This window comes from Megalobrama amblycephala, linkage group LG4 (genome assembly GCF_018812025.1).
Source record: "Megalobrama amblycephala isolate DHTTF-2021 linkage group LG4, ASM1881202v1, whole genome shotgun sequence".
NCBI classification, from domain to species: domain Eukaryota; kingdom Metazoa; phylum Chordata; class Actinopteri; order Cypriniformes; family Xenocyprididae; genus Megalobrama; species Megalobrama amblycephala.
The window spans coordinates 50,568,391-50,628,544 of NC_063047.1; the positions used below are offsets into that span (position 1 = coordinate 50,568,391).

Here is a 60,154-nt window from a genome sequence, read left to right on the forward strand (position 1 = left end):
AAAAATTATAAATATAAGTAGTTTTAAAGCTGGGAGAAACGAAGCTTTTCAAAGCTTCGAATCAATTGGTTCAATTGATTCACAAAATGATTCACTGTTTCGAAGCGTTCGAAACACCACACGCTGGTGACGCCTGCTGGTCAGAACACTGCAAATGCAACAAAAACACGCATAAAAACAGCTTTTTGCAAATGTTTTCTTTAAAGTATAATGTATCAGATGCAATTAACTAATCATCTAATACCATTAAATATTAAGTGTCTGTATTTTTTATCAATTTTCAGGGCTTGTTTTGTTTGTTTCTGAAGCACCCATCATGTACACATAACGAACAAGAATCTGAACGTGATATATTCACGTTTAGATGAATATGTTAAAGGTTTAGTTCACCCAAAAAATGAAAATTCTGTCATTTATTACTCACCCTCGTTCCACAACCGTAAGACCTTCGTTGATCTTCGGAACACAAATTAAGTTATTTTTGTTGAAATCCGATGGCTCAGTGAGGCCTCCATAGCCAGCAATGACATTTCCTCTCTCAAGATCCATTAATGTACTAAAAACATATTTAAATCAGTTCATGTGAGTACAGTGGTTCAATATTAATATTATAAAACAATGAGGATATTTTTGGTTCGCCAAAAAAAATGAAATAACGACGTATATAGTGATGGCCGATTTCAAAACACTGCTTCATGAAGCTTCGGAGCATAATGAATCAGTGTATCGAATCATGATTTGGATCGCATGTCAAACTGCTGAAATCATGTGACTTTGGCGCTCCGAACAGCTGATTCGATACAGAAGATTCATAACGCTCTGAAGCTTCCTGAAGCAGTGTTTTGAAATCGGCCATCACTATATAAGCCATTAATCATAATATAAGCCAAAAATATCCTCGTCGCTTTATAATATTAATATTGAACCACTGTACTCACATGAACTGATTTAAATATGTTTTTAGTATATTAATGGATCTTGAGAGAGGAAATGTCATTGCTGGATATGCAGGCCTCACTGAGCCATCGGATTTCAACTAAAATATCTTAATTTGTGTTCCGAAGATTAACGAAGGTCTTACGGGTGTGGAACAGCATGAGGGTGAGTAATAAATGACATTATTTTCATTTTTGGGTGAACTAACCCTTTAATATGTGCTGCGTGCTTTCTTCTTAATACACACAAAACACACAACAAAAATTACAGCATTTAATATAAAATTTAACATATACATTACAATATAATTGCAATTAACATGCAATTAAGTGTCTGAAAACATTACATTCAGTTCACACATAAGTATATTCTAAGTAGTAGGCTATATTATTTCTGTAACAAGTTTTTAAAAGTGTATACATCCAGTACCATAGTTTTATAGTGTATTCAGAAAGAATTGTTTTAAGAATTTAATAAACTAATCACTGAATGGTTAGTATCGTTTGTATTTCTGTCTATTGTGTTTTATTTTATTTTTTGCAAGTGCTACTAATCACATCATTTTGGTTCTTTACCTTTTACCTTCAGTCCCATAAGACTGGTCAGAGGACATCTCCATGAAGTGAATTGATTTTATCTTTAAAAGATATAATTATGCACAACCTGTCCAAAAAAATCCTTTGAGGTCAGGATGAAAGAAAGTTCATCTCCCTGTTATAGGTGGGCAGAGGCTCAGTTGTTCTTGCATTCCTTTTGAAGATCAGAGGAAACACACTTCTGAAGGCCTTTCTAAAGTTGGCTCCCATGAAGGCATAGATCACGGGATTTATGGAGGAATTGGAATAGGACATGCAATGAGCCCAGATCTTTAGTTTGTAAAGTGTATAACTGTGACTGACATCTTCAGAACAGAACGCTTGTAAGAGAATCAGGATCTGAATTGGACCCCAGCAGACTATAAACAGCAACACCATCACAACCACCATTCTGGAGACTCGTGTTCGCACCGCTTCAACCCGTTCTGCTGGTCTCTGCAGCTGGAAAACAAAGAACACTCTTAGACTAATTAGGGGTTCGTTACGGTTTATAATATATAACAATTTCTTCTTTACGGAAAACCCTAATAAGTTGACTGCACTCAAATGATTGAGTAAACTCATTCCCTAATTTAGTAATCGGGTCTCTCAAAACTTGTATATTTAAGTTGGCTTAACTTGGTGCTCATATAGAGTACTTAAAGAATTAAGTTCACTTGGTGCTCATGTAGACTGTAATTAAAGAATTAAGTTCTTTTAACTTGATGTTCATATAGTGTACTAAAAGAATTAAGTTCACTTGGTGCTCATGTAGACTATACTTTAATTGCTAAGTTAACTTGGTGTTCATATAGTGTACTTAAATTGCCAAGTTCACTTAACTTGGTGTTCATATAGTGTTCTTAAAGAATTAAGTTCAACTAACCTGGTGTTCATGTAATCTCTACTTAAGTTGCTAAGTTTACTTAACTTGGTGTTCATATAGTGTACTTACAGAATTAAGTTCACTTAACGCTCATATAGACTCTACATAAATACACTTAACTTGGTGTTCATATAGTGTACCTAAATTGCTAAGTTCACTTAACTTGGTGTTCATATAGTGTTCTTACAGAATTAAGTTCACTTAACTTGGTGCTTATGTAGACTACTTAAGTAAACCTAACTTGGTGTTCATATAGTGTACTTAATGAATTAAGTTCACTTAACTTGGTTCTCATGTAGACTACTTAAATCGCTAAGTTCACTCAACTTGGTGTACATACAGTGCACTGAAAGACTTAAGTTCACTTGGTGCTCATGGAAACTCTACTTAAATTGAGAAGTCCACTTAACTTGGTGCTCATGTAGACTCTACTTAAGTTCACATAATTTGGTGTTCATATTGTGTACTTACAGAATTAAGTTCTCTTAACTTTGTGCTCATGTAGACTGTACTTAAATTGCTAAGTTCACTTATAACTTGGTATTCACATACTTTATGTTCTTTATGTACTTTATGTTCACTTAATATCTAATACAAAATATTAACAAAAACTATTATAGTTTAATAATGATAATAAATAACACTGATGCATATTTATTAAATTAAGTATTTACATTTGAAAAGTTGATTTAATGTCTTCCATAAAGTGTAATGTAATAACACCTGTACCTGGTTACAGCCATGAACAGGCTCCACCGTGGCTTGACCCATGCGTTTTATCATGAAAGTATAACACATGCAGATGGTGATCAGAGGCAGCAGGTAAACAGCCAAGAAGGAGTAAAGAATGTAAGCCCTCTTATGAATGAGAGAGGGAAAGGCCTCAGTGCAGTACGTCTGTGGACCAAACCAGAACGAAGACTCTGTATGCTGATACAACGCTATCGGCACTGAAAGCAGCAGAGAACCTGCGTTAAAAGATATGAATATAATTTTTTTTTTAAACCATAGCCAATAAACCTAAAATAACCCAAATGGGTGCAATACAAAAGTAATCATAAACTACAAGAAATTACAATAATGTAATATTCCTGGTACTCACTTTAGATTCTTAAAAATAAAGGTTCTTTGTTGAAATTGATGGTTCCATGAAGAACCTTTAACATTCACGGAACCTCCATTCTGGTTCTTTACATTGGAAAAAGATTCTTTAGATTATATAAATGCTTTTCACACTAAGAAAAAAAATGGTTCTTTCAAGAAATTATCACTGGGAGTTTTTTTGGAAACCAAAAATGGTTCTTTATGGGATCTCTATGAAAACCTCCATTTGGAACCTTTATTTTTCAGAGTGTACAACTACAATAAGATGAAGAGCTGTCAAAAGAAATTTCAAAAGAGATTAAAATGGGTGTTACGTAACGTGGTGTGTAGAAACTCACAACGAGGAATACTAGAAGGCAGACTTTAACAACAAAATACTTAGGAACCAGGGGAAACACAGGAGAAAACCACATTACAATCAAACAAACAAGAACCGACCGAGACTGAAAGAGAACACAGGGTATATATAGACATGAGCAAACAAAGGGAACTTAACAAGACAATGAACAAAACACAGGTGACATAATTACATAATTAGACAAACTAGGAAAACTAGGTCACAGGACTGAACCAAAAACACAGATCAGACATGTGACATTACTCCCTCCTCCCCGAAAGGCACATCCTCATGCCAAAAACTGGGGTGGGAGCCCTGGAGGCTGACTAGGAGAGTCTTTGGCAGGACAGGAAACCTCCAGGGTGGTACTGGTGGTACAGGGATCCAGGGTGGTGCTGGCAGCTCAGGGAGCCACCAGGGCGACACTGGTTCAGGAGGCCAGGGCAGATCCAACAATTCAGGGAGCGGACTCAGGGGCTGGAGCCGACTCTGGAGCGGACTCGGGGGCTGGAGCCGACTCTGGAGCGGACTCGGGGCTGGAGCCGACTCTGGAGCGGACTCGGGGGCTGGAGCCGACTCTGGAGCGGACTCGGGGGCTGGAGCCGACTCTGGAGCGGACTCGGGGGCTGGAGCCGACTCTGGAGCGGACTCGGGGGCTGGAGCCGACTCTGGAGCGGACTCGGGGGCTGGAGCCGACTCTGGAGCGGACTCGGGGGCTGGAGCCGACTCTGGAGCGGACTCGGGGGCTGGAGCCGACTCTGGAGCGGACTCGGGGGCTGGAGCCGACTCTGGAGCGGACTCGGGGGCTGGAGCCGACTCTGGAGCGGACTCGGGGGCTGGAGCCGACTCTGGAGCGGACTCGGGGGCTGGAGCCGACTCTGGAGCGGACTCGGGGGCTGGAGCCGACTCTGGAGCGGACTCGGGGGGAGCTCTGGAGCGGACTCGGGGGGGAGCCGACTCTGGAGCGGACTCGGGGGCTGGAGCCGACACTGGAGCGGATTCGGGGGCTGCAGCCGACACTGGTGCGGATTCAGGGGCTGCAGCCGACACTGGAGCGGATTCAGGGACTGGAGCCATTTCTGGGTACCAAGACATCCCCTCATACTCAACTAGTACTCCTAGGGGTATATGCATGGCAGCCATTTTGGCTGAGGGCTCAGATGCAGCGGCCATGACGGGACAAGACTCTGGAATGGCGGCCATGACGGGATGAGACTCTGGATCGGAGATTTCACACATAGGGAAGATCACTCGCGGGAAGCATTGTGACCATTGGCATTAGCAATGCTGTATGTATTAATTGGAGTGGGAATTTCTCTCACCACTCCGACGGTGACGTTGAAGCCTCTCTCAAACAGGATCTTCAAGAGGTAGTCAGTCAGGTCACGGCCAGCCAAGTTCATATTTATCGCTGCCATCATAGGATCTGGGATCACTGTGACCATTGTAATTTTGTAATTGGCAGTGACGTGAGATCCGTTTTTAGGTAAGGCTGGTTCTTCTGTTACGTAATGTGGTGTGAAGAAACTCTCATGATGAGTAATAATACTAGAAGGCAGACTTTAATAACAAAATACTCAGGAACCAGGAGAAAACCATATTACAATCAAACGAACAAGAACCGACCGCGACTGAGGGAGAACAGAGGGTATATATACATGAGCAAACAAAGGGAACTTAACAAGATAATAAACAAGACACAGGTGAACATAATTACTAATTAGACACACTAGGAAAACTAGGTCGCAGGACTGAACCAAAAACACAATGCAGGAGGGAAACACAATGGGATTGCACTTAATCTGATTGGAATGATTTTCATACATATCCAAATAGTGGTGCATACAGTCAGAGCCATCTGTGGTGTTCGATGATGGAGAGATTGGAGTGGGTAGACGGTCACATAAAATCGATCGACACTCATTGCAGACAAAGTGATGCAGGTTGCCTGTGCAGTTACCTGTAAGTTCATTCAAAGACACTGCTTAAAGGACAAAACTACACAACCATATTCCATATTCAGCATACTGTATAGGTATACAATCACTCTTAAAAATAAAGGTTCTTTGTTGGCATCAATGGTTCTGTGAAGAACCTTTAACATCCAAAGAACATTTCCATTCTACAAAACATTCTTTATAATTGAAAAAGGTTCTTTAGATTTTCTTCACATTAGGAATAAAATGTTCCTTTTAGGAATTGATCATTGAAAGGCTCTGTGGGAAACAAAAATGGTTGCTGCAAAAACCCTTTTTTTGGAACCTTTAGACACATTTGTAGCCATTCATCCCATTCAGTTATAATTACCTTTTTAAAAACTAATTTCATTTTGACTTAAAGTTGGATTACATGACCAATTTTAGAACACATAGTTTCCTTTCTCCTACATAGAAAAATTATACACAGTAAAAATGCCCTCACCTGTTGCAGATAATTGACTAGCCGACACATGAAGTCCCCAAATATCCAGCTAGGAAGAGTGTATAAAGTGGCAGTGAAAGGAACACAACAAACCAGGAAAAGTATGTCTGTGGTGGCAAGATTAACTGAAAAGAAACAAAGATAGTTCACTAAAACAATGTCAAGTAATATGATATAATGTACATGATATTCTGAGAAACAAATCTTTTATACCTATATAGAGGTTTGTAACCGTTTTCATCTGCTGGTTTTTGACGACAACATAGATGACCAATAAGTTACCCACCAAACCTATTAACATAATTAGGGTGAAAAACACTGGGACCAGCCAGGCGTCCGTCAGCGGCATTGGGCTTTGAGATCTCATGGGATCGGATTGATTGCAATCATAAATCTTTGCTTCATTATTGCACAAGATGAGTTCTGCTACCTCACCGGTACTGTTACTTTCTGCCATTAGATATAGATGCGTCACCATGCTAGTAATAGCCTGAAACACAAAAACATTTTCTGAATAATTATGTTCATCTTCATTATGCTCTTTGCATATAATGTAAAAAGTATTACAATTACAGAGGTTATCTCACAGAGGTTTTTGTTCTAACATGGTTTTTAGTTCATTTGCATTGCATTAAATGGCATGCATTGAAATGATAACATGTAGACTCTACTTAAGTTCACTTAGCTTGGTGCTCATGGAGACTCTACTTAAAGAATTAGGTTCACTTAACTTGTTGCTCATGTAGACTTAAGTTCACTTAACTTGGTGTTCATAGTGTACTTAAATTGCTAAGTTCACTTAACTTGGTGTTCATATAGTGTACTAGTGTACATTTCAATGGCATGCACTGAAATGATAACACCTTTTACAATCTTTCTACACCCCCATATCATCATAACTGAGTATAATCAAAAATATACTATTATTTACAAGTTAAACAAAGATAATACACAGCAAAAAAGAGAGAAGATTTAAAAAAAAATCTTTTTTCACTTGTTTTTGACTGGTTTATACTTAAAACAAGTGACAAAATATCTGCCAGTATAGTAAGAAATAATATACTTGTATTAAAGTTACATTATATAAAAACATTATATCTTAATATCTTCATATGTCAAGTAAATTCAAGAATTTCTAGATACATTTATTGGATAACAATTTAAAACAGACTTAAAACCTTATTAAGAAGTCATTTTGGTAGTATTTTAATGTGACACATCACATGAACTTACTATAGGAATAACAGTAAATTATGCATAATTACAAACAACAAACCCTAACCAGTTACATTTTATGCTAAGGTGTCCTTATTGAAGTGTATAGCTATAGTTAAGTACACATACTGATTAATATTAACAACATGTACTTACAGGGATAGGATTAGGATTAGTTGCTTGTAATTATGCAAAAATTACTGTTATTACTACAGTAATTACATGTAACTACAAGGACACTTTAAAATACAGTGTTACCCTAAACGATACCTTAATCCTATATTATACACGTAATACTTATTTGTGTCATTTTTGCACTATAAACAGTCAAATTACTAAATAGACCTAAATGCATCATACAGAAAAGTCTACAATTTCTTAAAACATTGTGCTCTTTTTACAGTATTTCCCAAAATATGAAATAGAAATTGTATGCAATAACATGCAATATTAGCTTACCTCTTTTAAAAACCTTTGCTCTTATTAGAAAGAAAAGATTCTTTGTAAAACATTCTTCAGTTCTATGTGAAGCTAAATCTTTCAAGCTGCCCATTCCTCTGCTTCAGTGAAGGTCTCACTCATGCATTTATAGCTGCTCAAGCACTGCACAGGGGAGGAGCAAAATGCCAATGGGTGTCAAACACTGTAAAACAGGCTTCTGAGATTAATTTGAACGTCAAGTTAAAATTTATTGTAATGTTATCAATTGTGATTTGAAAGTAATTCAATATTGGCACTTTCAGCTAGAGTGGATAATAGACTAGTGAATAATAATAATGGTTAACGGAAAAATGAGGGCAATAAAGCCTGATAAATGTTGAAATTGATAGCTTTTAGTTGTACTGTAATGTTGAAAGTCTATAATTAATGTTAAAATAAAATCAGTTTCATAGAGACATCAGTACCAGTATTAGTATCAGTGATACTGGCCTTCATGGCCTTTTCAAAAATGAAAATTCTGTCATTAATTAAGATATTTTTGATGAAATCTGAGAGGTATATGACTCATCCATAGACAGCAATACAATCAACACTTTCAAGGTCCAGAAAGGTAGTAAAGACATCGTTGAAACAGTCATGTGACTGCAGTGATTCAACCTTAATGTTATGAAGCGACGAGAATACTTTTTGTGTGCAAAAACAAAACAAAAATAACAACTTTATTCAACAACCCTGTCATTATCCTTATGTAATTGCCGCAGTATGAACAAGGAAGGCTTCTATGTTTACGTCCGAATGCCGGCTCAGTATTGGCCGGCTCTGATCATGTGACGCAGGAGCCGGCCAATAATGAGTCGGCATTCTGATGTAAAACCTGGAAGCGCTGGACGTAAACAATGTATGAGAATGACACAGAAGATATTGTTGAATAAAGTTGTTATTTTTTGTTTTGTTTTTGCGCAAAAAAAGTATTCTCGTCGCTAATTAAGGTTGAAAACACGAGCAGCAGAACTTTTATTATGCCACAGTCACTGGCGCCGCTTTTCCGGTCATGAGTATGAGGTAACGCAGCTCTGTTTATCATATTAGATACATTTGAGTGTGTTGAAAATTATGTTATAACGTTACTCTATGCGTTCACTCGGTGGCTGCTGTGAGACACTGTTACACACTACAGTAAGATAGATCGATTTTAGAATATCATATTAATAAATGCTGGAATATCATATTAATACATGCTGATTATGCTATACTTGACAAAATAGTGTTTTTCTCTGAGGCATGGTAAAGCATGGTACTCGCAAAAAATCAAGAAAATTAGATTTAAACAATAAGACTAAACATGTTGAGCTATATAACATCAATTCGTTTTCTGTCTAAGTTGTTCCCTTGTCTATTAAAACGTAATATATTAAAGCGTCTTTGGTGTTTCCATGGTTTCTACAAAATAAAACCGGAAACCGAGGGTAATGCAGGTATGACGCAAATGACAGGCGACTCCTCACACGTCCCGGAGCCTTGGTTAAAATTGCAATTTTCTCACGATTTACAAATAGTTGCAAACATTTGGGATGTTGTAAGTACTCAAGTGAACAAAATATATAACACTGGCCTAGTGGTTTTTGGATATTTTACTGCAAAAATCTTACATATTGCACCTCTAAGAACAAGCTTCAATAAAATAAGAATTTTGTGTTCTAGAAGAAATCACATCTGCACTCCGTTTCTTTAAAAAGGAAAGCTGTATGGATGAGAAAACAGATATCAGAGATAGTGACATTTGTTACTGGATCATAAAGAAATGTTCACTAGTTTTTGACTGAATTTGACTTGCTTTACTGATATTCAAATACTTCTCCAGCAAAACTCAAACTTATTGTTACTGTTGTTTCAGCCAATAACGTTGAAGCAACTCTCCCTTTGGCCAATGAGCGTGTGGATCGCTTGAGCTGCGCGAGCGCGCGAGGGCGGAGCGACAAAGATTCGGTTCAGAAGAAGTGAGTGCGGCAGTTTGAGAGAGAGAGAGAGAGAGAGAGAGAGAGAGACGGAAGAGAAAATAAAGGACAAAACAGCCGATGGGCAATAGAAGATATTAGGATAGTCGCTGTGCTGGTGAAGAAACTTAATGGCTTTGATACAAACAGATCCCAACGGACTAATCCCTCAAAGTGGCGTCAGAAAAGAATGTCCATTTTATAAAACGGCGAACATGCAGCCGAAGGACACGGAGTTCAGCACACACGGTCTCCCGAAAGCTTTCCTTCATAGTTTACGAACTTTATTCGATATCCTTGACGATGGAAGACGAGGTTACGTTCACCTGTCTGAGATTGAGAGTCGGTGGCGCGGCGCGGAGGCTCGCGATTTACCTCCGGGAGTTCTGGAGAGTTTGAGGCGGGTCGCACCGCATCACGGCTGCCTGACTTTCGAGCGGTTCGTTGCGGGACTTCGATACTCGATGTTCAATCCCGAAAACGGCGGCAAAATCGCTTCAAACCACCGCCAGCAGCTGAAATCACAGCAGAGAGCCGGTACCGGGCGGCCGCTTGAATGTAAAGTTCGGCCGCTTGGACCGAGTAACGGATTAAACACAGTCCACAGTCGGAACAGACCGCACGAGAGCTCCACGTATTCAGACAAACACAGCAGTTCTTCTCATTACTCGGGGGTTTCGGTCGCATCGAGATCCGAGTGTCCGTATCGATCCGATCAGATACACATCGAGCAGAACGCGCATCAGGTCCGATCCGCTGAATCAGTCGCTCTGGAGTCTCCTGATGGCCAAAAAACAGGTGAGTGATCAATTCACATCCGTTCACTTTCACTCTGGATCAGAGGAACCCTGTGCTGAAGGATCAGGAGATCATCACTGTACAGATTTAGGAGCAGATTACTTTTTAAAGATGTCATGACACATTGAAGACTGTTAAATAAACTTTAAGTGAGATTTCTGCTGCTAACGTTACACATTACAATTAATTCCCGTGCAGGAGCTGAATGTTGAAGTACTGGAGAATATCAGGCTTTCTATAATGGTTTCATGATGTGTTTTAAGGTGTGAAAGCTGTCATTTCAAATCTCTGCTGCTCTCAATCCTTCATAATGACAGGAATGTTTGGCATGAGACCGTTTAGTGCCAAACCCTTAGTTTAACTGTCGAAATACTGGATGAACAGAATAAATTAGCCAACAGATCTCCCATTGTGATCCCAACAGATCTCCACTATCAAGCCTGTAAAACAACCCCAATACCCAATATGCTTTATGTTAACTTTTTTTTTTCTCTCAATTTTGCATATCAGGTCATTTTTGTGACTTAAAAAAGCTGCAGTCTGTTCTTCATCATTCTTTATTTAAGGATTAGTTCACTTTCAAATGAAAATTACCCCACGATTTACTCACCTTCAAGTCATCCTAGGTGTATATGACTTTCCTCTTTCTGATGAACACAATCTGAGAAATATTAATTAATATCCTGATGCATTCCAAGCTTTATAATGGCAGTGAACAGGACCAAAGAGTATGAGCTGAAGAAAGTGTCTTCATCCATCATAAACGTACTCTTCACGGCTCCGGCGGGTTAATAAAGGCCTTCTGAAGTCAATTGATGTGTTAGTGTAAAAAAAAAAAATCCATATTTAACAAGTTATGAAGTAAAATATCAAGCTTCCGCCAAGACCTTCTTCCGTATTCAACTTACAAAAAAATGGAACTGGTGTCACATCAGTTAAGCTTTTTCCATAAGTTGAATAGGGAAGGCGTAATCTTTTCGAACTGCGAGAGTTTTATGGTGCGTTCACACCAGACGCGAATGAAGCGTTAAGCGATTGCATGTTAAGTCAATGCAGACACGATAGACATCCTGTGGCGCGATTCGCGCAAGTTGAAAAATCTAAACTTTGGCGAATATTCGTGCCACGTTAACCAATCAGGAGCTTGCTCTAATAGTGACGTGAGCTAAAAGCCAGTAAATTGAGCTTATTTGCCGTATTTTACAACTTACTTTTCCGCTGACGAGTTGATGTGTTTATTCAGAGGAAGTGTGCAGAAAGTCTGAGGGACACGTATATTCCCATGACGTGAATTCGCATCTGTTGTGAAGTGAATTTCACGTGCGAATGAAGCGAGTAAACGCAAAGTGTTAAAGCGTTCAACTATGCGTGAATAGCGCAATTTATTTGCACAAGTTGCGTCTGGTGTGAACCATAACACTTTTTTCGAAAGTTGAATATGGAAGGTTGTCTGGCGGAAGCTAGATATTTTACTTCTTAACTTGTTAAATATGGATATTTTTGTTACACAAGCGCATCGCTTCACTTCAGAAGGCCTTTATTAACCCCCCGGAGCCGTGTGGAAGTACGTTTATGATGGATGGATGTGGATGGAAACACTTTCTTCAGCTTCATACTCGTTGATTTTGCATATAGCATAGATATATTCATTATATGTTTTTATATAATTGGCATGTTTGTTTGTAGGACAGCATTGGGCAGGATGTGGAATAGTGTGTTTTGTCAATAAAATAAAAAAAGACAATTGGGCTTTTTTTATCTGATTAATCGGATCGGATTATTTATCAAAATAATTGTTAGTTGCAGCCTTAGTTTCGTTTGATTCACTGATCATGTTTTGTAAGAGTTTCTGTACCTAATATCTTAGTTAACATGTGTTGCAATGAGATGTGTTAATCTTCTCACTCAATGATGTCATAGAGATGATAGACCCACAATGCATAAAAGAGCTTGTTGGTGCATGTTTCCATTATGAACTCACCAGACAAACCGGACCGTGTTTCTATAGAGCAGTCCCACCCAATCAAACTCAACTTAGGCCAGAGGTGCCCAGTCCTGTTAGTGGAGATCCACCTTCCTGCAAAGTTCAGCTCCAAACCTAAATACAAATGAACCAGCTAATTAAGATCTTCAGGAGCACTTGATAATTACAGACAGGTAGATTGCATAGGTAGATCTCCAGGATCAGGATTAGGCAATCATGACTTAGGCTACATTTACATGACAATGATATGCTTAAAAGTTTTCCGAAATTCACATCATACAGATCTGCGAAAATGACTAAAAATGCTGTATTCTGCTGTCAGGTCATTAGATGGTGATGGAACACTATAAATTGAACATGTAATACACATGTGCATGACGTCATCTTTTTGTCGTTTAGACTGAGACCGTTTTCAAAAAGTTTGCATTTTCAGGCACCCAAAACGCAGTTGTCATGTAAATGACTGGACAAAACACGTAAAAAGCTTTATGTTTTTATTTTAATTGTATTATTGTATTTTAATGCCTCCTACAAGGATGTTTTTTTTGTTGTTGTTTTTTTGGTTTTTTATTGACATGGATTTCTGTAATTTCCAACCTGAAAAGAATGACCCATGGGAATTCTGTAAATCGGAGCAAAAAATTGCTGCGTTTTCAAATACATTTAAAAAAAACATTGATTTCAGGGAAGGATTCTTTAGCTTCTGACAACACCGCACAGGTTAGCGGTAGGAATGGCTATTGTTAAGGTTTTAACAGTATTACTACTCTTACCGATACTGCTTATTGATCCAGTACTTTAACAGTATTCTTAATGGTTCTTTTTGTTCTTATATATATAATATAATATATAAAGAAACCTTTTAAGAACCTAATTAACATTGCTTTATATTCTGAAATGTAAAATAAATACCTATAGCAAAAGAAATGGCAGTTTTGAACAAAACGAATAGCCTATTTCTGACGTGAATAAAACATCTTAGTTCCCTCAAAAATGAAAATGTAATTTACTCAACCTCATGTCGTTCCAAACCCATATGACTTTCATGCATCTTCGGGACACAAATGTGAAGATAGCCTACTTTAATGAAATCTGGGAGATTTCTGTCCCTCCATTAAAACTCATAACTCAAACGTTCTTTAAGAATGAATCAAGCAGTTTAATCCAAGTCATCTGAAGAGACACAATTGCGTTAAATGATTAACAGATTCAGTTTAGGCTTATTCACATATAAACACTGATTAGCAAACAATTAGCGACCAATCGATTATCAAATTCGTTATTAACCAATTATCATTATCAACAATAACCGATTTTATCTGTTAGTTGTTGCAGCACTAATAGTTAATGAAATAAGACATTTTAAGACTAGTGCTGTATGTGTGTTTTTCTCTGTTTGTAATTGTTTTTCTCTTTTTCGTTAAGTTGAGAGCCTGGGTCTGCCTCGGTCACGCAGTGAAACGATGACTGGCTTCACGAGGTCGCGACGACACATGAGGAGCCGAGACGAGCAGCGGCGCCACACCGTCACAAATGGAGTGGATTATGGAATGGTAAAGAAGATCTGTTTATAATGTTTGTAAACATTTTGCTTTATTTACTAATATTTTGCATTATTTCTGAATGTGATAATAAAATGCAGAAAAGGAAATGTCATAGGGGTAAATCAAATTTGGCTTATTTATAGGTTTTAATTAAGGCACATTCAATGGTCACCCATTATATATAGAATTTCAGATGTTGCCCTCTGGGCTTAGAGTGCCCAATGGAAAAACAAAATGATTTTGTGTTCCTTTTGTACTGTGGCTGTTGGTTTAATGAACTCTTCATAGGTAGATTACTTTGATTATGAACAATGGTCTTTTGTGCAATGTATATTTTGTATTGTCTGTTACTCCCTGCAAAACTAGTCCCTTGAGGGGGACAGTAAAAGTAAAAACATATCACACTTTAATTTGAGGGCATAAGCATAATGTAGGTCAATCCATTCAAAATTATTGACATATAACACCACTGATCCTCTCAAACGTCTCCAAAACACGCTTGTTCGGCGAGCATCCTTTATAAAACACTCACAGTACATTAATTTTGACAACTACACAAATATATTGAACTGTGTTCTTGCAGAAATACAATGTTATAGCGAGCAGTGAGTCGAGAGCGCACATGCACGGTTTGTTTAGGGGTGGACAATATGACCAAAATATTATTTCATGATAACTATATATCTTAAAGTGTAACTTTGCTGATTTTTAACCTGCTTTGTATTTGTTATAATGTCGGTAGTATATGTAAATACAGCAATGTTTAGAACAATGCTTACTCTTTCTCTGTTACCTGGACAAAGAAATTTCCTTTATTTGTCTGCAAAAGACTTTTGACAGACTTGATACCTGTGTTTTTGCAAGCTTATATATCGGTGTGAAAATGTCCTTGCCGTGACCTTCCTACTCCCTGTTCCATTTCTTCCTAATTGACTGACGGAACGGTAGTTTCTTTCAGTTTTCCCCTCCATTTGCCCTAAAACTGTGTTTATGGTCATATAAACTCTTACCTGCTTTTTTGGATATCCGTCTCCCGTTACTGGGGGAGTTTTAATGTCGTTAGTGACATTGCCATCATCTGTAACCGTGAGCACAATGACGCATGGCGCGCCTCGAACCGCCAGATTCACAAATGATCAAAACATAATAAACATTTGTTGACATGAAATTGCAAGCACAATTAACCTCACAAGAATCGAAAATGGGCTACTTTCCTATAGACTGGAGTGAAACCATAGACAACTCTCCAGGTATCCCGATCTTTCTTGCCACTTTGTGGCTTGACAGATCGCTGTAGCGTTTCAGTTCAAGCAGAGCGCAGGTGAACCGATCATCTCTTCTGCTTACTAGTTACAACACAAAATAAACATTAATGAACATCTGAAGGTATGTTGAAAGTACAACTTACTGAAATCCGTATCATGTCACATGTAATCGATCAATCAGTGTTTCAACCACAGAAAGGCATCAGTAAAACAGCTTGTAAAAATGTCACATTTACCGTCACTTTTACCTCAGAAAAGCTGATCAATGTCCAAAAACTCATTAGCTAAATATATGCACAATGCCAGCTCAACATCGTGATGGCATCATCTATTGGCTCAACCCTAGTTGTCATTAATGTTTCTGTTAGGGCTGCACAATTAATTGAATTCTAATTATGAATTAATCGTAATTGTTCAAAGGCACGATTACAAAAACAATATCCACTTACATTATTACATTACATATAAGAGGTGTGTTTAGAGCATGTTACGTTGTGAGAGGCGAATCATGACTACTTCAAAGATGTGTACACAGCCTATATATTTACTCCACAAACTAACTCTGCAAATATAGAAAACAGTGATCGATGGACCCTGTCAACTTTACACTATGGAGAAAATCCAGTGCAACTTTGAGCAGACCAAGCGAAAGGTGATTATGTATTTCTGCTCTGCTAGCGACATTGGGCATCTCAGCGCCGTCAAAATAAATGTCACAACAACTTCACTTCAGAGTTCCTACTTGCGGTGCGAATGCAACCAGGAAAATGGCCCTAGGTGAACATTAGTTTTCGGGGAACCACCCTGGTGGCTAGTTCCTATAACTAAAGTCCAAGGACAACCTGGTGCTAAAGCCTTAAAGGTGCCATAGAATCGAAAATTGAATTTACCTTGGAATAGTTGAATAACAAGAATTCAGTACATGGAAATGACATACATTGAGTCTCAAACACCATTGTTTCCTCCTTCTTATGTAAATCTCATTTGTTTAAAAGACCTCCGAAGAACACGTGAATCTCAACATAACACCGACTGTTACGTAACAGTCGGGATCATTAATATGTATGCCCCCAATATTTGCATATGCCAGCCCATGTTCAAGGCATTACACAAGGGCAGCCAGTATTAACGTCTGGATCTGTGCACAGCTGAATCATCAGACTAGGTAAGCAAGCAAGAACAATAGCGAAAAATGGCAGATGGAGCAATAATAACTGACGATCCATGATAACATGATATTTTTAGTGAGATTTGTAAATTGTCTTTCTAAATGTTTGGTTAGCATGTTGCTAATGTACTGTTAAATGTGGTTAAAGTCACCATCGTTTCTTACTGTATTCACGGAGACAAGACTGTTATTTTCATTTTTTAAACACTTGCAGTCTGTATAATTCATAAACACAACTTCATTCTTTATAAATCTCTCCAACAGTGTAGCATTAGCCCATTAGCCACGGAACACTATGAAACTCATTCAGAATCAAATGTAAACATCCAAATAAATACTATACTTACATGACCTGATGCATGCATGCAGCATGCATGACGAACACTTTGTAAAGATCCATTTTGAGGGTTATATTAGCTGTGTGAACTTTGTAAATGCACTGTATTATAGTCGAGAGCTCGGGGGGGTAGGGAGTGTGAGGAATTAAAGGGGCCGCAGCCTGAATCGGCGCATATTTAATGATGCCCCAAAATAGGCAGTTAAAAAAATGAATAAAAAAATCTATGAGGTATTTTGAGCTGAAACTTCACAGACACATTCAGGGGACACCTTAGACTTATATTACATCTTGTGAAAAAATGTTCTAGGGCACCTTTAAAAGCTAGTATTGTACCATGCATATGTTTACTTTTTTATTATTTAAAGAAGAAACCAAACCAATGAATGGTGACATTTGAGACTTAATACTTTAGAAAAGCATTAAAAAAATTCCAGGGAGTTTTTATACAAAAATATGCAGGCATGCAGTTGCTTCAAACAATGGTATAAAGCCATTCAAAACATCATTCAATATAAATTGTGATAATTGTAATTAAGAATCACAGTTACAGTTTCAAAGGAATAATCGACAATTATGATTTGTCATAATCGTGCAGCCCTAGTTTCTGTCCTATTTCTGTCCATCAAGAGAAACGTCTGCACACTGCTGTAAAGTCTGTGAAAGCGTTGACTCAACAGATGTTTATGACTGATGTGTTCAGTGTCGTCTGAAGCCCCTCCTCTCAGCTGTCTTTCTCTCGCTGCCTGTTGCTCCTCCCTGCGTTCACATTCGCTCTCTCTCTTTCTCTCTCTCTGTCGTTCTGATTTCTCTGCGTCTCTCTGCTGGTCTCCAGCCGCTCTGTCCCTCCCCCTCATGGTGGTCAGTCGGCTCGGGCCCCGGGGCCTCGACGCTGCCGTGTGGGCCGCTTACACCACCGTCTTCATCCCTCTGAGCAGCAGCCTTTTCTCCAGCAGAGCCCTGCACTTCTACCTCTGGGTGAGTGAGACAGACGGACACACAGACAGACTGGGGAAGATTGTGTCCTGATGGATCGTGTAGTATGATGATCATGTTAGTGATGGTATTTACTGTGCTGTACTTTTGCTGTTTCTTCCTGACGGTTCACTCATTCAGTACTTTTTCTTGAATCGTCTGTTCTGCAAAACTTTTTTAAGTATTGGAGCAGGACAAACAGTGTTAATGCGATGTGTTCGCTCTTGTCCCTCATGTGGCGTTTACATCGTTTCTCTTGTAACAGCAGTTGTGTGTCAGTGTCTGTCTGCTCCCCCGTCTCTATACAAAGAGGATTTTCCCTGTCGATGGCCCACCACACAAACACACGGCACAAAGCCTCACCCCTCCCTTTATTTCCCTCTGTTTCACTCACACACTTTAAAAAGAGTTGAGACGGCAGTTCATCGTTCTGCAGAGGACGGAGCTAAAACCACATCTTGATGTGAGCTGCTTTATTGATCGATATTTCATTAATTGAAATGCTCTATATTAAACGTGTTCAAAAGTTTTAAAATTTCTACTTGTACAAAAGTATTAACTTTTGAATGTACTGAAGTAAAACATCTTAAAGCTGAAGTTTGTAACAGAGTAAAAGTCGATATTTATATAGCTATAGCTGAGTTAATAATGACACTATTGCCTTCTAAAGAGCTGCTTTACAGCTGTTTCGACTTCATTTCTTAATTGACTAATTTTGCAACATCGACACTTGTTGAACAGAATTGAATCAACACTGTACTGACTTTAGCTGAATAGTGACACTTGTTTTTTTAGAGCTGCTTTACAGCAGAATCGATTTCTGTTTGCATAATTGATTATTATTGTAAAGCTGCTTTGAAACAATCAGTATTGTATAAACCACAATAGAAAAGAAGGTGACTTGACTTATATTTTGTCTGTTCAAATATGAAGATGTGCTGTGCCAGGCTGGGCGTCAGGGATGGCAAACCTCATTAGTTGTCATGTCTTGTGACCAGTTGTGTCACAACTTTACTACTTTACAGTAGAAATGAGATTTGAGATGTACTAGGCACTGATTTTAGTGCTTGTATATCTATAAAGATACACTCAGCATTTGACTCTTTTTGTAATTTCTTGCTCCATCAGTCAAACCCTGCAGAAAGAATCATTCATTCACAAGTTGTGCATTATTATTTAATTTTCAAAGTATGCATACTTGAAAAAGTACTTAAATTCACACACACACAAAAATTCAGTAACAGTAAAAAAAAAAAATAACACTCAAGCTGCATGAATGAGTGTGTGTGTGTGAGAGTCTTAAGCCCAAAGTATACTTCGGCCGTCTGCGTTCGTGCACCGCCCGCATGACGTAATTTTTGTTATCCGGAGGGCTCTTGGACATCCGCACACCCCACCCGCGTGCAGCCCAAATTTCGAGACCGCGCGGATGGTGCGCGTGCAGCAGCGCATGCTCAGTCAGGACAGAAGGGTCCATTAGGTGGCAATACGCACAGTACTGAGCACAATGTGCAGTCATCGAAGAAGAGTGTGGAAAGTAGGGATGGGCATTTCAAGCAAAAACAATATTCAAAAATCGCTGGGAATTATTCGAATATTATTCGAAAATCGCACCCCTCCCCCCGCATGCACGCATCACGCATGTATAGGCTAATGTACACACACATAAACGGAAAGAGAGAGGGAGAGAGACCATTCACGCTTTCAATCTTTTTTTCACGGTCATTCATAACGGTGTGGAGCAGACTGAAAACGTTCGCTCTCCGCACCATTATGAACGCCTGTGCGGCCGTGTGCCTTTTACTTTCATTAATTGTTCATTGTTATTTTTAATGAAAAACACAACAACAAAGCAGTACAATGACAAACCTGCTTAAATGGACACTTTGCAACCAAACCTGCTTAAATTTTTCGATTTGCAACCAAAAATTCCACCGTCGTCTTGTTAGTCAAGAGTGAGGCGAAGTGAGGTGAAATCTGACGGACTGTTGCTGATTTGTGCTGCGACTCTCGTTTGGCTCGCGCTGAATCGAGTAGACACGTTTATATTTTAATTGTAGTGTCTATTCTCTTACTGAACTAAATGATTTTTATTACTAAATAAATGGGTGGGTGGCAGTGCCACGGTGGGCAAGTGATGATACCGGTGTTGTGGCTGATCACCGCCTATCTCAAGCCATAATGATTTTAGGGTGCCTAAACGCGTAATAACATATTGTGAACAGACTGAATGACGGCACTTACGTTAAAATTAATTGTAGTGTGTCTGTTCTATGCTGCACAAGTCTAGTGTGTGTGTGAGGCAATGTCTGAGCTGATTGACAGCTTTTAGGTGCGTTATTGGCAGCGTGCGCCACCCTCTGGTTACAAGTCACCACCGCATCAAATGGGGAATTTTATTAAGATGATAATCGCACAACCTATTCGATATTCTATAATTAAATCAACTAATCGAATATTCGAAAATCGTGACACATCCCTAGTGAAAAGAGTGATTCAAAAACAACACGCTTGAAGAAACATGGCAATGGACGGTCAGTAGACCAGGAAGATTTTAAAATGAGCGGATTGGGATTGTTTACCTAAAAATGAAAATTCGGTTATTAATTACTCACCCTCACGTCGTTCCAAAACCGTAAGACTTTCGTTCATCTTCGTAACAAAATAAAGATCTTTTTGATTTAAATTTGAGAGATTTCTGTCCCTCCATTGACAGTTACGCAACTGACACTTTGACTCTTCAAAAAGTTAATAAAAAGATCATAAAACTAATCCATATGAACGGTCTCAGCTTCTAATAACCAGACAACAACGACTACTACTACTTCTTTGTGCGTATTCAACATAGTGACGATGCAAGCTGCCTCTAAAAACAACAAGGACGTAGTGACGAAACACCCTCTGTAGAGCAGTTTGTCCATTTAGGGCTACTGTAGAAACATGCTGGCGCAAAATGGCGACTGAACATGTAAGGGGACCCGTGGTGTATGTAGATAGAAATGGCTCATTCTAAGGTAATACAAACAGTTCTTTATATAAGGTCTTTATTTACCACTGAAAACACAGTTATGTATATTATATTGCATTTCTGTCAATAGATTCTCCTAAAATGTACACACTGCACTAGGGCTGTAACGATATGCGATATGAAACCGAAATCGCGATACGCAGGTCCACGAACCTGTATCGCGATGTGAGAAGGCAGAATCGCGACACACCCCTTCCAACTCCCAGAGTTATCCTTCCTGTCCAGATCCAATGCTACCACATTTTTAAATTACTATAAGTATTAGGGGTGTAACGATTTATCGTAGATGGTGTGTCTCAATCAGCTCTCTAGTTCAGTAAGTGTTTCGGGCACACATTGAATCTTGCAAGCAGGTTTAAACGTTTCTCATGTCAGTCTCTTGCATGGTCGCGTGAGAAAAGTCGTGGCTTTCTTTCACCGCAGTGCACAGCAACAGCTGTGCTCACAGAAAAGCAAAAGACGCTTGCGATGCTTTGCTTTAAGTTAGGGGCCGTTCACATATTGCGTCTTTTCCGCGTGCAAGTCAGTTATTATTGTCAAATGTAGCCGGGCGGCAGGCGCGCTCATAATGGGATCAACGCGGGCGCGACGCGCATGCAGTTCTCAACTTCTCAGAATGCCGCAAGCGCACCGCAGGTCGCGTGACAAGAATCAACCGATCAGCTATGGCCTTTCCGTAACAAAACATCAAAAGCTCAGCCGAACAGCTGATCATAGCTGTACATGGTGGTTTTTATATCTTATCTCCATCAATATATCTCGTAGTAAAACTAATGCAAGGGCTAGAAATCATTTATCCTTTGCAGAAACATCCTGATCCTCTTGGAGAGCTCAGTTCATGGTTGCATAGCAACGACCGACGCCACAGGAGCGGAAGCGCTTTGGAAAGAAGGAGAAGCGGTGCGGCCGCGCCTTCCACGCGTTTTTAGACGCGATATGTGAACGGCCCCTATTCATAATTCTAAGTTCATGTTAAATTTAACATTTTTTTTCAGTGACAGACAGCCCTATTCAACTGTTAATTTGAATACAGAAGGTTTTTATTAAAATTTTATATTTATTTATTTTATTGAAATGTGATCTTGTATGTACAACAAGGAAAATTATTGAAATTTGTTCATGTTTTTTTAATAAATCTTGTTTGAATTTCAGTTTCATTTTGTTCAAAATATCGTGATACGTATCGTATCGTGAACTCTGTATCGAGATACGTACCGTATCGTGACCTGAGCGTATCGTTACACCCCTACACTGCACCTTAAATTTTTGTAACTTAATTCAATACCATGATAAAAGCTTTAGCAATTATCATGATATATATTTCCACTTGCAGCAGCTCTTCTTATCAGCTGAACATAATGGCCCGGTATTCATTTTCAGGTCTTAAAAAGCCTTAAATTTGATTTTCAAAGATTTGCAGCAACCCTGGATTACAGGAGGAGGTCAGACTGAGTTTGTGATTCTTTCAGCTGAAACAGATGAAGGAGCTGGAGCAGGAGAAAGACTCGCTGCTGGCCGGGTTGGATGTGTTGGAGCGAGCAAGAGAATGGTACCAGACCCAGATCCATAACATCACTGAGACGCAGAGACACGTCGGCCAGAGCCGCCACTCGACCGTACGTTCTGATGTTTCAAATCCTGACCCCCTTAATCAAGAAGCTCTTTTCTGACACCGTATTGTGTTTCTTCAGGAGTTTTTGGCTGAATCTTGTCAAAGTCGGTTGGATGTTCTTCTGCCAAAACTACAGGAAGTCACACTCTGCCTCAGTGATTTAATTTCCTTTTCTGGGAAGGTTCGTATAAACATCCTTTCACTCTGATATATAATTTTGGTTACTGAGCTGAGTGGAAAATCGAGGTGATTGACAGTAATCAAGTTATGTTACTTTGGTTTGCAGATAATTTTAAGAGATCAGTTTACAGCTGAAAGTTGTTGAGAATCAGTAGCTGACGTGTGTCTGAATGTTCATCATGTTCTCTGCTGTTCTTCAGACGTTCCCGTCCTCTGGCTCGCTGTCTGCTGGTGCGTCGTCCAGCACTGCTCCTCCTCAAGCCATTCACACACTGAAGGAGCACAATCGCCTCCTCACACAGGTCACACACACCACCGAAACAAACCCACACCTGCACAGATATCACTTATAACACCCCAGATCCGTGAACTCAGACTGAAACCGCTGGCTTGGACTTGCTATAATGGTGTAAAGCTTTGAAAAAGGCCCTATTGTAATTGCTCAGTCTATTATTTTTCTTCTCAGAAATGAAAAGCATTTTTGAGGGCCTAAACATGCTCAAACTCATGAAACTGTGCACACGTGTCAGAAGTGGTGAAAATTTACGTCTGATATGGGTTTCAGAATTAAGTGTGGCAAAATGGCTTAATAGCGCCACCTACAAAATTTCAATTAAGCACCCTTCGCGCTACGTTTCGTGGACAAGTATGAAATTTGGTAGACACATGTAACAGCCCAATACATACAAAAAAGTCTCTTGGAGCAAAATCTGAAAACCCAACAGGAAGTGAGATATTTTGAATTTTCTCTGCAAAATTTGTGCAGTTTTTGCCATTTCCACACGTTGTACTTTAACAAACTCCTCCTAGAGCTTTAATCAGATCAACATCATATTTGGTCAGTCTAATTTAAAGGCCTTTGCGACATTAAATTGCAAAGAACTTGAGTTTTTGCCGAAGGGCGTGCCCATGGCGGCCTGACAAATTTCGGTGTTTCGCTATGAAACAGGAAGTTGTTGTAACTTGGGCATACAATGTCTGATCTGCCCCAAACTTCACTTCCTCGGGTGCGAGGGCACTTTTTCAACGCTGCTTGCAGCTTTAATCAATGTTTTTGTGTTTATATAACAGTGGAAATAAAATGACAAACACCTCTTAAAGGAGTAAATCCCCAACAATCCACTGCAAACTCGCATTCACATTCATTCTGATATCATACAGACTTTAAAGATTCGCAATTCACGATCCTCAGCACTAGGGCTGTCGCAGTTAAGGAATTTCCCTTGCGGTATTTTTGAGTGGCTCAGAAGCGCGATATGCGGTATTACCGCCATATATATATATATATATATATATATATATATATATAGAGAGAGAGAGAGGCCGTTTCTCAAAACCAAGTTCGCAAACTTCGGACTCACGTCCTTGGTAGTTGGGACTTGGCAAGTTCGACTCAGGAGAACAAACTCCAGTGGACGGGAGAACACAAGTCCTGTGATTCTGCAAATGGAACAGCAGCGTTCTTGATAACGTCACTCAGCTCGCTCTGGCTTCGGTTATCTCTTTAATATATGTTTTAGCCAACAATAAAACGAAATATGTTATAAAACACTCTGCCTCTTTTCGTTTTATTTAAAAAACAAACAAAAACATATTAATAGTCTCAGGCAACGAGTGATTAATTATCTGCAATGTCTGCTTATATGTATAACAAAACGAAATATTAAACAACCCTGCCTCAAATACCTAAATATTAAATGTAATATTATTTGTGCATACTCTGATTATCTTCACTGAAATTAAATGAAATAGGATATAACAAAACAAAACCATTTGTTTTATGTCAGTTTCAATGATCAATAATACCCATTATAAAAGGTAAGAATATACAATAAGAAATAAAGCAAACAATTCAGTCAAGCGTACAAAATCAGCGCTTTACTAGGATACAAAAGTTAAATAGCCATATAAAGTTATGAAACGTCACGTTGCCCTCAGCCAAAACGGAGCCAGCGGCAAACGTCAGAAGGACTAGCCGAGGTAAGGCTGCTCTCGGCTGGGTACATGAGCGCTGAGCGTCCGGTGATCGCCTGGATCTCACAACTCCGACAACGTCAGATCAAATTGTCAGAAAGGCGCTATCTTTATCAATAAACCACAAATTTGAGCTTTAAACCTGCACATTTTCGCCTAAAAAACTCTTAAAACTACATATCATGACATAATAACAGTAATATAGGGGTGGGACAAAATATCGATATGGCGATATATCGTCATCCTTCTCTGTGCGATACGAGAATCGAATCGCTGCGCCAAATATCGATATTTTAATTTAAAAAAAATAAAGCGCTATATATAGATTTCTTTGCTCAAAGCGTCCTACTTCAAGGCGGTGCTCGACACATGAATGAGGGAAACGTGAACTTAAGTTAACTAGCCTAAGAAAAAGAGGTTATTAACAGGATGGCGGACAGCAGTGTGAGTAAAATAGATGCCCCAGCCACGTTTAAGTTCAAAGTCTTGACGCACTTTTATACCATTGATGTGACAGTCGTAGACATCTTTGACGTTCTTCACCGAGCGCTTAGATATACACGGGAGCATTTGAAAGCATATATTAGGGATCCTCTGATAGACGCCTGCTTTCGAACGCTCCCGTGTATATCTAAGCGCTTGAAGAACGTCAAAGGGTCTGTTTGCACCTGGTGACTTCATGCATTTTCTCTGATCGGATAGCTATCCGATCGTGAAAAGACCAGGTCTAAATGCCTAAATGCCTAAATACGCATTTGAGACGGATTTAAATCCGATCGCTCAAACCACTTCAGGAGATGGTCTGGGACGCATTCCAGTCAAAACTGTCTATGCTCAGTCTAAATGCATCTGGTTGTTGAAACTATAAATTTTACTTCTCCCCAAAATACTAAAACTGAAACATGTGAGAGTCAGATATGACAACGCTACTGCATCACACATCGCCGCAGATCTCTTCAGCAAGCTGACGCGCAAACTGCCGCATATGAAAGTGAAAGTAAGTCGCAGACGCATAACACACAATTATCTTCATTAAAAGTAATGAGACCTTATACCAGTGCTGTTGCCGCTCTCTCCTATTGCAGTCTTTGATTTTGAAATTAACTGATGGTCAATAAAATGCACCTCATATTTCTTGCTTTCGGTGACGTGAATTCTATTAAATGTACATATAAGATCGGATTTATCCGTTAACCTGCACTTAACCTTTTCACGTGCATTTTGTTTTCATATTAAGACCAATATCGCGATGTATCATTATAGGATTGTCTAGCGATATATCGATTATCGCAGAATCGCTGACTCGCGATATTATCGTTATCGTGAGCCATTTATCGTGATCGTATCGTATCGTGAGGTACCCTCCGATTCCCACCCCTACAGTAATATGTTTAAATTATGCGGGTTTTCTCCTTTTCTATTGACGCTTGCTGGTTAGTGCGAGATGCATTCTGGGATACCTGGCTCTCTCAAGTCTGCACAAGTCACCTCTCGATGCATCCTCGATAAAAGGGGCGGATCAAGAACACATCCGGGGATTTGAACTGAACTTGGCTAGATGTGAACTTTGAATTGGAACAGTACTTGGACAGCGACTGATGACGTTTCACAAGTCCACAAGAACAAAAGTACAGACAAGTACGCATATTGAGAAACGGCCAGAGAGAAAGAGAGAGAGAGAGAGAGAGAGGTCATATTCAATAACGAAACTTAATAGAGCATTGAAGTAAAAAGAATGTCAAAATAAGGGTCTACAAAACAGAACATAAACCTGACAATAAGATGGTAGAGCTATTGTTGTATGTATAATAGTTAGTTTCGATCCTCGAATCTGACTAAACAAGACTTTCTGCTGATATTTCACGAGTATAAGCAGAACTAACGTTACTCATCTCTTCTCAGCGCGTTCTAGACGGGCTGTCAGTCAGTGCAGTTACATTGTTGTGACACAAGGTGGCGGCAAGGGACTGTCTTTGAGTCTTTAAACCGTTCATTCAACTGCACGTTTAAAAACGCAGATTCATTCAAAGAGAGATTAAATGAAACAAGCTGTTGAAATCATTTTAACGTTGAGCGCCACTTTATAAGGCTCAGCTGACCAGTAATGCGTCGATGCTAAGGCAGAGATTTCGCTATCCTTGGACACGACAACTTTTTTTCACGAATTTATGTCTCGGCCTGAAGGACAGACGCAGGTAATCGCACGCGCTCAGTCGATCTTTCTCACATTCACTGTCTGTTTAGGCTTGTTTAGTGCAAATCTACGGAGCCTCTGTACAAATCACCATGGTACACATTATGCTCATTATTACCTTATTTAATATTTAGTAAACGTGTATGAAGTGTAAAACGAGAAGGACATAGCCTTTCAAAAAATAGAAAACATGCAAATATCGCGGTTGCTGCGGTTTTTGCAGTGTTCTGCGGTTGGCTCGTCAAAAGCGCGGTATTACGAAATTGCGGTTATCGCGACAGCCCTACTCAGCACAACAGAAAGTTTTTCAGTATGACTGAATAATACTTTGCTTTGGTCACCATGCTATCTCCTATAGTTTGTCTTTAATTCTCAGGGAATGAAATAAAATTCTGAAGGACCCTGATGACTTTTCCTTTCTCGCTTACAGGAAGTGACGGAGAAGAGCGAGCGCATCACTCAGCTGGAGCAGGAGAAATCTGCCCTGATCAAGCAGCTGTTTGAAGCTCGCGCTCGCAGCGCTCACGACAGCAGTGCGCTCGACTCCACCTTCATCTGACCAGCTTCATCACTCCACCAATGTTCACTTTGTGCCCAATCACGCATCTGAGGCAAAGTTTACATGTTTTTCAGTGCAATTTGAACAATAATGTCAGAGAAGCAACAGCACAATCTATGATTGACGGAGGAGCTGTAGCTCGTCCATGTTTACAGTCGGATCTCACTCAGCTGAGACTACATGCGCAAAATACATTAAATAAGCAATAAACTGGATTCCAGCACAGTAAGATCAGACGGCATGAATAAGCGCATCGGTGCAGATGCTGCATTTAAAGTTACCTAAACATTTCTTCTGGATAGTCAATGTGAATGGAACTTTTATCTGAGCAGGCGATTAGTCAACAGTTTGGTGTAGATCTTTCTTTTGGTTTGATATTTTAGTTGTGGTGCTTTAATTAGCGTGCTGTGTTCTCTCTGGAAAAGATTATCTCCTTCAAAGCACCAGCTCTACATCCATACACATGCAGACGTCTTTGGCTGTTTTTTGAGCATCTCACCACAAGCATTGCTATTAAAGGTGTCTTGTGGAGTTAAAAAGACTTCTTTAAAAGTCGCAATGTAAAAGTAGTAGCAGCAGAACTTTCTTCCGTGTTGTAATGCACATCTGAGTGAAACTGATTATGGGAAAAGAAAAAATGTAGGGACTCGGGAGGGGCTTGGTTCTGTCCAGTGGTTGTTGATTGGATGGAGGTGGATCTGAAAGTGAACATTTGTTTGTAAGGGGCGGGGTTTAAGCGCACTAAATGATTGGAGAAGTCTGTCGTTTCACCGGACATTAAAAATAATGAGGTCAAAATGGAGCAAAAAGCACCTCAGGAACACTTAATTATGTTCCTGTCCAGTAAACTCCATCTAGCTTTGAATAAGAAACCATATGATTAGGTTTTCTTTTATCTCAAAGCAACTTCTTTGAATGCATCCGCTGTCAAATGCCACAGAAAGTTGTTGATTCTTCCATCAGTTTGTACTGAAAAACACAAAAGCCTTTATAATCAGGGGTGCATGTAACTGGTGCGCATGAAGTGGCAAAAATAAATGATGTGCTGCAGAAAATATGAAGGGACCACAGACTGTTAAAAAAAGATGGACGAAGCACCTTCACCTTGTAGTAAGTGAAGCTGCCAGTGTGACAATTTGGCGCTGACATCCGCACAGTAGTGAGCGCAAATTGGAGCCGCGATATCAAGGTCCCGCCCCCACCTCCGCAGAATCGATTAATACTGCAGAACAGCTCATTATGTCGGTGTGAAATAAACACTTCTGGAAATGTAGAAATTAAAGTTAAAGCTTTAATCTCCTCCCGAAGATCTAGAAAAAAGTACATTGGTGCTTCAGTGACTACTTCGCTCAGAGAAGCTGTCAATCTCAGCTGTCAATCATGACGTCAAAACCCATGTTTTTATAGCATCAAATAACTAAATATAAACAAACTTATTTATAACACTTTTTAACTAACATCAGCATGAAAAAAATGCCTAAAATGACAAGCCATCTTTGGAAAAGAAATATTTGACATGTAATATGTTTAGTTTGTCTCACGTCGCATTATATTACATGGAGAGGGTGGGGCTTATGACCTATATTGCATCCAGCCACCTGGGGGCGATAGAGACGTTTTGGCTTCACTTTTCAAGACTTGTGCGGTACGCTTTGGAGGGACAGGGACACGTTTACTTATTGGAGTAGGATTTTTCTCTGGTAAGAAGGCAATCATGATGATAAGTGTGTTCATTAATTATTAGGGGTGCAACAGATCGCAGTTGATCCGTGATCCGTACGGACCAGGCCTCACGTTTTGGCATGCATGTGATTCGCAGATTAACTGCTAAATTTAGCCATCATAGAGTTAAAGGACGTGTTTTTTTTTTTTTGCCAATTTACACATGCAAACTATTTAGACGCGGAAGAAGAGGCAAAAATCGACTCATGCACTGTTATCTGTGCGCACAGCTGCACACACCCGAGGCACACACACGCAGAGAGATAGAGATGTGTTTCAAACAGCGCTCGAACACCGAATTGATTCCTCTTTCGTGTTTACTTGAGCCGCATACACACAAAATTATGTCAAAATACCCGTCTTGGCAAGTCTGTTGGTTATGGCATAAGTGTACAGTTGAGAAAGAAACCGGATGTGTGTCAGTATGTTTGGTCATAAAGTGACAGCAGCATAATATTCCTTCTGTTGTCTGTGTCATTAATGTTAATTAAAAAAAAAAATACAGCTTTAACAAATATGAACCTATATTTAATTTCTACGGTGAACAAATAGTGTTATTTTACATTTAGGCAGCTTGTAGGATAAGTGTGCTGTGTAAAGTACCAACAAAGTCCCTTTCAAGGAAAGTGTGTTCACTCTGCCGCCATATTTGCAACGCCTCCGTGCAGCTATTTCGGGTATTTAAGACCAAGTCCAAGTGGGGGAATCCTGAAGTCTCAAAAACTGCTTGGTGAACTCACAATTAAATAACATATTTCAAATTAGCAACAAAATCTGACATGAACCATCCCATAAATATTGTTTCTTATGCTCAAATAGCATTAAAAAAAGCTTATTTTTCAGGCTTGACAAGCCAATGCACAAGTGCAGTCCTAAACTAAGTCTCTGGTTTATATGGGAACCAGAGCTTCTAACGGCAGCTGCAGTGACGCGATGACTTTACCAATCAGCGATTGGCTCTTTTACTTAGAAGGTGGGATGTATTCTGCCATATTGCGTGTTGCAGTTTCTCCCATTCATAACTAAAAAGAGTGAACCGTCTTTCTATATCTATAGTCTTAGATACCAAGTAGCATCTCCAGGTGCTCCCTTGAGATCCAGACCAAAAAAGTTATGTGCACCCCTGTTTATAATAATGGAAGTCATTCTAGAGGGTTTAAAAGCAGAAATGTGAAGCTTGTGTTTGTTTAAGCACTTATATTAATTCTTTAGTAAAACATGAGTGGTATTTACATCAGTTTTTTTGATGCAGGACTAATGAGTCAAAATGATTGGCTGTGGTAAATGACAGCAGCTCACAGACACCCTCTACAGATACTGTTAAAAATTGACCTGGAATACTCTTATTCTCACTTTTACTCCCTTCTGCAGGAACTGTGAATGCTTTAGTTTGATTCATTGAATGCTCATTTTCACTCCATGTGTATCTGTTTGCTTCTGTGACTGATGGTTTCTTTCAATAGATTTCAGCTTTTTTTCCAGTTCAGCAGGAGTAAAGATTATTTGAATCTGTTGGATATTTTGTGATTTTCTGAATGACTACAGCAGTGACTTATCCGAATCATTTGCATCTGAGGGCTAAATGCTTCCAATATATATTTACTATAGCCAAATATAAGCGCAGCGTGGCATGAAAGTGCATTTCGGACCTGAATGATGTGAACGTTACTTAAAAAAACTTCAAGAAATGCCTGATTCAGTTTCAGAAGGTCAAAATGAGAAGGGAAGGATGTTTGTGGACGTGTTCTGGACTATTGAATATGTTATTGCTATCATCTAAAGATGGTTCATGACGGATGGAGGATGTTTGTGGGGTTCAAGCACTGAAAAACAGGACGCTGTGAAGTTCATTTCAATCAAGTGAATCATTCAAATGTGAAACCTCAGTCTGTCCACTTTCGTCTTGCCTTGTTGCAGGCCGGTGTTGAAGCATTTATACCTGTGTGAAAAACAGATTTGATGTAATGAATAGCATTCTGTTTATCTCAACTCTCATTTGTTTAGCATATGTAATCCACACCAGTCTTGATGCTTTTCCATTATTAAACAAGCCTTTCAGTAGTGACACTCTCTTCTGTTTGTTCAGTGAAAAATATAACACTGTTCTGAGATTTTTGGAATGCATTGCTATTCTCTCTTGAATCGATTCTGAGCTTAGTTTTTAACAGGAGATGGGGCTCTAGGCTAGCTTTTAACAGCACACTCAAATGCTCACAAAGAAGAGCGCTCGTGCATTCGGCTATGTACAGTACATGCACCTCAGAATGCATTTATGACACAGGATTAATGTAAACAGCCCACCGCAAATGATTATTTTATAGAAAGTTCAAGTGGTGTGTGTAAGGAATTGTAAGAGAGCAGAGTACGGCTGTTTCTAAAGCATGCAGTGCCATCTGCTGTTAAAAACTAAGTTCAGAATCAATTCAAGATTTTCAGTCGAAAATCTGCGCCACTGGCTCTCTTAGAGTGTGCTGCAGTTCCATTTTTCAGCACAGATTTACATTGGGTATTTGTGGAGCGGTGTAGAGCTATGGAGGGCTCCAAGACCGGCACACTAAAAGTGGTACTTTTTACACTCAACGAAATCATTCACTCATGTTCCGAATCTTGAGACCAAGTCTGTGAAACTATAAGCACATTACATGCTTTAAACTCAGTTCCCTCTCGAAACTTCACTCGTACTGCATCACTAGATGCACTAGATGTGACAAAATAAAACACAAACATCACTAGATGCAGTGGGAAAAAATCTTTTTCTCTGATTACTGAAGCCTTTTTCATAACGCAGTGATGCATGGTCATTGGTTCGTGCAGTTGAGATCAAATGAACCAAAGATGAGGCAGCGGAGCTGCATGACCCTATGGCGATGATACAACTAACCGCTGTGATAGCGGACAAAATAAAACACAAACACGCTCAAAAAGAGAGCATTTTTCCTTCTCCACTTTTTCAACCCCTTGCCAGGCGTGCTGAGGCCTGGCAGGCTATCCCCAGAGCTTCAAAGTGGGTTTAGGGGATAATAAAATGAGGTTACTCACTTCAGTTTGCCCGAAGACCCCCGCATTTTAGCAATGTGGTTCCCACCACAGTAGAGAGCAGGGACACTTATGTCCTCCGCTTGAGGTGAGACCGTAGAGACCGTTCCACCAGCTCAGAGCGAGTCAGGCTTCTACAGCCATTACTTCCTCTTCCCCAAGAAGGATGACGGCCTCAGGCCCATCCTTGACCTCAGGCACCTGAATCATGCCCTCGTGAAATGGTCGTTCAGGATGACTATGAAACAGATCCTCTTGCAGATATGCCCAGGGGACTGGTTCTTTTCATTGGACCTGAAAGATGCTTACTTTCACATCCAGATAGCCCCATCACAGGCGGTTCTTGAGTGGCATGTCTTTGAGTGAGTGGCATGTCAATATACGATCCTTCCATTCGGACTGTCTCTAGCTCCCCTCACTTTCGCAAAGTGCATGGACGTGGCCCTTTCTCCTCTTGGCCTCCTTCAAAGTTGGAACCTCTCTCCTTCTTAGAAAGTTTCAGAGAATGCTGGGCCTCATGGCCTCTGCATCTCCGGAGCTACAGTTGGGCCTGCGACGCATGTGCCCCCTACAGTACTTGTGGGTTCCGTCCCATGCTTGGCATCATGGATGCTTGCGTATCAAGGTCAATCAGGCCTGCGTAGCAGCTCTGGCCCCTTGGAGGTACCCTCATTGGTTCAGGCGGGGCGTGCCTCTGGGAATGGTCTTCAGAAGAAAGGTTGTCTTGATAGATGCGTCCAACACAGGTTGGGGAGCTGTCTGCTAGGGCAAACCGACCTTCGGCTCCTGGTAGGACGAGGAAAGTCTGCTACACATCAACTGCCTGGAAATGCTGGCAGTTTGTCAAGCCCTTCAGCCTGTAGCTGCGACCAAGACCCAACCTCTTGTGACATATCATTGATATTGCCCTTCCTCCAAGAGTTGTTGGATAAGGGTCGCATCCTCTCCACTCTCAAGGTCTATGTGGCGGCTATAGCAGCTTCTCATGCTCCCATAACCGGCCAGTCTGTAGGCAGGAACAACCTGGTTGTTTGCTTTTTGAAGGTGTCTAGGAGGCTGAATCCTCCTCACCCCCTTTCTGTCCCTACATGGGAGATGTCTACAGTTTTGAGGGCTCTTAGTAGTCCCCCCTTTGAGCCGTTACAGGCTCAAGGTCTGGTTGCTAAAGGTTGCTAAAGGTCACCCTACTATTAGCTTTAGCATCAGTCAAGCGAGTAGGGGACTTTCAGGTGCTCTCTGTGAGCCCTACCTACCTTGAGTTTGGGCCCAACGACTCCAAAGTAGTCCTGAAGCCAAGGCATGGTTATGTACCCGAAGTGCTCTCTACTCCATTCAGAGCACAGGTTATCACACTCTCTGCGCTTCCTCTCTTGGAGAATGATCAGGAATTAAATTTACTCTGCCCTGTCAGGGCTTTGAGAATTTACATTGAGCGTTCCGCCCCGTTCAGGTAGTCGGAACAACTCTTTGTATGCTTCAGGGGCCGCACAAGGGGCATCTGGTCATGAAGCAGAGATTATCCCGATGGATAGTAGATGTGATTGAGCTAGCATACTCCTCTTTGGCCTACATTGCCCCATTGGAGTACGAGCCCACTCCACCAGAGGCATGGCCTCATCCCGGGTATGGTCCAGTGGTGTGTCCATTGCAGAAATCTGTGCGGCAGTCAGTTGGGCCTTGCCATCTACCTTTGCCAGGTTTTACAATATGAACGTCCCTGCTTTTCGGGCTCGAGTCCTTTCTGCATAGTGAGGTTGGCTTCTCGGAGCCCGACCCCCATGCACCTGCCCTTAGGCAGGACCAGTTCTGAGCAGAGCTTGACCTTGATGCATTCAAGCTCGCTAAATTCCCCTGCGACTCCGATTAGATCCGGGTCGTTAGCTTCAGGCATTTGTCTTACTTCTTGTACGCTCTTGGTTTTACTTGGTGTCCAGAATGTACGGAGTTTCCTTGGAACAATTATCCAGGGCCGGTCTTGACCTCTGTGAGTTTAGCCCGCTTTGCCTCCTGTAGGGCCCCGACTCAGGTCTGAGCCATAAATTATATGACTTTGCCCTGTTATACTTGGGCCCTTTTAGGTGCTTAAAGTGAATTCACATATCAGTTGTTCCTCTATCATAGCACGGCGCGATTGAACTGGTTCCCCACCACATCTTGCGATGCAGTACGAATGAAGTATCGAAAGGGAACGCATTTGGTTAATAGGCTCGTGCAGCTCAGCTGCCTCGTCATTGCTTCAGTAATCGGAGAAAAAGAGTTTTCCCCACCGCGTCTAGCGACGCAGTGCTTGTTCCTATATCTCAGAGAACCGAGGTTACGTTAGTAACCGAGTACATTTGCAATTGTAAAACAATTGCCATTTAAATACCACAATCATTTCCTAATTACCTACACCCAATGATCATTTGTGAAAACTTTTACAATTTTTACAACTTTTACAAATTTGCGTCCTCATAAATCACAAAAACGTGCGCACACACATTCACCACATACATACACACACATATATATACACATATAAATATAAACACACACATATACACACACACACACACTGAATATGCATACAAGCAAAGTCAGAAAGTCAACTTTATTTCTAAAGCGCTTTATACTATATAGAGCGTTTCACACAGCAGATTCACAATTGTAAATTCACAATTGTAACAAATTCAAATTCTGCAGTAAAGCAGCTCTAAAAAGCCAATAGTGTCTTTATTCAGCTCAAGTCAGTTCAGTATTGATTCAGTTCAGTTCCATACCTGTGTAAAATTGATCAGTGCATACATATATACAGTGTATTTGTGCATATGCATGTATGTGAGTGATATGACCAACTCCTGTACACTCCACTGCACAGTGAACAAGCAAAAGACACAAGAGAGAAGTGTTTTATATTATTCACATCTGTGTGTTTGGCATGTATGTGGCTAATCATTTGATGTTTGTGTGTAGAGTGTGTAGAGACTACACAAAAATAGCATTTTTAGATAGTTTTGAATGAAGTGTGCTTTTGTTTGATATGTGATATGTGTGACGTTTTGCATGTTGTCTGCGTGTTTTCATATTTAGTCATATTTTCCATAGTTTCACATTTATCATTTATTATTAGCATTTTAATTAATTTATAATTATAATTTATTATTTAATATATAGTTGTTTATTACCAAATTTCCGTCAGGAGCCATTGGCGACTTGCATCATTGCCAATCAGTGTTAATGATGAGGATTTGCTACTGAACCAGTCCCACCATCCATAAACATGTTTTTCACAAAGCCAGTAACTATGTTAATATGTTAGCATGTTATCTGGTCCATAAAATTCAGCAATATTCAAATATTTCTATAAGTGAACCGTTCAGAGGACACATTTCCATATTGGTTTAATCTTCAGAATGCTTGGCTTCGATTGGCTCCTGAAGCTCCCGGTGGTGTTGTTTCGTGAGAGTGAAGGTGTTGTCAGTGTCTTCATCTTAAAATGAGCTGTCAGTCCCACAACCAACTTCACACTACAGCTGAAGACTCCTGAGGACCATATACAGATCACAGAAACATAGGACAGGTAAGAGATGCTGCTCTTAATGACACTGCTGAAAGGGTTCTGTATGGGTTCAACTTTACGGCAACTTCATAAATGTAACAACTGGTGATATAAGACAATTCATATTCAGTGACACTTACTGGTTAACCCTCGTGCACTTCAATTTCTGGGTACAGCCTTGCTGGTGTAGGTCAGATTAAGCCTAAATTAACAAAATTCCGGAGGAACAGGTGCAGATAATTAACCTAATTAGCACAAGTGGAAAGCATTCAGCTAATCAACCAACAACAAGAGGTATATATTCTTCAAGACTTACCTCTGTTCGTTGACAGTTTATCAGCATCCCTCCACCACCCCATCTCCTCACTTCTACTTCTATTTATTATTACCACATCCGGGGGGAGTACTCTGGGTTCGGGCCAAAATTCAGAGCTTGGAGCCCTTGCCCCGGACAGCATGCCAAATACGCATTACTATCGAATTATATGTATATGTGAACTGGATTCGATACAATTCCCTAAAAATCATACAATCAGGTTCAAATAGTTAACTTTTAATATCAATACTTTTCACACATTACAAAGAATACATTTCTGAATTTATGATTTATAAAAATGTTTTTAACCACTATTTTTAAGACTGCCCCTCCACCACACCTGTGGGACATTTGCGATTACACATTTATGACTATAATATCTTAAAGTGGCCTAAAGTAACCTTGACAAACTATATATTGTTTGAAAGCTTTCAGACTTTAGTTTTCATATTTGGTGACTGATTTTCAAAAAGAAATTACAGAGCAATAGAGAAATAGCGATAGATTCTCCATTTGTGATACGGTGCCAAACTAGTAACACACTCTCTGATTCTTTCCGTATGTTTTTTTTTTATGTGCATTTTAGAGGTTAAATCAGGGCCATAACAAGCATAGGCAATAATTTTGAAATAGCCAAGTTGTCCCCCCCAATATTTGATATTTATTAATACTGCTCTCCATTACACACCACTCTGTTGTTGTTAGGATGACTGACAGTTTAAATATTTACATTTTTAGGCTGGTCTGCCTCAGCAGTCTAACAGTGCTTGTCAATGTCAAAATGACGGCCTATCAATTCACTGTTGACGAATGTGAATTCCAATGTGACACTTTAAGTTTTTACAGTGAAAGAGTGCGTGTGTGGTAAAATATAGCTAAACATTTAATATTTGACAACCGTTTTACGATTGATATGTTTAACAACCCACAGTAATATACAGTGATGCAAACTTCTCAATTATTTTATTAATAGAATTTCTCCATTTTTAATTGAAAATATACTATTCATAACTGAATGTGACGGGACGAGATGTTTCTTACATTATTGACATGTTAGACATACAAAGTGAATGTGTGCATGTTTTTAAATAAAATATTATTTGCAAAGAGTTTAATGGACTACTTCACAATTATAGACCTAGAACTTATTTTACCATTCTTATTTCTTATTTAATTTCTTTAAATAATAATAATAATAAAAACTTTGGTCCCCTCAATGTTCAAGACATGGTTATAGCCTTGGGTTGAATTAAAACAAATTTTAACATTACTGCCCAAACTAATTCTGAATAAGATGTCTACTTCATAAATATTTTGAAAATTATGGAAATATATGGTTCAGATCACTCACACCATATATGGAAATTGAAGAGTCCTAATGTGGTCATCGGTGGAGTCTGGATGTCATGTAGTGGAAAAGTTTGGTACTGTGCACATGTTTTGTAAAACACAGTAAACTCCAAACTTATTGGCACTCTTGTTAAATATGATCAAAGGGGGTTTAAATCTACATTGTTTTTTCTTTTGGATCTTTCATTCAAAAATGTACATAACATATCATTGAATTAAAACAATGTAAAGTGGAGGGAAATCTCATCATGTTTTTCCACCTCAGCAATCTGCCCAAAGACACTGTAAACCATTGAGGCAATAGAGCCTTGGGTGCTGAGCCTTCTCTCCTTATAAATGCAATAAATAATTTGATTTATAGATTTTAATCTGTGATGACATAACATAAAGGTTCACTTATGCAAAATGTATTGAGTGATGGAGAATAAAACATTGCAGTCAAGTTGAAAATAATATCCTATCGTCTGTGCAGATTTGTGGGCAGCTCGTGTGACCTGTGTTTGAGTTTCATGGACCTTCATGGACCTTTCTCAATCCCATTCCACCTTTCTCTCTTCCACTTCGCTTCCTGTCTACTCACTGTACTATCATAATAAAAAAAACAAAAACACCAAAAATACATTTTTACAAATAAAAATAAATCATTAAGAAAATAATGTCCTATTACCTGTGGCAATTGTTTTCATGAGTTACAATTACAAATGATCGAATAGTGTCCCACATGGAAAAAACCTATATAAACATATATGTTTCAGTATAGGTTTGATATAGGTTTTACATAAATGTGACATATATAAAATTGGCCGTTTTCCTATATTATATGTACATATATGTACATATATGCACACATATATGTACACATATATGCACACATATATGTACACATATTTGTACACATATATATATATATACACATATATGTACATATATGTACACATAATATAGGAAAACGGCCAATTTTATATATGTCACATATATGTACACATAATATAGGAAAACGGCCAATTTTATATATGTCACATATATGTAAAACCTATATCAAACCTATATTGAAACATATATGTTTATATAGGTTTTTTGGATTACAATCATACAAATATATCATGTGAATTCAGCTGTTACATGAAACATGGCCTTAATTGAATCACCGCAAAAACTTTGTGCGACCTACCGCTGTGATGTCTCATGCAGACTGGGAAGCAGCAAAGTGCGTCAACACCCCAAGTCAGCATGGCGGCAGGAAACCCCAAATATGGTCATGGCAAGTGGAATCACAAAATAATTGTCTAAATACATAACTGCTACATTCGCACATACATAAGTTCTTGCATAATTTTTTTCGTTAATTCTTAGTTTTTGCCTTGATAATAGAAAATATGAGCTAGGCATCATGTATGACAGTCAAAAATTAGATATGAGCTACAAAATGACCAGATCCTGCCATTAGCTATATAGAAGACATATCTTGTATGTATAGGGCATATGGATATGAAGAAGCAATACAGGAGACCTATATTTCCTGTATATGCACATATATGCACCTCAATTTTGCCTATATGTGGCATATATACACATATATGCAGTATATATACGCATATATGCAGCATATATATAGCATATATGCAGTATATATGCGCATATATGCAGCATATATATAGCATATATGCAGTATATATGCGCATATATGCAGCATATATATAGCATATATGCAGTATATATGCGCATATATGCAGCATATATATTATCATATATGTGCATATATGCAGCATATATGTACATATACACTGCATATAGGTTTCATATATGCGCATATATCCACATATAGGTTCTTTCCATGTGGGGTAAAAGAGTAAAATAAGTATATTTGGCATGCTGTCCCAGGGGATCGAGGGCTCCGAGCTTGGAATTTCATAAGCTTTTTTCCCCCATTTTCAATTGTTTTGCTTAAATGAAAGATTAGAATTTTGTGATTTTTTTTTTTTTTTTTTTTTTTTTTTAATGAAAGATCAAAAAGATAAACAATGCAGATTTAGTTTCACAGACGCCTTTGCTCATATTTACCAAGGGCGCCAATATTAGTGGAGGGCACTGTATGAAATATGATACTCAACAAAAAACACATGCAAATATACAAGTTTGCATGTTTTTTGTTGAGTATCATATTTCTCTCACACACACACACACACAGGTTTGTTTTTGTGAATTGTGGGGACATTCCATAGGCGTAATGGTTTTTATACTGTACAAACCGTATTTTCTATCCCCCTACACTACACCTAAACCTACCCATCACAGAAAACTGCGCACATTTTTACTTTCTCACAAAAAAATGATTCTGTATAATTTATAAGTCTTTTGAAAAATGGGGACATGGAGTAATGTCCTCATAAGTCAACCTATGTAATACCTATGTCATTATACAAATTTGTGTTCTGATATGTCACAAAAACGCACACACATACACACAGATGCTTGAACCCCTAATAAATGTAGTAGTAGTAGTGGTAGTATCAATAATATGGTAGATTTTGTAGGCAGGTTAAGACTGGATTTAGATTTTTAAAATGTAGTGTAAGGGAATACCAATGCTTTATGCTTAATAAATATATAATGTAACAAAGTCCACTGGAGGCAAGTTGAATTGAGAACCCATGTGCAGCTTTTATTTACAAAACTTGAACAAAATACAAAATTAATAATGACTTGAACTTGAATTGACTAAACTTGACTATGAACATAAAACTCACCAAACAGAAGTAACAAACACCATCAAAGCTAGACAGGGAACAATGGGAACATGAGGGCTATTTATACAGAGAGACTAATGACTAACAAGGAACACCTGTGCATAATCAAAAAATGAACCAATAAGAACACAGAACACATGACTAGACCAACCAATGAGAACATGACACACAAGACAAGGAGAGCACGTGACCAGGTGACCAGAGACTTGAAGACCAAGGTGGAGCCGGAGGAGCAGACGACCAGGGCAGAGTTGACTGCATCGAAAACCATCGCCCAGCCTTGTCTCTGTTGTGTCTACGGTGCTTCACTAGCAGACATATGTAGAGCTGCGGGCTGGGCAACACCCAACACCTTTGCGAGATTCTATATTCTCAAAAAGGAGCCAGTTTCGTCTTGAGTTTTCGGTGATATTAGGTAAATCTCGGCAAACTGGCTGGGTGTAGTGCTTGCATCAGCGCCTTTCCCCTCTCCGAGGTGATAGCGTGAGCTCTTAGGTCTAGTTCATTTGCCCTGGAATGGTGAACTCTAGACCACCTCTCTCCATCATTTTAGCACTTTCCCGGTAGATGAGTTTGGTGGAGGAACTCACTTCCAGGCCCATTACTCATGAGCTGCCCCTTTTCATGTGAGACCTTGTAATCTGGCTAGTGCTCCGTACTCCATACCACAGGGGAACCCTGGGCATTGGAAGGTTACGAGTGAGTGTTGCTGCACTTGTCGTTGGCACGCATAAGCTTGCCCACATTTGCACCACATCTTGTGACACGGTGCAGTTGTTGTGGCGTTTAGTATAGGGACCCCATATGTCGGTTTCGACAAACGGCGAAGTGACCGCCAGAAAGGGAATGTCTCGGTTATGTATGGTAACCTTCATTCCCTGAATGGAGGGAACAGAGACGTGTGTCCCTCTGGCCACATCTCTGTACTGACCACTGAAATGGCTGAGACGCTACCTTGGCTCCTCAGAACAAAACTGAAGTGCAGCTTGCAGTTCTGACGGCCTTATATACCCGTATGAACGGGTGTGGCCTGGCATGCAAATTCTGCACGACAATTTTATTGGCCTTTTCTGATACTCTCAGAGATGACTGGGGCTCTTAAGAGTGAATCCCCATATGTCATTTTCGACACGTCTTTGTTCCGTCCATCAGGGAATGAGGGTTCCTTTTTGAAAGGGAACTCACACTGCATCCCCTAGGGGTCGCTACAGGGGAATGTCTCCAGCATGCCAGATATCTGAAGCATGAGTCTAAACATGACAATGAACTTGACATTGGCAGGCAGCAGCCTATGATGTCACCACTGGTGTGACCATGAGTATAAAAGACGACCTGTGAATTACATCATCCTCTTTCTTTTCTTTAGGATATCTGTTTGTTTAAACGTGTGTCTATACAAGGCAATCTAATTATTATGAGTAGCACTAGCACTAAATCTTTCAGACAGTGTGTTCCTCTGTGTCAGCGTTATCTGACATTAGATGACACACACAATATGTGCGTTATGTGCATGGGTGAGGAGCATGCACAAATAGTCCTTGAGAGGGCTGTTTGGGTGCATTGTGAGTGCTTTCCTATCAAGAAACTTCCTCTTCGCTTGTCTCATATATGAGGAGTTATTGGATGTTATGTCCAGTGTCATAGCGAGATTAGCACAAACCCCCTCGCGGCCGCCTCAATGAATGTTTCCTGTTGGGACATAACTGTCCAGCTCGTCCATTTCTCCAAGATCTTCACACTGAGGTGTGGAGATCTTGGGGAAAGCCATATTCTGCCCGTATCCATCGCACTCAGGCGAATTATGCTGATGTTGAGGGGAAGCAAGAATATGGGTATGCATCGATTCCTCAGATCAAACAGATGCTGGCCAGCTATCTCATGATGGTTGAGGTATTCGCATTGAAGGCTCCATTTCTGCTTACCAAACCTTTGTGCTAGGCCTTCTCTTGCTAGAGAAATTTTTTTCTGAGGTCTCTGCTCCCCGGAGCTCCGCTAGGATATCAAGTGCAAGTTGAAGGCTCTCTGTGAGTGTCCTTGCAGGATAAGTTAGGTCTCCTCTTGATTTAAATAGTTGTCATGATGAGGCCTCCGCTCCTAGAGTTCGGGTACATTTGCTAAGTTGTTAGACTCTCGTGAGCCTCCTTGGCTATGGCAAGCATCATCAGGCCTTCTCTCGTTAGAGAGAGTTGTATTTATTTAGGTCTCCGCTCTCCAGCGCTCCACCAGGATAACAGTTATGAGTTGAAGGCTCTCTGTGAGCCTCCTTGCAAGACATCTTGAGTGTGGGGCGTTGTTAGGCCTCCTCTCAATTAGAGAGTCATTATACTGAGGCCTCCACTCCTAGAGCTTCGCTATTATTTGCCAAGTTGTTAGGCTCTCTGTGAGCCTCCTTGGCTACTGCGAGCTAGAGAGAGTTATCTTTATTAACAGTTAGGCCATATGTTCATGACCTTAAGGCTAGATTATTGTAATGCTCTAGTGGGTGGTTACCATGCACAATTAATAAACAAACTCCAGCTGGTCCAAAACGCAGCAGCTAATTACTCACAAAGCACTAAATGGTTTAGGTCCCCAGTACTTGAGTGAGCTCTTAACGCGTTATAGTCCTTCACGTCTATTGTGATCTCAAAATTCTCTCCAGTTAATAATACCTAGAATATCAATATCAACTCCAGTTGGTAGATCAATTTTCTATTTAGCACCTAAACTTTGGTGCTAACAGCCTTCCTAGCATTGTTTAGGAAGCAGACACATTCTGTCAGTTTAAATCTAGACTAAAAAAACATCTCTTTAATACACATAACACATTATCAATTTCTATTTTCAAATCAGTTAAATGGTTGTTAGGCTGCATAAATGAGGTCAGCAGGAATCAGGAACACTTCCTATGTACTTGTTACAACATAAGAAGAAACTATGCTAGTATTAGAAGGCATCTACACTAATATTAGTCTCTCTGTTAATCCCGAGGTTTACCATAGTCAGACAGATCCTGGCCATATCCAGATCAGAAGGAGGACCTGTGCCTAAACACGAAGCACAACACATCCCTGAAGTGTTAGCAGAGATTGTGTCAACTATCCAATCCCCTGTGAAGGCCTCATCGACACGACAGCCAGTGGCGCAGATCCACAACTGAGCTGGATGATGACATCACTGTTCTCCAGAGCTGCTCGATAGATAAATTAACTGAATTAATAAGTAATGATTTTTACAACAGAAATGAATCAATAGTGAAATTTCTTGAGCTGGACAATGACACTATTTTCTTCTAGAGCTGCAATCACTGTAAAGCTGCTTTGAAACTATCTGCATTGTAAAAAGTGCTATATAAATAAAGGTGACTTGACATTATAAACATTGTCGATTTCAAACCATGTTTTTGAGACTGTTTTTGGTTCACTGCAGTTTTAAGGAGAAAATACTCAGCAATGGTCTTGACTTATGAATTTGCACATTTTTTACCTGAAAGCACATTAAAAATACAACATAGATATATAAACATTAAATACATGATTTTCACCACAGGGTAAATGGTTTAATTCAACATGCATTTGTGCACATGTGAACTTTAGTTATTTTGTCTGCAAGTGTCTGCAAGTCCCCTTTGAACACAGTTTTATGAGTAGAAACTGTCACAAATACCCTCATGAATGTTATTATCATGACATAAAATGAAAGCTGTTTGAGTGCCGTTTACGTGGCATTTTGTATGAGGACCAGAAAAGCACAAAGCAGTGTTTGATTGTATGGTTTGGTTGCATTTGATCACTGTTTGTGTTTCAGCGCTTGGTCTGAGCCCACAAAGAAGACAATGGCAATCACAGAGCTGTTCAGATACATCAACTCCTCTCTGCTCATCAGCCACCGATCGCTGAACGCCTCGCCAGCCGAGCAGACGGTCTACGGCGGCTGCGCACACATGCCTGCCGTCCTCATCTTCTACCTGGTGCTGCAGTTCATCAACATGTTCCTGGGCATCCCGGCCAACATCATGGTTCTTTGGCTTATCCATAAGAATAAGTGCGACGACTCCACCTCAGACATCTTCATCGTCCATCTGGCTGTGCTGGACACTTTCTTCTGCCTCGTTCCTCCACTGGAACTGGCCAACATCGTCTATCTGACCACTAGCAGCACCTGGTACGTCCTGCGCTTCTTCTACGGTGTCAAAGACTTGTCGCTACTGTTCCTGTCCTGCATCTGTCTGGACAGATACATGGCCGTCTGCCATCCCATCACCTTCACCAAACTCAAAGACAAGCGCCATCGCTCTGTGTGTGCCGGAGTCGTGTGGTTTATCACTTTGGTTTATGCCATAGCAAAGTGTGTAGGAAACATCCCTAAATTTGAGAAAGTTTTCACCGTCATGATTCTGGCAGCATTTACGTTCATGCTGTTCTGTAACATCTCTATTCTCTGGGCCCTAAGACAATCTGCTCCAGGTCGAGATGAGAGGCATCCCGTCAAGAAAAAGGCCTTCAAAATGGTTATCATCATCTTGGCCATCATTGTGTTTAACTACTTCCCGCCGGTGGCTCTATTTCCTTTTCAAGAGTATTTCTCTCCGGTGGTCTTCCGCTGTTATATCCACTACATCGCTTTTGGCTTCATGGACATCAGCAGCAGTATCCAGCCAGTTCTGTATCTGTCGCGGGAGAAGCTGCCCAAAGTCCCGCTGTGCTGCTCAAAAAACACCGAATGTGCAGATGATCCTGTGTTCACCGTCAACCAGTGAGCTGCTGTTATTGGAGTATTTCATTGATCAGACATATGCACTGAACTACTGTATGTCCATAATAATGTAGGGCGGTGCATTCTGTGTATGGTAAACAATCTGTAATGTTATAATATTAGAGCAATTAGACTCATTCTGCAGCTGTTTTATGCTTAAGCATCCAAACTTTAATTGAGGATAGTAAGAATGCAAGGCCTTTAGATACTGCTTTGGATGCGTACAATGAAGAGCCTGTGCAGCAGGGCAACTGGGTGACTGAGACGGCATAGTTGTGGGACAACGGAACGCATTTCCATTCCAATTAGAGCATCAAACAGGTTCTCTCCACTCAGTGACACACCTACTGAAAATCCTGTAGAAAGTGCCCTAGTTATTTATGATTTGATTGTACGAAACATGAAAATAGAGACACCAGCCACCATAGTCACTGACATCAAAGCAAATCTAAAAGTGCTGGCTAATGCTAATCATGAATACTCTAAGATTGTTATTCACATTGTCACTTATGATGTTCGACTTCACCAGTTGGAGATCACTAAAAATAACATTAAAGAGGTGTGTGAACTCGCAAGTATGATGCCAGACACTGTAATTTGCTCTGGCCCCCTCCCTGTTCACCGGAGTGACAAGATACTTAGCAGACTGTCATCACTCAATGGCTGGCAGTCTAAGTGGTGTCTGCAAAATAATATAGGGTTCATAGACTATTGGAAAAGTTTTTGGGGCAGACCTGACCTGTTGAAAAGAGATGGTATTCATCCCTCCTGGGTTGGCAACACTATTCTCTCTAGCAATATGGCACATATTCTTAGAGTTGACTAACTGGGGCCCAGGTCAGGAAGCAGACAGACTGGCTAAACCAACCGTCTGCTAGCTGTCTCACATCACAGAAATCAGATAAATCCCAACACATAGAAACTCTTTCACATAGATATCATCATATAGAGACTGTCTATTCCCCGATTTAGTAAATACAAAAATCTCCCAAAACCATTAAGTGTAAAAATTTAATTCATGTTCAACAAATAAAAAACAGACATTATACAGATGAACAAATGATAAAGCTTGGGTTGTTAAATATTATATCCCTTTCTTCAAAAGCACTTATTGTAAATTATATGGTCACAGACTATAACCTAGATGTCCTGTGTTTGACAGAAACCTGACTAAAACCAGACGATTACATTACTTTAAATAAGTCCACCCCCCTCCCCCAAGATTACTGTTATAAACATGAGCCTCCTCTTAAAGGCAAAAGGGGTAGTGTTGCTGTAATTTATAGCAATATCTTCAGTATTACTCAGAAGTCTAGTTTCAAATATAATTCCTTAAACGTGATGGTGCTTTATGTAATGCTATCTAGTGCAAGTGATAAATTCTGTTTGACATTTGTGCTGGTTACTGTTTATTTGCTAAAAATGAACAAAATTTAAATGAACAAAAAATTGTGTTGTTTACAATCCTGTGAAAACATGGGGTGCTGCAGCACACCCAGCAACCTGCATTGTGTGGAAAGATAACATCATTGCATCATTATCAGTTTGTAGCAGTAAACGAAGAGATGTCATATCGATCACAAGTTCAGTATGGAGTACCACAAGGATCAGTTTTAGGACCATTGCTTTTCACTCTGTACATGCTACCCTTGAAGATATTATTAGGAAGCATGGCGTTAGTTTTCACAGTTACGCTGATGATACTCAGCTCTATATTTCTTCGTGCCCTGACGAAACTTATCAATTCACAAAACTAACGGAATGCATAGCTGACATAAAAAATTGGATGACTAGTAATTTCCTACCACTAAATTCTGAAAAAAAACTAGATTCTAATTATTGGACCAAAAACCTCTGCACATAATAACCTAGAATAATGTCTAACACTTGATGGATGTTCTATCAAGTCTTCGTCATCAGTTAGGAACCTGGGTGTTCTCTTTGATACCAATCTTTCATTTGAAAGCCACATTTCTAGCATCTGTAAAACTGCATTCTTCCATCAACAAACTCCAGCTGGTCCAAAATGCAGCTAGAGTTCCTACTAGAACCAGGAAGTATGACCATATTAGCCCAGTTCTGTCAACTCTGCATTGCCTCCCTATTAAACATCGTATACATTTTAAAATCTTGCTAATTACTTACAAAGCACTAAATGGTTTAGCTCCCCAGTACTTGAGTAAGCTCTTAACGCATTATAGTCCTTCACGTCTATTGCAATTCTGGCCAGTTGATAATACCTCGAATAGCATGCAGTAGATCCTTTTCCTGTTTAGCACCTAAACTTTGGAACAGATGGGAAGCAAACACACTCTGTCAGTTTAAATTTAGACTAAAAACACATCTCTTTAACCTGGTAACTTTGTTACGTCATAAGAAGAATGCTATCTACGCTAATATTGGTCTCTCTGTTTATCCTGAGGTTAATGAGGTCAGTTGTATCCGGGCCATATCTAGATCAGACGGAGGACCTGCACCTAAACACGAGCACAACGCGTCCCTGAATGTCAGCGGAGATTGTGTCAACTGGACTATCCCCTGTGAAGGCCTTATTGACACTTATTGGCACAGATCCTCAACAAACCCGTCTCCATACCAGCGTGATGAATTTGATCCTCAACCAGATGGAACTAAATATTTTGAATGCTCCGAGATTGGCTCTGATCCAAATCTGACTTCTGATTTGTGACGCCACCAGAATCATAATCTTACAGCATTCGCTTCTATCACCTGATGGAGTTTGGGTTCCTTGTCACTGTCGCCTCTGTTGGTGTCGCCTCTGAGGACACCAACTATTCAACATTATTATATAGATGAATATATATAGTTATTCATCTTTGAAACAATATGTATTGTAAAAAAGCTGACTGATCTTAGGCTTGTTGGTTGTGAGGTGGAAAAATATGTAAAATTGGAAAATGTATGAATGCATTGAATTTACATGAGAACAAACTGCTGAGGAGTGCATATTTTGTGCATACAAACATGTTATGAGCATATTTACTTGCAGCGGATTTCAGATTGTTACTAAAGCACATTAATGTTGTGTCACAACAGCCTCATGAGCTCATGTCTGTAAATTCTGGATTAACTTGCTGTCTTTTCAAGCCAGCTGGTTGCATGCATTGTATGAGACAAGATGCCTTGTTTTAAAAAAGTGTAAATTTCACAATATTGCACCATATTTTATATATATACATCACCTAAAATAAGCATGCATAGTTCCTGTAAAGAAACACGCACACATAAGGCAAACCATATCAAATTCCCCAGACCCCATCATGACAAGGCAGTCATTATTCTAGTTATTTAAACATTTATTTGTGAATAAATACAAGAACATTTTAATGTTTCCATGTTTGATACAGCAGATTAAAGTCACCATGAAATCAAAAAGGACCATTCTTATTTTTTTAGGAAATACTGCAGTGTTTATTCTAAATGATTTATAGTTGCACATCATTGTTTTAAATTCATGTGTCTCATAATCATTGGTCATTGGTGCTGCTGTTACACGAGTAACCACTAGAGGCCACTTGATGCCCATTTAAAACATGACTCCACTCATTTTAAATCCATTTCTCTGGATTTAAACATTGTTGGAAATGTTTGGGATGATGTAAGTACACAAGTCAACTGCTCTAGTGGTTTTTGGATATTTTAATCTAAAAATCTTACAATTTGTGCCATTTTTACTATCTGAGTACTGTTGTTTCTCTGTCACCAAAGCAAATTCCTTGTGTGTGCAAACACACATGGCAGTAAAGCTCTTTCTGATTCTGATTTAACCAGGACAAGTGATTTGCCCGAGTCCATTGGATTGCTTTCCTGTGAACGTGAAGACAACAACTGATTCCAAGCTCATTCATGGCATCATCAAGCTACACCTTTGTTTTGAATAAGTGACCTCTAGTGGGTAAAACTACATATTGTGCCTTTAAAGGGTTAGTTCACCCAAAAATGAAATTTCTGTCATTAAGTACTCACCCTCATGTTGTTCCTCACCTGAAGGACCTTTGTTCATCTTTGGAACACAAATTAAGATATTTTTGATGAAATCCGAGGGTATCTGATCCACACATAGGCAGCAACGTCACCTTTTGACATCCAGAAAGGTAGTTAAAAACATGGTTAAATAGTCAACGGGACTACAGAGGTTGTTATGAAGTGAAGAGAATACTTTTTGTGCGCGAAACCCCCCCCCAAAACAAACAAACAAACACTTTATTCAACAATTTGAACCTTTGTCATGCGTAGTGAACTCAGTGCATCCTGGGTCAGCATCACATGCATGTGTTGTGCTGCTCATGTGTTCAGCTTCAGCCAATACTGAGTTGCCGTTCGGACATAAACAAGGAAGGCTGCACTGAGTTTACTAAGTATGACAACGGTTCAAACTGTTAAATGGTGGATGTGTGGATCAGATACCCTCGGATTTCATAAAAAATATCTTAATTTGTGTTCCGAGGATGAACAAAGGTCTTAAGGGTGTGGAACGACATGAGGGTGAGTAATTAGTGAAGTTCCTAAATGTAATTTAGGGAGGAGCGAGCCATCTAATCTTAAATAAGCAGCTGCTTATACCTCTCTTCAGTCTCAGCTGTTCCAGCATCCCTCCCTCTTGAGTTAACATTCAAGAATAGTTTAAATTAACATTAAACGCACAATACTGTACATAGAGTAGATATTATACAATATTCTTAAATTAAATTGCATTTCATTTAAGTATGCTTACATCATAACTTCTTGATATTTAACAAACCGGGTCATAAAGGATGACAGAATTAATTTCTACTGAACATGACTCAAACACTCACAGACAGAAGACGCACTGCCTAAAAAAATGAAAACTCATCTAGCATATGAAACATCAGTACAGTATTTGTGCAATGTCTCGTCCACAAGCAACAAAGCACCATGGTATTCCTTCTGGAATTTGCTTTGGAAAAATGATCATTAAATGATTTAAGTGATCGTTAAGAGACCATTCAATGAAGCTGAAGAACATTAATGTAATTAGAGGCTTTATATATCTGCCTCAACTGTGTGTTTTACACATGTGATTAATGAATATCATACTGTTGATCTCGACTCTTATTATTTTGTATATGTAATCCACACCAATCTTGATGCTTTTCCATTATTAAAACAAGTCGTTCATTAGTGACACTCTCTTCTGTGTCAGTCAACATCAGAGGGATTTCGCGTCTGGTCACTGATTAAATGCAGAGTTATCTTTTTGCTTTTTTACAGAAGACTTTAGTGTATTGTGTAGTTTTTGGTTTTAAGTTATCTGCAAAAATAGTTTAACGTGTCCGAGGACAAAAGCTGTTTTAAAGGACAGAAGGTGGTCACATAAAATATTGATTTTGGCAATACAGGTTAATTGTTAAGTCTAACTTTTCACAATACTGTAGCTTTACAGTAGTTTTCTCAGTGTTTTTTCTGTTTATTCATGTAATCCCAGACAGACTTGAGTGGTGAGATCAGATCTCTGTTGTTCATACAAAATGAATGTTTGGTAGACTGTAAACTGATATTAATGTCCTACTGGCACACTAAATCAAAAGATAATGTCTTAAATCAATTTTTGGTGAAAATATAATATGCATAACACAACACAGTACTGTGTTTTGATTGTGGGTAAAGCATTTGAAGTGGATAAAATCTGGTTTCTCAGTATCTCTTTCTTTTGTTTTTGATGCATGTTTTTTTCCCTTAATATTTCATCTTTGACCTCTTACATTTTATCTCAAAACTGAGAAGCTAAAGATGACAAAAGTGCTTCTGTTATGACACTGAAAATGCTTTTGTTGCACAAAGGTAAAAAAATAAAATAAGCCGCTGTCTGACAATGACACAGCCGCTTCTTTGTCTTGTTCTTCCATCCAGATGAACCTCCATGTCATCTTCACGTAACAAATGACACTTTGTTACACTGAATTTCAGAAGTATACTAATGTACGGTTGCATCAGTTGTTTACCACCAAATTTCCGTCAGGAGCCAATGGCGAGTTGCATCATTGCCAATCAGTGTTAATGATGAGGACTTGCTGCTACACGTCTTCTGAACCAATCCCACCATCCATGAAACTTGTCCTTCACAAAGTAAATAAGTTAATAAGGTAATAAGTTAGCATGTTATCTGGTCAATAAACTCAACAATATGCAAATAGTTATTCTGTAAGTGAACCGTTCGGAGAACACATTTGCATATTGGTTTAATCTCCAGAACGCTTGGCTTCGATTGGCTCCTGAAGCTCCCGGTGGTGTTGAATCATGGGAGTGAAGGTGTCGTCAGTGTCTTCAGCTTAAAATGAGCTGTCAGTCCAACCAACTTCACACTGCGGCTGAAGACCATCTGCAGACCACAGAAACTTATGAGAGGTAAGAGATGCTGCTTATAATGACACTGCTGAAAGGTTTCTCTATGCCTGTAACAACTGGTGGTTTGAGACAATTCATATTCAGTGACACTTGTTGGTTAGACTGTATTGAAAATAACTGAATAATTCAACTTAATGAAACTGTACAGACTTGTGTAGAGCTGCTTTATGGTTGAAATTGAAATCATAATGATATCTGAAATGACAGATTGCTGAAACTGAAGAAGCTTTTGACACTCATGCTGTTTCCCTCTTCATTACTATGAAGCTGTTTTGTATAAAGTTTTATGAACATGACTTGACAAATCTCAGTAGTTTATTTCACAAACTCTCTATATATACAGATCTTGGCTGTAAAAAATAAATAAATAAACAAGTTAACTGGTTGCCTAAACATTTTGAGTTCATTTAAATTAAACATTTGAGTTAATGCAATGAAGGTGATTGGTTTAATCAACAGAAACTCAAAATATTATGTTATTTGAACTACATTAATTTATCTAAGTTGGTTTAAACAACAAAAAAAAAAAATGTTATGATATCAAATCATGAAATTGATTTGTACTGTTCAAATATTTCCATTGTATAGAAGATTTTTGTTCTTTAAATATTTTCTTATATTTCAAAGCAACACCACATAATGTGACAACATGCCCCACTGTAGATGTCAAAGTTTGTTTAAATGAACTGTAACAATCATGTTTTAATGTTTTAACTCAAATATATTTTTTTAACAAAAGAAGATTTTGTTGCATTTTGAGAGATCGTCACATGTGATGTTAATGCAGCTGCAGGTATACAAGTGCTTTAATTAGGGGCCAAGCACCAAAGGTGCGTAGGCAACTATTATATCCGTTGGTCTTCTTCTTCTTCTTCTTCTTCAGCTGGATGTCTATGGCAGCCCATAGAACCGCTTTCGGGAGATTTATGAAATTTGGCACACTGATAGAGGCCAGGCTGAACTATCACCATAGCAAATTTGGAGTCTATAACTCAATCCCTCTAGCGCCACCGACAGTCCAAACGTGCACTTCAAGATTTCAAGATTTCCTATGAAAATTTTTACTTCCATTTTGAATTTTCAGAAAAACTTACTTTTTTAAACTCCTAAGCCGTTGCTCTGATTTTCACGAAAAGTTAAGCAGAATCTTCAGAACGTGCTGACAAAAAGTTGAGGAATTCAAGTTGATTTGTCAAACCATTTTCGAAAAATGTGTGAACGAATTTTACGTAGAGCTTGCGAAAATAGACGTAAGGCTCTATCTCCTCAAAGCATTTATCATATTCAGACCAAACTTGGTCCATGTCATCACTAGCATGACCTGAGGTTACATGCTGCGTTTCGGCGCAGCACCACCTACTGGTCCGGAGATTTGATAAATGGCTATTTTTGCTTATAACTTCTGAATGGTTTGTCCAAATGGTTTGTAGATTTGGGGCGTTATGCCAAATCAAATGATATCCAATTTACCCATATCGGAAATTTTAAATTTTATAGTATAATGCTGTATTATACAAGAGCATGAACGTATCAGATCAGCGCCAACTAGTGGTGATTTTTTTTTTTTTTTTACATGCATATAACTTTGGATGTTGTTGACTTATCAAGTGAAAGCTGTTTAAGTGCCGTTTGGCTTCATGTGTAAGGGACCAGAAAAGCACACAGCAGAGTTTGATTGTATGGTTTGGTTGCATTTAATCACTGTTTGTGTTTCAGCGGTTGGTCTGAGCACACGGAGAGGACAATGGCAATCACAGAGCTGTTCAGATACATCAACTCCTCTCTGCTCATCAGCCACCGGCCGCTGAACGCCTCGCCGGCCGAGCAGACGGTCTACGCCGGCTGTGCACACATGCCTGCCGTCCTCATCTTCTACCTGGTGCTGCAGTTCATCAACATGTTCCTGGGCATCCCGGCCAACATCATGGTTCTTTGGCTCATCCATAAGAATAAGGGCGACTCCTCCACCTCAGACATCTTCATCGTCCATCTGGCTGTGCTGGACACTTTCTTCTGCCTCATTCCTCCACTGGAACTGGCCAACCTCGTCTATCTGACCACCAGCAGCACCTGGTACGTCCTGCGCTTCTTCTATGGCGTGAAAGACTCGTCGCCGCTCTTCCTGTCTTGCATCTGTCTGGACAGATACATGGCCGTCTGCCATCCCATTACCTTCACCGAACTCAAAGACAAGCGCCATCGCTCTGTGTGTGCCGGAGTCGTGTGGTTCATCACCTTGGTTTACGCCGCAGCAAAGTGTGTAGGAAGCATCCCTAACTTTGAGAAGGTCTTCACTGTCATGATTCTGGCAGCGTTTGCGTTCATGCTGTTCTGTAACATCTCCATTCTCTGGGCCCTAAGACAATCTGCTCCAGGTCGAGATGAGAGGCATCCCGTCAAGAAAAAGGCCTTCAAAATGGTTATCATCATCTTGGCCATCATTGTGTTTAACTACTTCCCGCCGGTGGCTCTATTTCCTTTTCAAGATTATTTCTCTCCAGCAGTCTTCCACTGTTATATCCACTACATCGCCTTTGGCTTCATGGACATCAGCAGCAGCATCCAGCCGGTTCTGTATCTGTCACGGGAGAAGCTGCCCAAAGTCCCGCTGTGCTGCTCAAAAAACACCGAATGTGCAGATGATCCTGTGTTCACCGTCAACCAGTGAGCTGCTGTTATTGGAGTATTTCATTGATCAAACAGATGCACTGAACTACTGTAATAATGTAGGGCAGTGCATTATCTGTTTGGTTTACAATGTGTAATGTTGTATTATAACAGAGTTATTAGACTCATTCTGCAGCTTGTTGGTTGTGAGGTGGAAAAATACTTGGAAAATGTATGCATGTGTTGATTTTTCATAGAACAAAAACTACTGAGGTGTGAATATTTTGTGCATAGAAACATGTTGTAATGAGCATATTTGTTTGTAGTGGATTTGTTTGTTACTAAAGCATATTAAAGGATTAGTTCACTTTAAAATTAAAATTAGCCCAAGCTTTACTCACCATCAAGCCATAAGTGTATATGAGTTTCTTCTTTCTGATGAACATAATCGGAGATATTTTAATAAATATCCTGACTCATCCGAGCTTTATAATGGCAGTGAACGATACCAACGAGTATGAAGCTGAAGAAAGTGCATCCATCCATCATAAACGTACTCCACACGTCTCCGGGGGGTTAATAAAGGCCTTCTGAACCAAGCGATGCATTTGTGTAAGAAAATTTATCCATATTTAACAAGATATGAAGTAAAATATCTAGCTTCCTCCAGACCGCCTTCCATATTCAAGTTACGAAGAAAGTGTAAACTGGCGTCACGTCAGTTACACTTTTTCCGTAAGCTGAATAGGGAAGGACGTAGCGTAAGCTTTTTGAACTGCAAGAGTTTTACACTTTCTTCGTACATTGAATACTTGAATACCTTTATTAAACCCCCGGAGCCGTGTGGAGTGTGTTTATAATGGATGGATGTGGATGGAGACACTTTCTTCAGTTCATATTTGTGATCCCTGTTCACTGCCATTATAAAGTTCGGATGCATCAGGATATTTATTAACATAACTTCGATTGTGTTCATCAGAAAGAAGAAAGTCATATACACTAGGATGGCTTGAGGGTGAGTAAAGCTTGGGCTAATTTGGATTCATTTGCTATCTATTCAAGACAGCTGCTAGCATACACTGTACGATGCTTGTTTTTTAAAAACATATATTTCACATTATTGCACCATATATATATATATATATATATATATATATATATATATATATATATATAAGCACACACAGTTCTGTATACAAACACTGCACACACAACACAAGTGTGCCTCTACAAGGCAGTTGCTGTTATTCCAGTTCTTAAACATTTATTTGTGAATAAATAAAAGAACATTTTAATGTTTCCATGTTTGTTACAACAGATTAAAATCACCATAAAATCAACATTGACTCTTCTTGTTTTTTTTTTGAAGAATATTGCAGTTTTTAAATGTTTTCTCCATGCACATCATTACTGTTTTAAAGGGGACCTATTATGCAAAATTCACTTTTATAAGGTTTTTGAACACAGATGTGTCCACAGTGTGTGTAAACAAATCCACTCACTCATCATTCCAGATTTCCCCCTACTCTTAAGCCCCGCCCATGACTGGTGACGATCTGCCCTATTAGCATAGATACCGCAGCAGTCTGCCATTTCAGTTTACTCGCAGTAGCAGCTGGAGATGTACAATGTCTGTGCCAAAAAAACATTACAAATGTTATTTGATGTATCAGTGAACAAAAAATCTCCATAGATTCCCGACATCTGAGCCACTGAGAATGTGGTTGAATTTCATTTATGAAGGAAATAAAGTGGTAAAGTTGGTAAAGTGGCAATATATTTGCTCAAATGTTGAAACTCCACAGCAACTACATACATTTATCCACTAACCATTCAGAAACGTCCAGTTCTAAAAGTTGTAACTTCTTCCTGAGTCTCTCCATCAGTGTCCAACTCTGGTTCGAACAATGCAAGGTAGAACACTGCTACATTTTGGCTGCTTGAGATTCTCCAGCTTTGTTGTTGTTGAGTATCTGAAACGCGAGCTGTTAAAGGTGCCATTGAATTGAAAATTGAATTACCTCTGCATAGTTGAATAACAAGAGTTCAGTACATGGAAATGACATACAGTGAGTCTCAAACTCCATTGTTTCCTCCTTCTTATATAAATCTCATTTGTTTAAAAGACCTCCGAAGAACAGGCGAATCTCAACATAACACCAACTGTTACGCAACAGTCGGGATCATTAATATGTACGCCCCCAATATTTGCATATGCCAGCCCATGTTCAAGGCATTACACAAGGGCAGAACGTCTGGATCTGTGCACAGCTGAATCATCAGACTAGGTAAGCAAGCAAGAACAATAGCGAAAAATGGCAGATGGAGCAATAATAACTGACATGATCCATGATTACATGATATTTTTAGTGATATTTGTGAATTGTCTTTCTAAATGTTTCGTTAGCATGTTGCTAATGTACTGTTAAATGTGGTTAAAGTTACCATTGTTTCTTACAGTATTCACGGAGACAAGAGAGCCCTCGCTATTTTCATTTTTAAACACTTGCAGTCTGAAAAATGCATAAACACAACTTCATTCTTTATAAATCTCTCCAACAGTGTGTAATGTTAGCTTTAGCCACGGAGCACTATCAAACTCATTCAGAATCAAATGTAAACATCCAAATAAATACTATACTTATGCGATTAGACATGCTGCATGACGAACACTTTGTAAAGATCCATTTTGAGGGTTATATTAGCTGTGTGAACTTTGTTTATGCAGTGATAGAGTCGAGAACTCGGGAGGGGGTGGAGAGCGTGAGGAATTAAAGGGGCCGCAGCCTGAATCGGTGCATAGTTAATGATGCCCCAAAATAGGCAGTTAAAAAAATTAATAAAAAAAAATCTATGGGGTATTTTGAGCTGCAACTTTACAGACACATTCAGGGGACACCTTAGACTTATATTACATCTTGTAAAAAAACGTTCGATGGCACCTTTAAAGCTCCGCCCTCTTCTGGAAATAAATGAAATGTTTCAGATTTTCAGCTGAAAATTTACAGACACATTCTGGGGACACCATTACATCTTGTGAAAAGAGGCATAATAGGTCCCCTTTAAATTCATGCTCCTCATAATCTTGAATCAGAATAACTTCCCCTCTCTCTTGCAGCGGCATCTCTTCTCTTCTAAAAAAAAAAGTTAATATGTAAAATTCATAACTTTTAAGTCAGTGGATTGTTCTAATTTAAAGCCAAAAATAAGACTGATTTGCCCTTGGTAAACTGCTAGTTGGTCAGAACAGGTACCATGATGGTGAACAAACTTCAGAGGATTATGGGATTAAATTAGAGATGACAAAATCAAATCAATCCAATCAGGCTTTGTTTTTTTACCATGACGCTGATCATTGACTTTCTCTGCCAACTCTTGGATAACTTTGGAGTGCGTGCACATGAAAGTGACATCAGTAGCGAACACAGGTTGTAAAACTGTGTGAGAGAGTCGGTGCGATTTACTTCTCTCTTCTACCAAAGATTAAGAGATTGAAAAACATGAAGAATCTGAGTGTATTTACACAGCAAGAAAAGAATTGCTATATTATGGAGTTAATATTGTGCCATAATTAAACAAACAAATCCAGCATTTTGCAAACAAACACGATCTGCTTCGCAAAAGAAAACTCGACTCACAAACAAACAGAAAGTGATGTGCACATACAAAGGTCAGTTTGAGCGAAAATGCAGAGGAGTAACAAATATACAGTATGTATTGTGTTTTATAAATATTCGGTTGTTAAGGTCCGGGTCCAAATGCTCTATCTCATGCCACAAGAAAACAACTAATGGTGCTAATATACACACACGACGTGGTGTAATACTTCCAGAAAATTATAATCATAACCTTTATCTCCATACCAAAATCCCAGATTCCCAGACAGTGATTCATCTTATATAAATCGTTAAAATATTAAAGTCTGTGACGCTGTGAGCACGGAGACTGTTGTAGACTGCAAGTATTTTAAATGTTTAACTTTAAAATGTTAAATGTTTAATATATAGATAAACAGCGCTCATAAACGGCCATGGAGATGCCATTCTCAAGTGAAACAAGTTTGAGGCTTGGACCCAGAAACGGCGTTCCTTACGTCACGACTTAACAAGCAGATAAATAAATGAGCCTACATCATATTTCACAAATAAATACAAACCATCCTACAAATGGCATGTAACCTTTGAACAAATACCAGTGCATACAAAAGCACACCTGTCTGTTACGATTGTAAGACACTTGCCTTTTTATGAGAATGCAGTTGAGCAACTTCCTCTTCCGAAACAGCAGATGGCGCTTTGCTATGGGTCAATTTATGCTAGTCTCCCGAGAGAAGCCTCAAAACATGAGTTTATAATAATAATAATAATAATAATAATAATAATAAACTATTTTATAGCCTTTAAAAGTTGCACCTCAAAGCGCTTTACAAGAACATACAAATACAATGGAATAGGGGAAATAAAAGATAGAAACAGATACACATATATACACAATACATATATTTGTTACTCCTCTGTGTTTTCGCTCACTGACCCTATTTGTACATCACTTTCTGTTTGTTTGCGAGTCGAGTTTTCCTTTGCAAAGCAGATCGTGTTTGTTTGGAAAATGCTGGATTTGTTTAATTATGGCACAATATTAACTCCATACTATATCAGAGCAAGTGAGAGTTGTGAAAGTAGTTTATACAGTTATCAGTTATAATTATTTCAATCATAAATTTTTTTTTTCTACGTAGTGACCTTTGATTTGTACGGAAGAAGATTAGGGCCAAGCAATAATAAAAAAATAAAACCATCTCAAGATTAAAGTTGTTAAATTTCGAGAAAAAACTCGTTAAATTTCGAGAAAAAAGTCAAAATACAATGTTGAGAATAAACTCGTTAAATTACGAGAAAAAACTCGTTAAATATCAAGAAAAAAGTCGAGATAAAGTGTTGAGAATAAACTTGTTAAATTACGAGAAAAAAATTGTTAAATTTCGAGGAAAAAGTCGAGATAAAATGTTGAGAATAAAGTCATTAAATTACGAGAAAAAAGTCGTTAGATAATGAGAACAAATTCGTTAAATTATGAGAAAAAAGTCGTTAAATTTCGAGAAAAAATTCGAGATAAAATGTTGAGAATAAAGTCATTAAATTACGAGAAAAAAGTCGTTAGATAATGAGAACAAATTCGTTAAATTATGAGAAAAAAGTCGTTAAATTACAAGAAAAAAAGTTTTTTCTCATAATTTAATGAGTTTATTCTCAACATTTTATCTCGACTTTTTTCTTGAAATTTAACGAGTTTATTCTCGAGATGGTTTTATTTTTTATTATTGCTTGGCCCTAATCCTCTTCCGTAGATTTGGACTAACTAAAAAACTATAGCTTTATTGTGGTCGTTTGTGGTGATTAACTGTGCTGCTGCCATTACACAAGTGACCACTAGAGGCCACTGGATGCCCATTTAAAACATGACTCTGCTTAAATGAACAGTGACTGATGAAATGATCACTGGAGCTCAAACTAATAAATCTATAAGATTCAAACAACACGCTGATCATTTTAGAAAGCTTTATTTTATCACTGAAGCTTTGAGTTAAAGGATTAGTTCACTTCAGAATTAAAATTTCCTGATAATTTACTCACCCCCATGTCATCCAAGATGTTCATGTCTTTCTTTCTTCAGTCGAAAAGAAATGAAGGTTTTTGAGGAAAACATTCCAGGATTTTTCTCCTTATAGTGGACTTCACTGGGGTTCAACGGGTTGAAGGTCCAAATGTCAGTTTCAGTGCAGCTTCAAAGAGCTCTACATGATCCCAGACGAGGAATAAGAGTCTTACCTAGTGAAACCATCCGTCATTTTCTTAAAAAAAAAAAAAAAAAAAAAAAAAGAAAAAAAAGATTTATATACTTTTTAACCACAAATGCACATCTTGCACTAGCATTCACGACTTCACGCATTACGTAATCACGTTGGAAAGTCACACGTTATATGTAGGTGGAAGTATCGACCCAGTGTTTACAAAGCAAATGTGCAAAGACCAAGTCAAACAGCCTTTACAAAAAAAAAAAAAAAAAAAAAAAAAGGTAAAAAGATGTTGGACAATTTTGAAGTAGGAGAAAATGCAATGGAGTTTTTTGTTGCTTCCGTCAACATCAGGTGTGACCTTTCCAAAGTCATGGACGCACATAGAGCAAGACG

The 60,154-nt window shown here is 39.1% G+C and overlaps 4 protein-coding genes across 5 annotated transcripts; 3 read left to right on the forward strand and 1 right to left on the reverse strand.

Moving 5' to 3' along the window:
- Positions 1-1,213: 1,213 nt before the first annotated feature.
- Positions 1,214-8,227, reverse strand: kiss1rb (KISS1 receptor b). Of its 2 annotated transcripts, XM_048189838.1 has the most exons (6): positions 7,934-8,227; positions 6,473-6,749; positions 6,260-6,384; positions 5,663-5,798; positions 3,127-3,365; positions 1,214-1,973 (listed from the first exon to the last, which is right to left on the reverse strand). In XM_048189838.1, exons 2-6 carry the CDS (start codon positions 6,735-6,737, stop codon positions 1,623-1,625), a joined length of 1,116 nt encoding a protein of 371 aa, XP_048045795.1. In that variant the 5' UTR covers positions 6,738-6,749; positions 7,934-8,227; the 3' UTR covers positions 1,214-1,622. The 2 variants fall into 2 exon arrangements, with proteins under 2 accessions (XP_048045795.1, XP_048045796.1); XM_048189839.1 differs by lacking the exon at positions 7,934-8,227 and having other exon boundaries at positions 6,473-7,294.
- A 1,685-nt stretch (positions 8,228-9,912) lies between these two features.
- sapcd2 (suppressor APC domain containing 2) lies at positions 9,913-31,310 on the forward strand. Its single transcript, XM_048189840.1, has 6 exons — positions 9,913-10,707; positions 14,117-14,244; positions 22,478-22,624; positions 22,700-22,801; positions 23,001-23,102; positions 27,399-31,310. The coding sequence occupies exons 1-6, from the start codon at positions 10,041-10,043 to the stop codon at positions 27,525-27,527; spliced, it is 1,275 nt and encodes a 424-aa protein (XP_048045797.1). The 5' UTR covers positions 9,913-10,040; the 3' UTR covers positions 27,528-31,310.
- Positions 31,311-35,227: 3,917 nt separating this feature from the next.
- LOC125266151 (proteinase-activated receptor 3-like) lies at positions 35,228-45,060 on the forward strand. The gene is made up of 2 exons (XM_048186607.1): positions 35,228-35,844; positions 44,023-45,060. The coding sequence occupies exon 2, from the start codon at positions 44,051-44,053 to the stop codon at positions 44,972-44,974; it is 924 nt and encodes a 307-aa protein (XP_048042564.1). The 5' UTR covers positions 35,228-35,844; positions 44,023-44,050; the 3' UTR covers positions 44,975-45,060.
- Positions 45,061-51,217: 6,157 nt separating this feature from the next.
- On the forward strand, positions 51,218-54,404 carry LOC125266152 (uracil nucleotide/cysteinyl leukotriene receptor-like). The gene is made up of 2 exons (XM_048186608.1): positions 51,218-51,357; positions 53,074-54,404. The coding sequence occupies exons 1-2, from the start codon at positions 51,287-51,289 to the stop codon at positions 54,023-54,025; spliced, it is 1,023 nt and encodes a 340-aa protein (XP_048042565.1). The 5' UTR covers positions 51,218-51,286; the 3' UTR covers positions 54,026-54,404.
- The last annotated feature ends 5,750 nt before the right edge of the window (positions 54,405-60,154 follow it).

Excerpts from the sequence above, each read along its gene's own strand:
- LOC125266151 (XM_048186607.1), top strand. The coding sequence starts at position 44,051 with ATGGCAATCACAGAGCTGTTCAGATACATCAACTCCTCTCTGCTCATC.
- LOC125266152 (XM_048186608.1), top strand. The coding sequence starts at position 51,287 with ATGAGCTGTCAGTCCAACCAACTTCACACTGCGGCTGAAGACCATCTG. Across the intron at positions 51,358-53,073 it reads ACCACAGAAACTTATGAGAG|CGGTTGGTCTGAGCACACGG; the intron begins GTAAGAGATGCT and ends TTTGTGTTTCAG.
- sapcd2 (XM_048189840.1), top strand. The coding sequence starts at position 10,041 with ATGGCTTTGATACAAACAGATCCCAACGGACTAATCCCTCAAAGTGGC. Across the intron at positions 22,802-23,000 it reads TAATTTCCTTTTCTGGGAAG|ACGTTCCCGTCCTCTGGCTC; the intron begins GTTCGTATAAAC and ends GCTGTTCTTCAG. Across the intron at positions 23,103-27,398 it reads ACAATCGCCTCCTCACACAG|GAAGTGACGGAGAAGAGCGA; the intron begins GTCACACACACC and ends TCTCGCTTACAG.
- kiss1rb (XM_048189838.1), bottom strand. The coding sequence starts at position 6,737 with ATGGTGACGCATCTATATCTAATGGCAGAAAGTAACAGTACCGGTGAG. Across the intron at positions 5,799-6,259 it reads TAGTCAATTATCTGCAACAG|GTAACTGCACAGGCAACCTG; the intron begins GTGAGGGCATTT and ends ATGAACTTACAG. Across the intron at positions 1,974-3,126 it reads CTGTTCATGGCTGTAACCAG|CTGCAGAGACCAGCAGAACG; the intron begins GTACAGGTGTTA and ends TTTGTTTTCCAG.